General features: G+C 47.4%; 3 protein-coding genes across 4 annotated transcripts in view; 1 reads left to right on the top strand and 2 right to left on the bottom strand.

The window, feature by feature from the left end:
* Positions 1-466: 466 nt before the first annotated feature.
* On the bottom strand, positions 467-5,949 carry LOC130878741 (lysozyme-like protein 6). The gene is made up of 4 exons (XM_057776834.1): positions 5,814-5,949; positions 3,732-3,890; positions 2,608-2,686; positions 467-533 (listed from the first exon to the last, which is right to left on the bottom strand). The coding sequence occupies exons 1-4, from the start codon at positions 5,947-5,949 to the stop codon at positions 467-469; spliced, it is 441 nt and encodes a 146-aa protein (XP_057632817.1).
* An 11,686-nt stretch (positions 5,950-17,635) lies between these two features.
* On the top strand, positions 17,636-18,535 carry LOC130878251 (reprimo-like protein). The gene has a single exon (XM_057776111.1). It carries the CDS (start codon positions 17,930-17,932, stop codon positions 18,281-18,283), a length of 354 nt encoding a protein of 117 aa, XP_057632094.1. The 5' UTR covers positions 17,636-17,929; the 3' UTR covers positions 18,284-18,535.
* Positions 18,536-42,773: 24,238 nt separating this feature from the next.
* The window catches only part of Gosr2 (golgi SNAP receptor complex member 2), a 19,388-nt gene continuing 1,213 nt past the window's right edge, over positions 42,774-60,948 (bottom strand). The window contains exons 2-6 of one of the 2 annotated variants that reach the window (XM_057776381.1): positions 55,526-55,590; positions 53,925-54,033; positions 52,961-53,093; positions 50,293-50,433; positions 42,779-45,396 (exon numbers count right to left, since the gene is read on the bottom strand). In XM_057776381.1, the coding sequence (XP_057632364.1) occupies positions 45,235-45,396; positions 50,293-50,433; positions 52,961-53,093; positions 53,925-54,033; positions 55,526-55,590 (610 nt within the window). In that variant the 3' untranslated portion in view covers positions 42,779-45,234. Of the gene's footprint in view, positions 45,397-50,292; positions 50,434-52,960; positions 53,094-53,924; positions 54,034-55,525; positions 55,591-60,948 lie in introns of both variants that reach the window. The other variant, XM_057776383.1, reaches the window with a different exon arrangement.

Genomic DNA, 60,948 nt, shown 5'->3' with positions numbered 1-60,948 from the left:
ATAGCTTGATACTGTTTCTAACCAATGAGCATAGACTTTAGTAAACATTTTATCCCCCTCTGTAATATTTGTGGTTGTCTCTCCTTCACCAACCTAATTATGAATAACTAGAGAACAACAGATATATTTGTCTTCTTCCTTCTCATCCCTAGAATATCCTTAAAGTGGTAGATACTCCGGTGTAAGTGGAATTAATAACTAAATAAACACATTCTTTGCTCAGAGTACACTTTAATAAATTTTTTTAAAATTGTGTTTATTTGACATCTGGGTTTGCAAATGATAGGAACAAAGGTACTGGGCCTGGATAAACACGAGCAGGAGCTGGGACTCTGGTCAGTTTTACTTGTGAGTGGGAAGAGAAAAAAATAACATGAGGTGAAGGCAAGAAGGTGAAGTAGTGAAGAACCTCCAAGTAGTCCAGGGGTCCTGGAGTGACTCTCCAGTGGCTCTGCACCCCGGTTCATCACAGATGGCATCCCATAAGCCAGTGTGAGAGTGGCCGGCCTGAACAGTGCAATCTCCATTCTACCCTGTGGAGTAAAAAGAGAAGTGTTTTTGCTCTCTGTGAAATCACTGCTTCACCACACCCCTACCCTAGTATTGCAGAGTCTTTCCTGCAGAGAAACATTCAGAGCCCCTTCATTCCTAACTTGGCTTCCTTTCTGATTCTTCTTTGAGGACCCCTCACCCTGGGGCTTGCCCTCTTCCCTCATTTGTAAACATCCACTTTTTTTTTTTTTTTTTTTTTTTGGTTTTTTAAGATAGGATTTTTCTGTTTAGTCCTTACTGTCCTGGAACTCACTCTGTAGACCAGGCTGGCCTGAAACTCAGAGATCTGCCTGCCTCTGTCTCCCGAGTGCTGGGATTAAAGGCGTGTGCCACCAACGCCCGGCAGCATCCACATTTTTAATTCCTCATTTCCCTTTGAAGGTGGGTGTTACTATTCCATAGGATTTAAAATTAATTAGAAAAAATTCTAGTTGCAATCTTTGAGCCTCCCCTTCAAAACGGATCAGCCCCAATAATCATTAATTTTCCTTCCTGGATCTTGTTTTGAGCATGCAACACTCATAATTCTTCATTCTTATCAATCCCTGGATATGGGAATGTTTATTATATTAGTTCTATGTCCACTTTGAAGCACCGGAAAGATCAAGTGGTCCCTGATGCATCCAGCTTTGAGGAGCTGAAAACTTAGAGGTTATCTGTCATCTAAAGGGCCCCCTTTAACCTAGGAAATATTGTTTATTATGAGAGAGTCCCTGCAGGAGACACATTTGTATTACAACTTTGCTATGCTTTCAGATGACTGGATCAATGAGAAGACACTGGACCCGTTAGAGTTGCTGTCTCAGGAACTTTAACTAGGACTAACCGGTCCCCTAGGACTTTAAGTTACAGACTTCGGATGCTGTATTGTGTCTTGTGGGTTGGAGAGCAGAGGATGCTGGTCTGCAGAGACTGGCAACTTGCATGTGCAATGGAAGCACATGGGATGCCTCTGACTGTCTTCCAGTCTCTCCTGAGGTTCCAACCTTTTCCTGAGGTCCTGCTGTATCCCTTCAATGGGCACAATAAAAGGCCATTTCACAAAGTGAACGTCAGGGCTGGGGAATGGTTCACAAGCATAAACACCAGAGTTGGATTTCCCCCCAAAACCCACATAAGTGCCAGGTAGGTTCATCTGCCTCAAATTCCAATGTTCAGAAGGCTGAGACAGGAAATTCCTGAAGCAACTGGTTAGCCAGACTATCCAAATCTGTGAGCTCTGGGCACAATTCAGAGACTCTGCCTCTGTGAATGAGGTGAAGAGAGATTCCGAAAGACTCCTGCCATCATCATCAGGCTGCCACATGCGTGGATGCAGAGGTGCATACCACAATACACAAACTAAAAATAAGGAACGAAGTGTCTAGATATAGGAGCAAGTAAGTTCCCTCTGCTAACTCAAGTTGCTTTGTCTTATTATCATCAAAAGTTACTACAGGGCGGTGGTGGCAGCACTCGCCTTTAATCCCGGTTCTTGGGAGGCAGAGGCAGGTGAATCTCTGTGAATTTAAGGCTATCCTGATCTACAGAGTGAGTCCCAGAACAGCCAGAGCTGTTTCACAGAGAAACCCTGTCTTGAAAAACAAAAACAAAAACAAAACAAAACAAAAAAAAGGTTATTAATTCAATGTCAGAGTAAGAACCAAACTCAGGAGTTATGACAAAGAGCACTAAGGTCATCCACTACCCCATCTTTTTCTTTTTAAATATTTTGAGATTTTTATTTTTGTTTTGTATTTGAGAGTGTTTGCCTGGTTGGGTGTATGTCTGTGTACCACGAGTATGCAATGCCAGTGGAGGCCAGAAGAGGGTGTTGGTTCCCCTAGGACTGGAGTTGCTGATGCCTGTGATTTATCCTGTGGGTGCTAGGAATTGAACCAGAGTCCTCTGAAAGAGCAGCCAGTGGTATTAACCACCAAGAAATCTCTCTAGCCCCATATTTTTCTAAACCTCTGTAAGGGACTGCCCCCAAGTCCCTGTTCACTGCCCCTTGCTCTGTCATATGCTCTTCCTTGAGGCTGTGCCCACTAACTCAGTCTCATCCGTCCCCCTTACCAGTTTTTCATCCCTCCTGCTGCAGACACAATCTTCTTGACACAGTGGATGGATGAAAGGAGGTTGGGATCTAATAGTTCTGAAAAGAAAGAGGCGATCCCCTGTGATGTGTACAAAGGCTAATCCCAAAGACCAGACAGACACTGTCTCTGCTAGGCCTTGTCAACCTAGGGCCTGAGCACTTCTGGATTAGGCAAGGCCACCATCCTAGGGATACATTTAGATACCGCTACAGTGGCTGCCAGAGATGGGCAGTGGGGCCAGGAGGAGATTTGAGCCTGACCATAGCTATTTCTCTTGATGGGTTAGGTAATGCCTCACCCACAGTTTTCAGGATTTCTGGGAGAAAGGATTGTGAAAACAGACCACACACAGACGAAGACAAAGTCCCTCTTATAAGGGGGTGGTCTGTAGGTGAGAAGCCCAGGGGTGCTCAGGTAGGAAGGAGTCACTGGCCCTGTCAAGCCTCCTGGGTTAGCTTTGAGGCAAGAAATTTGTACCTGACCTTTGATTGGCCATTAGCCTGGCCACAAGTAAGTGGTTATACCTGAGTATTCAAGGCCACAAAGCAAATTAATTTCAAGACTGCCTCCCTCCCTCCTTCCTTCGCTCCTTCCCTTCTTCCCTCTCTTTCTCTCTCATTTCCTCCTTCAGACAGCATCTCACTGTATGGCCCCAGGTCAACCTTGGACTTCTGGTCTCCAATAATCCTGCTGCCCCAGCCTTCCAAGCAGGTGGTACTAGTGACAACATACTTGGCACAGTTCTCTGAGCCTGAATTTGCTCATCTAGAAAACATACACAGATCATAAATAGTTTCTATTACATGGAAGAGTAGATAAAAAAAATGAGCTATGCATATGACATGCTCAATATATAACATGTTGAAAATCAGTGTGGCTGTAATGCCCTTCCCATCCACTAAGAGTCTTTCTGGATCCTCCTCAAGGGACCCTCCAGACCTCATGCCAGGGTGGGGCATTAAGACTGTGGGGCTTTTCCTGTGCTCAGTCAAGGGATTCCTTGCTCTTAAATCATGCCTGCAAAGACATGCCTAGGCTGTGCCTGTAAGTAGAGCCTGCTCTCCTCTCTCGCCTCTCCCACCCTAGGGCTCCCAGCCAGACCGTGACAGTTCATGTGGCAGAAGTTCTCGGAGTGACTCTGGTAGTCATTGCACCAGTAATGGCTATTGATCTGGAAGATGCCGTAGTCGAAGCTGCCGTCTGCATTCTCGTTCACCTTTGATATGTTGAAGTTGCTTTCCACAAAAGCCAAGCACAGCCCTTAGAAAAGAGAGAAGAGGCTCAGGCTTTAGGAAGGCTACAAACTGAGTGGGAAGAAGTTGACTGAAAAAAAAAAAAAAGCGGGTAGAGGCGAGGAATCGGAAGACAGAACAAGGCCCAAGAGCTAGATAGTCCTGAAGAGCCTGAAATACCCACGGGCGTCACCAGCCCTTCAGTCCATTTCCCTGTCCACTTGTATAGCTCCCCCATCTTCCCACCCACTTATGTTTTCTGCACTTGCTGAGTACCTACTGTGTGCCAGGAACTAGGCACAGCCCAATAGACTGGTGTTGACTTCAAGGGGCCTAGTACAGATAAAACAAAAGCGTGGGCTTAAGACACACACACACACACAGCAGGGTATGTGGAGAAAGTGCCGTAAGGCGGGTGTGCACAAATTTCAGGTGGAAAGGAGAGATCCCTGTTGTAATAAGAGCGGCGGGGCTGCGTCCCCGGCACCCAGCCGCCCACATGGCTAGCTTATGAACCAAAATAATTACACGGAAACTGTATTCTTTTAATCACTGCCTGGCCCATTAGCTACAGCCTCTTATTGGCTAGCTCTTACATATTGATCTAACCCATTTCTAATATTCTGTGTAGCACCATGAGCTGGCTTACCAGGAAAGATCTTAACCTGCGTCTGTCTGGAGTGGGAGAATCATGGCGACTCCTTACTCGGCTTCTTTCTCCCAGCATTCTGTTCTGTTTACTCCACCCACCTAAGGGCTGGCCTATAAATGGGCCTAGGCAGTTTCTTTATTATTTAACCAATGACCTTCCTCCATCAGATCCCTTCCCTGCAGGACCATGGACCTTGGCATTGGCTGTTCCTTTGGCCTGGAATGCCTTTCCTCTAAACATTTGGTCATTTCATTCAATACTACCCAGTGTCACTGCCTCAGAGTCCGCTAACTTCCTCATTTCAACACTTACCTTCGTGTATTTATTTATTTTTAATGCTTTTTCTAAGTGGGGGGAGGGGGAGGGAGAGGGAGAAAGAGACAGGCTGAGAGGCCAAGACAGAGAGCCAGAGAGAGAATGAAAATGCATATTGAACTCAGAAGACAACGTTTGAGAGTCAGTTCTCCCCTTCACCCCGTTGGGGCAGGGCCCTTCTTGTCTCTGCAGTGCAAGTGCTCTAGCCGGCCTCTGAGCTTTAGGCTGCTCTCCCCTTCTCTGCCACCCATTCTACCATGGAGCTGGGATTATAGGTGCGGGGCAGGGGGAGATTAAGTTTAAATTATGTGCGCACACACACACACACACACACACACGTGACTTTAGGGTGCTCATAGAGGCCGGAGGTATCAGGTCCCCTGGAGATGGAGTTGCACGTGGTTGTGGGCTGTTTGACATGGGTGATGGGACTCAAACCCAGGTCTTCTGGAGGAGCAGAACATGCTCTTAACTGCTGAGCCATTTCTCCAGCTCCCACTTTAAAACAGAAATGTCAGTTTTAGGAATCAAACTGAAGCTGTCAGGCTTAGAAGGCAAGTGCTTTTGCCTTCTGAGCCATCTGCTGACCCCTTATGCCTTTTTTGTCTGTTTGTCTGAGATAAGAACATGCTGTCTAGCTTTGGTTGGCCTCATAACAATCCTCTTGCTTTCGACTCTGGGAATCATAGACTTAATGCATTTTGACCCCAGCTAATACTTTCTGTCTGCATGTGTGCTTATTGCTGCTCTTGCCTTCCTAGAATGCAATCACTGTGAGGGAAAGAATTCCGTTTACACCTAACACAGTGGTGCATAGTCAGTGCTCAGTTAGTAGTTGTTGATTTAAATGTGGCTTGTTGGGAAAGGTTTTGTGATGGGGGGAAGATTGTCCTTTGAGCTTGACTTTGAAAGACAAATGGCAAAGAAAGGAAGGTGGGTAAGAAAACTAGAGGAGGGGTGGAGAAATGAGACCGTGGCACTCACAGTCGGGCAGGGAGTAGCCCTCGAACCCATCCACGTCCTCCTGATGCAGTATCTTGGCCAAGACACAGCGATTGATGATGTCTCTGCTACTCACCACCAGGAGGCAACTTGCCATGCACATGAGCAGCACCTTCATGGTCCTCCAGAGGAGCAAGGTGCCTGCCAGTCTCTGAGAGCCAGGGATCTGGAGAGAGAAAACCACATTCCTCTGCTCACTCGGTGCTCAATGCTTGGTCAGTTCCAGTGCCTGCCTCCCCACCCCAACCTCACTTTACAGCCCAAACCTATCCTGGAACTCATCATACAACCAGGCTGGCATCAGCAATCTCCTGCCTCTGATTCCAGAGCCTTGGTGTCACAGGCAAGAGCTACCACACTCAGCTCATTTTTATTCATATCATATTTTTGCTCACAGAAAATTGAAACGCAAAAGGAAAGAGTAATCTCATGGTCCTCCATATACCTATTGCCCAGATTCAACAGCTCAAAGACCACTCTGGCTTCATCTGGCCTCCTGTAGTGAGTATTTAGGCACAGGCAGCATTTGGATACCAGGATGGGGTGGTGAGTGTTGGAGGAGGGCTGCTTGTTGGTTCCCAGACACCTGGCTATCTTAAACCCAAAATAATCACACAGAAACTGTATTAATTAAATCACTGCTTGGCCCATTAGTTCTAGCTTCTTATTGGCTAACTCTTATATTAATTTAACCCATTTCTATTAATCTGTATATCGCCACATGGCTGTGGCTAACCAGCTAAAGTTTCAGCATGTCTGACTCTGGTGGTGGCTCCATGGCATCTCTCTGACTCTACCCTTCTTTTCCCAGCATTCAATCCAGTCCTCCCTGCCTAGCTCTGCTCCATCTCACCCTGCTCTGCTATAGGCTCAAAGCAGTTCTTTATTCATTAACCAATAAAAGCAACACACAGACAGAAAGCCCTCCCACACCAGGTGAGGTTGGCAAAGGGGAGTAGAGCAGATTATGTTTCATCAGCATTCGTGGTGCGTGTTTGACCATGTGCCTTAGAGGAAGGGCTGGAACACTGGGGTGCCAGTTGCCCCCAGCCCATACTGGCAGACACGTGAAACAAGATCTTCACCACTGCAAACCATGCCTTGCGCAGTTCCTGGTGGGCTACTTGTAGGTTATATTGGTTTGTTTCTGTTCAAGGTGCTTGCTTATCAGAAAGCAAGTAAAAGTGATCTTGTTATAGAAATAACCTGCACTTTAATGTTTTTTTTTTGTGTGTGTGTGTGTTTGTGTGTGTGTGTTTGAAGATCAAGTACTCTAAATTCCCACCCACTGCCAGCTATCAAAGGCTGGGCTGCTGTGTGACTTGAACAACATACTTACCTCTCTGGACCCCATGTGTGAAATTAAGATTTATTTATTAATAATTATTCAATAAGAATGATGTAATGATTCAGAAAAAAATAAACACCCAAGACTTGTTCCTTACAAAGTGGAACTAGGACTCCTAGGAATGTGGCAAATTTCTGGGCTACAATAGGAACATGGTGTAGGCATACTGATTGGTTTGAACAAGAATTAACATGGGTACCAATCAAGTCTAAGGTGGTGGAAGCTGGAGAAAGGTCAGAGCTTGGATAGACTGTCTTGATCCTTCCCATATTGCTTAGCACAACCCATACAGTGTTTTGACCTTGCAACTAAAATCAGCATTGTCAGTGAGGCACAAAGGACTCTCTGTACCTCTAGACACATAAACTCTTATGAGGTGTTCTGGTCGAGGATGGGAAGCCTGAGTCTGATAATAAAAAAAAATAAAGAAGGGAATATCTGTAAAATAACTGGGTTCTCTCCTTCAAAGTTCTCATCCCATGAGAGCACACGGGGGATGGTCCCATCATAGGATGCGTGTCTTTTTCCCTTTAAACCAGGTGTGTGATGCTAAGGGCAAAAGCCAGCATCTGCAGGGCAAGATGACTTCTCTGGTGGCCTGACTTGTTTCCTGGTCTCTTGCTCTGTCTTTGTTACACGGCATGCACTCAGGACATCCTTTGGTGGTTCTCACTAACCCACTCTATTGTTGCAAATAGAACAAATGGCCCTGTTGAATTAGGATTTCAGGTAAATAGCATATCTCTGTTTAACTGACAGATGTGCCATGCAGCCCTCCCCATGCTGACTCAGAATGGCCCTCACAGGTCTCTCAAAGCTGAAGGGTCTGCCTTGGTCCATTAAATCCCCTCAGGGATTTCCCTCAGGGTGGCAGTGGTTCCAGCATGTGGTCCTATCCAGCTTCCAAGCCTACCTACCTCTCTAACCCTAGCTTCCAGCCAGCCCAGGGCCTTTTAGGAAGATCTACAGGACAAGGTGGCTTGCGACAGGAGCCTCCTCTTCCTCACCAAGCACTTTCCAGCCTCATCATCCGGCTCTTGGTTCTCTTTTCTCTCAAGAAGGCACGTGTTCTTGGCCACCCCAGCCTTCTGGTTCTGTGATGTCATCACTCCCGTAAATATGCTGGTTTGAACTGTGAAAACTGTCCAAGCTTTAGGTAGAATTGGCAGGCGGGTCTGGAAGGCAAGGTGTCTCATGTAAGGCGGGCCTGCCACCTCCCGTCCTTTCTGGGAACAGGGCCACCTTGACTTCTTAGGAGAAACTGCAGTCACAGGTCCCTGCCCCTGGGCTGCAGGGGGGTGTCCATGTTTGTGTTCTGAACTGAAGCTCCTCAGAGCTTTTAAATTTTGCACAGTACCCAGAGTCTGCATTTTGAATTTCTGTGGGCACAGGCCCTATGAGGCACTAAGCCTTTGTGAAAAGTCTGGAGTCTAGGCCAGGATCCAGTCCCAGAGGCAACCCTTCAGGGACCCACATACACCTTCTGCTGCTGTCTGGGGCTCAGTGAGTCCTCTCTTCCATAAACAGACTTGAGTTGTGTTTCTGTTGTATGTTCACACAGAATACCTGCCTGTTATAGCATGGAAATACTTCAAAGGGTCACTGAGAAATCTTTAGAAGTTACTATTACTAAAATATGTTTTGTGAAAAGGAATTGTAGGTCAAGCATGATTGAGAAACACAGCATAATTTAGAAGTTTGGAAACAATGCCCACCGTCTTGAAGCTGATACTTGCTGGGCTAGCCAGCAGCCACTAGAGGGCAGAAGCAGACCATGTCCAAGGTTTTGGAGTTTCTGTTTCCAGAGTGCCTTCCCTTAGATGCCCTAGCTAGACTTCCCCAGTTGACCATAACTGTTTCCTTTATACTTGGTACAGCTTGGATTTCAGCTTTGGTCTCTTTGGTTCTGATTCCACCTTGTTGGCCCATCAGCACCAGGAGACTTCCCTGTGTTCCTAGATCTTTGTAAAAGAGGGTCCTGACTCAAGCAAGGGGCAGTCACAACATTTGGTTTGTAGAGCTGGCGAAGGCATCAGGGAGCTGTGATCCTCAGGGTGTCTTTAGAGAAATCTCCCATTCACTTTGCCTGGAGCCCCATGAGTAGGAATCAGAGTGTTGCTGCAGCATCACAAGCTTAGCTAGCCTGCTTAGCACATGGTAAAGAGCGGGACATCGGGATGAATGGGTCAGTAGAGGAGAAGAAGAGCAGAGTTAATGCGGACGGGAAAGTGATGGTGGAATGCCAGTGGGATGAAGCAGAAGAGCCTTACTAGGACAACAACTGTTGACCCCAATGAGCCCTGCTAGCGGGGATGCAATGCTCAGCACTGCCAGCAGGGGTTCATTTATCTTCATAGCGCTCTAAGCTTCAGAGAAATTAAGCATCGTGTCCAAAGCCTCAGAGCTGGTAGGAAGCAACCTAAAGTTGAAGTTGGATTTGATACGAACATGTGGGCTTAGCTGCTACACAAGGGGACCCACATGAACAAAATTGTCTTTATCTTTTTTCTTTTTTGAGGCAAGAACTCTCTCTGTAACCCAGGCTAGCCCCAGATTTGTGGTCCTTTTCCTGCCTTAGCCTCCCAAGTGCTGAAGGGCTTACCATTGAGCACCAATGTCCAGCTCTTCAGTTTTCTTTTTCTTTTCTTTTCTTTTTTTGCTAAACTAATGTTTGTATTTAGTCCATTGTTTTTCCCTGGCGCTCCCTGACAGTGTTTACCAAAACTCTGCACTTCCCCAATACTGCCAGTTTTGTATAGCAGGGAAGGGTATGGGAAAACGCACAACCAGGAAGTCAGGTACATCCCATCAGCTAAAAGGTAACTCATCTCACATCAGTTACTGGTCATGAGTAGCGGGGTGAAGGGTTATCTAAAAGCTGACCCTCAGTTTGCAGAGGACCACTTCAGTCTTGCAGACAGAGCTATCAGCTGTAAAGCAGAGTAACCCACTGTTAATAGTTCATCCTTACGCTGCTGAGAAAGCTGCCGACAGCCTGCTCTCATTCTCCTAGGCTTACAACTTTGTATTTCTTTATTTCTACATTCTTATTTCTGGAATCTACATTTCTGTATTCTTCCTCTTGGACTCTTCACCAAGCACTAACTAGGGAGATGGAGACAGGAGCTACGGTATGACTGGACAGAGAGAAGAATGTAAAGGGTAAGAGACAGGAACTCGGTGGAGTGTGGAGTCTGAGGATTCATGGAGATGATCTTGCCCTTTCAGTCTGAAGATCTGGTAGAGGTAAAGGCCTTTCTAGTGATTGGCTGCTTTGTTTTTCTGATCTTCAGGTTGAACCTCAATATCTGTCTCTGGGTTGCTATTACTTGTGCAACATTCCCCTACAACAAACAATTTAGGAGAGAAAGAGCTTGTTTCAGCTTTCCATTCCAGGTGACAGTCCATCGCTCCTGGGAAGTCACCGTGAAAAGAGCTTGAAACAGCTGGTCACATTACATTCCCAGTGAATAGTGGAGAGAAATGAATACATGCATTCTGCCTGATTGCCTTCTTGTGATTAGTTTGGTTTCTCCACTCTTAAAAGGTTCAGGATCTCTTGCCTAGGGAATGGCACTGCCCACACTGGGCACGCTCTTCTCATATCAGTTGACTTGGTTAAGACAATCCCTACAGACATGTCCACAGGTCAATCCAAAGCAGACAGTCTCTTGTTCAGACTCCCTTTTCAGATGGCTCTAGGATATGCTAACTATTACAGCTAACCATCACAAGCACATAATGTCTTTCTTAGCGACATTGGCATGGTTGCTATTCAATGCCACTTCAGGCAGTACATGCTCTCAACGACTGAGCCATCTCTTCAACCCAGTTCCCTCTTTTAAAATCTTACGAAGCAGGAAATAGCAGCATTTTTTAAAAAATAAATAAATAAATACCCACATAGTACTATTTTAGCCCTTGCTAACCATAGCAAGGAACTTTGGAACTTTGGTTCTGTTATCACACACAAAGTCAACCACAGAGAATGCGTCTGTGACTGAGTCTGTTGCAGTAAACTTACTTTATACAAACAGGTGGTGGCTAGAAGTAGTCCATCAGCTAGTCACTGATCTGTCTTATAAAAAGCAAGTGTGGGTGTCTCCTTTGAAACCAACCCTTGTAGTGTTAAACTATCATTTTCTCATGATAGTAGTCCTATGCTATTTTCAGTAGCAAGGTCCTTTTTCAAATGAAACCTTATAAATTTCATCTAGCCAAGGGCTGGAGACATGCTCAGCAGTGAAGAGCACTGGCTGCTCTTGCAGAGAACCCAGATTCACTTCTCAGCATCCATCCTCTCTGCCACTAACAAGGAGCTGCAACTCCGGTTCCAAAGGGTTTGTCGCCCACTTCTGGCCTCCATGGGTACTGCATGCAAAGGACCTGGCTCTGCAGTTAAGATCCTGTGGTGAGTGTACCAAGACAGCCAGACCCAGAAATAATCTTTTCTCAAACTGCCCCTAGCTTTTTTCAGTCATCATTGACCAGAAGAAGTCATATGGCTGGTTTGTGGAATATGTGAGTTCCTGGTTCATCTGTGTTACCTAACAGTCAATCACAGGTCACAGGCGAATGGATCCTCATGCCTACACAGTTTGGGTGGAAGAGATACTATCACAGGTTCTTTGCTTCTGAAAAAGAATGTGTCAGGGGCAGCTCCTACTATAACTGGTTACAGTGGAGAAGAGAAAGTCCTCAAAATAGTGGGTGGTGTTTCAGGCAGACAGAGCAAGTATTACCCATTTTCCCCAGGCCAGGCTTCCCTCACAAGATTGAATACAAGCTTAGCCAGAGCTAGCCCCTGTGCCTATGCCCCAAGTACTTGTTTAATGTCCAGAGTTCAAAAGCACTTTCCCTGAACAACTGAATGTGAAATCACATCCTGCTTTCCCAGGCCTTGATGCAAGGGATGAGAGGCACTATATGCCTGGTCCTTCCTTGGGCCAGTATCTGATTGCCATCCGATTACTTTAGAGACTCAGTGCTGAGCCCTTAGATATGCTCGTGAAGCCTGGGAGTGGCTTTCCATGCCTCAGCCAGAGTTGGCATCGCTAAGTCATCTGAGAGGCCACCTGAAGCTTCCTGTGTTCCATTAGCTTGTGGCCTCTCCTTTGGGTGCCCAGCTTGCCTTGTTTGCCCCTAGCTATCATTTTTAGCCAGCTTGTCCTTACTAAGTTTCTCTGTCCTCTTCTCTGACCTGGGATTCTTGTGGTGGGACTGTCCTGCCCCCCATGACTTCTCGGAGGTGGCACCCCATTTTATTGTTTTGAGACAGGGTACCATATATCCCAAGTGGGTCTAACTTGTCAGTTAGCAGAGAGAGGATGACCTTGAACTTCTGATCCAACTGCCTCTGTTTCCCCAGAGCTGGAATTACAGGTCTGCAACACCATGCACGGTTTATACCGTGCTGGAGGTCAAGCCCAGGGCCTTATGAGAGTGTTCTACCAGCTGAGCTACATCCCCAGTCCTTCCTTTTGTTTTTGTGAGACAAGGCCTCACACTGTAGCCCGTGCTTTACTGGGACATATGGGAGTTCACCTGCCTGAGCCTGTTACCCTACCCCTCCGCATGCTGGTACTATAGGCGTGAGCCACCATGCCTAGTCTAGAGGTTCCTTAAAGATAAAGTTGCTTTGTCTCCCAGGACTGCCAAACCAGGAACAAAGTCATCAACACATGAACCCTTGGGGGACAGACATTCCAAGCCTATTCAAACTTCAGCAACCATAAAGCAGCCCTGATTTTCCCTCCAGATGTCTGCACTGGCAAATATCCCCCAAGGGTCCACGCTAACAAGGAACCGCAGGCTCCTCAAGCCCTGTCATTAGGGCTGGCATCTTACTCCATTCCCTGTTGTACTGGCTGGTGGGGAGGCTGGTGCACAAATGGGCAGCCCAGAAGGAGCCTTCTCCCACTTTTCCTTCCTCCAGGCTTGTTCTTTCTGCTCGGGAAGCCAGATGCTTTTGGTTTAATTACATGCTGCAGTTGGAAGTACAGAATGTCAGTGCTGAAAAGGAAGGCCCTCGTTATAGATAATAGCTACCAGCATTTATTGAGCGCTTACTCTGTGCCAGGTGCTGCGCCAGGCCTGTTTCCAGGCACGGCCTTATTTAACTTTGCAGCATCATCTATGTTCTGCATAAAGAAACGGGGCCTTAAGAGGAGCTACAGAGAATTTCCCAAAGAGCTCTAGGTGCTGCTTCATAGCACAAGATATTGGTTGATATTCGGGAGGGCTGCATCCCAAACCCCCGTAGGGAACTCCCAAAGCATAGCATGAGCTTAAGGTCCAGAGAAGTCTTGCAGCAAAGAAACCTGTTCAGGTCAGTGTCTCATGTTGCAGATGTAACAGAACCGCTGCTCCAGAGAGGACAGTTTGAGAGCTGCAGATAGTGACCAACCTCCTCTACAGTTGGGGTCATGAAGCTCAGGCACTTTGGGGGCGTGCATGCTTGTGGAAGTCAGAGATCAGCCTCGGGTTCTTCCTCGGTCACTATCTGCCCTCACTTTTTTGAGGTAGGGTTGTTCACTGCTGGGAACCCACCAAGTAGGCTAGGTTATCTGGTCAGTGAGTCTCGGGAGTCCTCCTGTCTCTGCCTCACAAGCTCTGGTATTACAAGTATATGTGAACATGCCCCCACCTTTTTAGAAACGTAGTTTATAAGGATCAAACCCAGGTCCCCACGCTTGCAAGGCAAGCTCTTCCCTGGGCCATCTCCCCAGCTTAATGGATGAAACATTCAAAACCCCAGAGAGGAGGGCTGACTTGTCCAGAATCACACAGCCAACCAGGAGCCCAGCAGAACCATATTCTAGATCTCTGCAACTCTACTTGTAGGGATAATTCATTTGTATCTTAATAAATAAAACTTAACTGAAGATCAGAGAGTGAAACAGCCGCCCTGGTCAGCCTTACAGAGCAGGCAGTGGTGACACACACCTTTAATCCCAGTAGCCACACTAGTTTGCCATAGAAACCGAGAGGTAGTGGTGCACGCCTTTAATCCCAGCACTAGACTGGAATATAAGATGGGAGGAGACAGCTCTCACACACAGTCTCACTCTGAGAGTTCTGGAGGCAGGATCTCCATTTCGAACTGAGGTCGAGATAAGAGCCACTGGCTGGCTGTTTTGCTTTTCTGACCTTCACGTTGAACCCCAGTATCTGTCTCTGGGTTTTTATTATTCACGCTATATCTAATATTTTATAACCAACTGGTCATGGTGTTTCACCTGTTATCCTGCACCCATAAAGCTGAGGCAGGAGCATCCTGAGTTCCAGGTCAGCCAGGACACTATAGCAAGACCTCTCTTCAATCAGTCAGTCAGTCAGTCAGTCAGTCAGTCAGTCAGTCAGTCAGTCAGTCAATCAAGCCTAAATCAGACAGGTGGCAGAAGGTGAGGCATAAAGTCCCTGATACCCATGACAAATGTATCTGCTCTCCATTTTGCAATGCTTATATTGGCACTGCCCCTTTCCACAGTCTGAGGGCCTCCCTCTCCCCTCTACACACTTGCCACAGCAGACTGGGCACAACCCTAGTGCCATCATCGTGTGAACAAGGGGTGAACAAAGCAACTAGTGTACAATTCTGTACCCTGTGCAGTAAAAACTGTCATTGGCTTCCCTCCCGTCTGCCAACTGGAAACATGAGACCGTTTGGACAGGAACTGGGCAGAAAACAAATTTGCCTCAGGAAGAGCTTGCTAAGTAATGAACTGTGTAAACAGGAACCAAGGAGGGCTGCTTGCAGCGCTTCACAGAGTAAACTCCACTCAAGGGCTCTCGGCCTCTCCCAAGTGCACCGTCTTTCCATGGTCAACCGTTTACATTTTTAAAGGGGAGAGAAGGGATGGTTGAACATGCAAACTAACTTGGTCTAACCTCTGTTACAATCACTCACGTGTGCATAGAACACCGTATTTAGCCTGTTTACAGCGTAGTTCCCAGTATCTGCTCATGAGGACATTCTAGTCCTCAGGGTTCGGCTAGCCAGCAGCACTAATGATAGCCTAACCCTGATGGGCCACACGTGCCAGAGAACTAAAGGTTCATTCGAACAGCTGCAGGACAGGACATTGCAGCCTCTGGGTGGCCCCTGGCAGTTCCTCTTGGGGACCAGGTTGTCCACATGGCCCTTCCAGATCTGAGGGATGCAGTCTGTGGCTGAGGTAGAAGGTAAAAATAGTCCCATGTGGGTGGCAGCTGGGCCCAAAGGCACCTGCTTCCTTCCCTCTGGTGGGTGGCAGCCCAGGTGACAAACACCTTGTGGCTTTCTGAGGCCCCGCCCCACACTTTGGACTTCCCATCTTTCCTTCCCAATGACATACACATCTATCCACCCACATAGATCTACACATCTCTCCGCCCACATATATCAAGTGCTGGAAAGAGTGTGGGCTTGCTTGTGAGCATTATGGGTTTATATACTATCTGTGCCACACTGCCAGCTACGACCTCGTAAGATTTGTCTTCTAGGTCTCTGGAAGTAAGGGCTTCTTTCGCCAAGGCTTGCTGCGAGAGTTCAACAACAGAGCTGCTGATGCATTTGGTTTTGCAGCCTCAGTTTTTCTCCCCTCTCACTTCTACCAGTTGTTCATTTTCTAGCACATTCTCCAAGTTTGGCCATGAGGAAAGGGAAAAAAAAAATGGAAAGGCCAGTGTGAGGGATTGAGGTTCCTGCCAACAGCCGAGGGAGTATAGTAGTTTGAATGAAAATGGCCCCATTAGGCTCAGGGAGTGGTACTATAAGGAAGTGTGACCTTGTTGGAGGAAGTATATCTTTGGGGATGAGCTTTGAAGTTTCGGAAGCTCAAGCCAGGCCCAGTGGCTCACTCTCTCTTCCTGCTGCCTGTTGATCCAGATGTAGAACTTTCAGATCCCTCTCCAACAGGTGTCTGCCTGCGTGCCACCATACTTCCCACCATGATGATAATGGACTAAACCTCTGAACTGTAAATCAGCCCCAAATAGTGTTTTCCTTTATAAGAGTTGCCATGACCATGGTATCTCCTCACAGCGATAGAAACCCTAACTAAGATGGAGAGATCTGGGAAGCTAATCCTTTTGCCCCAGCCTACCTTTCAGATGACTGTGGCTTTAGCCAAAACCTGGAAGGACTCTTGTAAGGAACTCTGTGCCAGAGCCACGCAGCCTAGTTACTTCCAGATCTACCCCACCCCCGGGCTCTCCTCCCTCCACTGTGAAGCTTCCTGCTCTGCCTGCCTCCAATCAGATGGACACAGGCAATTGGCTAACTCTTGTCCCAGCAAGATCTTAGTGAATAGCCTAGATCTGTCCTCAGTCAGGTGGGGTGGTCTCTTTTCTAAACCCAAGCTCTCTTTTTCCAGGTCAAGGGCAAACATCTCTGGTCCCTCCTTCCACACTAAGTTATCCAAAGAAATCTCCCCAGGGATGGTGGATGGGGGTCGGGAACAGGCAGGAATAAATGAAAGCTTATGGACCAAGACATTGGCCATGTATGCTGGCCATGCTCACTGGAACAGGCATTGCCCTGAAAGGTCCCCTATTCTCTTCCTACTACCACCCTTTGTATCAGACAGCCGGGCTTCAGCTGGACGGAGTCAAAGACATGGACTCCAAGTCCAGGTTACGCTTTGGTCTGACCAGAAGAATGAGCGAAGGACAGAACCAAGCATTTGCTAAAGAAACCTTGCTGCCAAAAAGCAAAGCCCAGACTGTCTGGGCCAGATACTTGCAGAACGAAACAGCATGTTCGTTACAGTAGTCAGGACACTGCATTCCCATTTGCAGTGTGGAACACAAATAGAGACAACCGGGAAGAGTTTGTGCTAGAAAATAATAACCCCGGACTGCAGGATTTTGCAGTTTTAGAGCCCCCTCCCTCCCACTTTTGCTAATTTGTCTTCCTAAATCGTCTACAATGACTGTTTCTATTAAACAAGCAAACAAATAAAAATTCCCCCAAATGACTTAATTTTAATGAATGTATTAAGTAGGGTTGGTGTGTGGGGCCTGACGTAGGGTAGGAGACAAAGAGCTCTCATGGCTGTGACACCCTTCAGTCAGGGAAAAGCTGAGAGGCTCCAGCAGGGACAGTATGGCACAGCCTGGCCACCCAGAACCAAACCCGGTGAAGTGGGCAACGCTGGGGGCCATAGCTACCACGGCCCCCACCCCCACCCCGCGCGCTCCTTAAATGAAGTGGAGAAGGGTTCCAGATCGCCTCTGGAGCCACAGTTCCAGGAACCGGGTCCTTGGGGCGGCTTTCTTTCTAAGCAGAACAAAACGGCAGCTGCCCAGAGTGAGTCAAGGTTACTTGGCCCGAGGGCAGGAGCTGCCCAGAGGTTCTGACCCTTTCAAGCCAGTTTTGCGCAGGCTGCACGCTGGGAGGGATTCGTGTCCCCACAGTTTGGGCGCCGCGAGTGGGCTGGAGCAGGGCGGGGTAGGGCGGGGCGGAGCTCGGCGGTTGCCAGGGGCGGGGCGGCACGACTGGCGTGGATCTCCGTGGGCGACTGCCAGGCACTGTTTGTTGGCTCCCTCCAGCTCGCGCGCCGCCTGTTGCTCTCTATTCTCGGCCGCCGGTTTCCCGCCGAGAAGGTAGGCGGACCGAGAGTACCAGCGCGTGGGTTGCCTCCCGCCTTCCTCTCCTCCCGGCTCAAGGGTGATCAAGGGGCCCCCCCGGGCGTCCCCGACAGCGCGGACGCTGCCAGCTCCCGGCGCGCCCTGGACCGCGCGCCCAGATTCCGGGCGCTGCGCCGCGATGAACGCGAGCTTCCTGAATCACAGCGGCCTGGAAGAGGCAGGTGGTGACGCCCGGGCCTCTCTGGGGAACCATAGCCACGGGCTGGGCACGTGGCTAGACTGCTGCTCCGGGGGCGCACCGCTGACCGCCAGCGACGGGGTCCCCGCGGGGCTGGCGCCCGACGAACGCAGCCTGTGGGTGTCGCGCGTGGCGCAGATCGCCGTACTCTGCGTGTTGTCGCTCACCGTGGTCTTCGGCGTTTTCTTCCTGGGCTGCAACCTGCTCATCAAGTCCGAGAGCATGATCAACTTTCTGATGCAGGAGCGCAGGCCCTCCAAGGACGTGGGCGCCGCCATCCTGGGACTGTACTGAGCTCCGGCCGCCTTCGCCAACGTCGCAGCACCGCGAGCAAGGGACCGCAGAACATCTGCCTGGAGGCTTTAGCCCCCGGCCGTGGTCAGCGACGTGGCTCGAACCGCCCCAGCCTGAACATCTCGGGACTCAGCAGCAGCAGAGCGCGCGAAGGGACTGTCACTCCGGGCTCTCACTTTGTATGCGCTCCAGTGGGGGTAGGGAGCGCAGGGTTCAGCACAGGTTTTTTACAAAGAGAAGTTCCGGGCAGGGTGGGAGTGAAGCGGGGGGGGGGGGGGGGGGGGATGCAATGCGGGGTTGAGGTCACTTGCATAGGGATTTCGGGCGGGTTGGTGGGGGCTGATTCCGAGGAGGGTGCTGGAAGAGGCAGAAGAGTCTCAGATTTAGCAGCTAATCTCGCATTGCATCTGAAAATAAATTTTGTAATAAAACCATAGCCGTCGGGTTTCCTGATACATCTTATTTGTAGTGTGTGTGTGTGTGTGTGTGTGTGTGTCTGCGCGCTCCCGTGCTGAGGGGAAGGGAGGGAGCGAATGGTGTCCCTAGTTTAGGGGGCAGACAGCCCTGGAACTCCTTGGGTTCTCAGACAAAGCGAGAGAGAAAAAGGAATTGGTTTTTGTTGGTTTGGTTTTTTTTCTTTTCCTTCCTACAAAGAACTGTTTTTCTTCTACTCCTGTGGTAGAAGAGGCAGGTCCTTTGGGGCAGCCAGACAGCTGGTGAGATTAATTAAATCATTGGAAATTTTATTCTTCTCCATAAAGTGGACATGGAAAAAGAAAGAGAACGGAATCCAAATGGCGGATGGCTGCGAATAAAATAAATATATCAGATAAGTTAATTTGGGTAGGTAGGGGCTGGATCTCGTAAAAATTCCAGGCTGAGCCTAGAAGTCCCATCCAAGGGCTTGTTTAGGCCCACCCTTTCAGGTAATAGATGGGTGGCCTCGGAATGAGCCCCTTAAATGGCCTGCGAACACTATTTCTTCTGTGCACTAGACCCTCCCATTAAGAAATGCACCCTCCACTCTCTGTTGACCTGAAACCCAGTTTTGGTGGGGACTTGGTGCTTACTAGCCAGAAGGAAGTGAAGGGGGGCATTTGCAGCAAGTCTTAGCTCTGAAGGACAACTGTGCCCAGGCCATCTTCCCTCCAGTTTTTTGACCTACATGTACCCTCTTGGCCAGTCTCAGGCATAGAGTACTTAGAAATGTTTCTAGGGAAAGGAGAGCATGCCCTGCTCTCTCCTCTCCACCTGGGTGGAAATGAAGGAGAAAGGGAGAGAAGATGGCTGAAGCCTTCCCTGGCTTTAGAATGGGAAGCAGGAGGGACCGCCTCCCTTTGACAACAGTTGGGGCAAGGAGGAGGTGGCAGGGAGATTCTTAACAAAAACAAAAGTGGCAATTGAGTCTGAAGGATGCAGACTCTTCCTGTCTCCCACACAGTTCTGTGGAGTCACAGATATGTAGCTGTGTCCCTTCCTCCATCCTGCCATTCAGTCACATACCTGGGGATTCATCTGTAGGATGGACAGGCCAGTGAGGCCAGGTACCACAGAGCCCCTTGTCAAATATCTGAGACAACCCCCCTCACAGCATCCACAGCATGAAATGAATATTGGCATGCTGATGATTAGCATTGTCTCTGGTAGCCTATCGGACTGGATGGGGAGAGGCTTAGAAGATGGGGAAAACTTGAACACTGTGATTCTGGATTCTTGGTATGGGTTAGCACAGGTACCTAGAGTCTGGGGCACCTAGTGGCCAGGATAATGCCACTTAGACCACAGCAAGGAGTCTCTTTAACTCCCCCTAAAGAAGGAGATGGGGGATTGGGCAAGAATAAGGGCTTCAGATGTCTACCTGGCCAGGTTCCAGTGAACAACAAGAACTTCCTGGTACTAATGTGACGAGAGGGAGCTGGTTCAAGAGTTCTGTGCTTAAAGTCACCAATAAAGGAAAGCCTTAGCGGAGAAGCCTTGCAGAGGCTCTCTCACTGCAAAGACCTGTTTGAGAAGTATCCCTCTGTAACCCAGGTTGGCTTTGAACTCAAGATGCTCCTGTCTCAGTTTCCTGTGTGCCAATTTTACATGCATGCAACAACACTCCAGGCTTACCATGGATGTCTGGCTGCCCATTCCACAATGTTCATGCATGCATTCACAGGCAAATTGCATGGGTGCTTGTTCACGCGTGCAGATATGTGCAAAGGCCGGACTCAAGGAAGAAAAGGCAGGCAAGCACAGATTCCAGGAGGGGAAGAGGAGCAGTCATATCTGTGATCATTCTTACTCCTGCAGCCCCCAAAAGGGGGTTTATGATTAAATTATATAACCCTCAGACAAAAGGAGGAAGGATTATGGGAGGTAGCAACCAGTGAGGCACCGTGCTCTCAAGCCTTGGGACTTTGGGAGAAAATTCTTCCTCTGTCCCTAACCCTTGTGCAGCAAGATTCTCCCCATGAGGCTGGCTCGTGATACAGGGACCATATCTCAGATGGTCTCAGACTCAGCAAGGAGGAAGGCAGAATCCTTATCTGAGGAATCCTCACTGTTCTGCTTCCTGGCTCTGTGGCTACAAAGACGTAGCTCAACTCTTCTGCACCTCAGTTTCCTTGTCTACACACTCGGAGTGATAGGACTCAGAGCACCTGTGACATTCATGTGGCGTGGCCAGCACAGGGCCTGACACCTGAGGGACAGCCAATAAAGAAAGATACCAGTATTACCATTAACTTTATTTAGTGTATGAACTCCTTCCCCAGTAAAATGGAACTGGCTCTCTGAAATGAGAATCCAGAACAGGAAAATAATAACAATTCATATTCATGCCACATTTTGCTGTTTTCAAAGTTCTTTCATAAGAAGAATGGGAACACTTTGTGAGGTCCCTAATTTGTGAAGCACTGACTTCTTATCTTACTAAGGAAGGCTTTATCAACACTCCCATTGTACAGATGAGGAAATCAAGACCCAAAGAAGCTGCCCGAGACACACACTAAGACCTTGCTGAGAAAGAGGAGCAGATACCCTCTTAGTTGCTGTTGTGGGCAAGGAGATTGACGTTCAGTTTAATGGACTTGCTCACGTTCATTCCCTCAACTAACATGAACAGCAAGTCTACTGTGATCCTGGGCCAGGGGTCTGCAAGAGTCCATTCCCAGCATGCACCAACACCAGTCCTGGGATAGGGCAGCTGGAACCCAATCAAGTCTTCTATGCCCTGTCCTCTGATCCTGGAGCAGGGGACAGTTGGGAGTGCTACCACCCACATCTCCACTCCCTCCCCCACTTGTCTGTCAAAATTCCCCTGGAAGAGTATACAGCTGCTGTCGAGCCCCACCCACCACCTATCCCAGCACCACATCAAGTCAGCAGCAGCCCGGGGTGACAGAGCTGGTTTCAGAAGAAGAGAGCAAAAGAACCCAATGTCTGTCACCAGTGACCTCACTCCCCCAGCTGATGGTTCTTTCATGAGCAGAACTGTGTTGTACGGGGACAGGATGCCACCACCTTTTGCTCGAAGCTGCCATCCAGCCAAGGGTTCCAGCCACTGGAATCCTCATCCTGGGGTTCTTCTCCACCCCCACTTCTCTTGTCTTGACCCAGAGCCAGGATCCGTGCAGGAACATCTTCCCACTCTAGCTAGAGCAGGAAACAAGAATAAGAGAAGGAGGAAGAGAGAAAAGGAAAGGGGATAGGAGGGGAGCAGGGAGAAGATGGGAGGGAGGGGGGAGGCGAAAAGGAGAGAGGAAGGTGAAGCAAAGCAAGCGGCCCAGAAGGAGGCTCAGGTCTCCCCTTTGCCCTGCCAATGCCCCACCTTCAGGGTTCTGTCTACACACAGGTCGGCCAATCATAGCTGCTTCCAGGTCTGCTGAAAATAAAGAGGCAGAGCAGAAGCATCGAGGAGGAGGATTGAGGTGGTCCCATCCCTACCTCATGGCGCCTATGTCCTCTGCCAACCACAGAGCCTCCTGGTGAAGGAAACCTTTCCTCGAAGCCAGGCCCGGGCCCTCTCCTCCATATTCCATACAATGTCATCCCTTGTTGGGGAGGAAAGGCACCTTACGGGGTGTAGTTTGTCTCAGAGAACAAAACAAAACAAAAAGAACAAAGACTGGGCAGTGGGTGGGGGGTTAGGCAGGTATATACATAGACACGGGGCTTGGGACTGAAGAGACAAGCCTCAGATTTCCCGGATGCCAGAGAAAGCTGCTCACCCTGCCGAAGTTTGAGTCCCCTCATCTATAAGCACATTAGCTGACCTCCGGGAGGATGAGAAGTGAGACTATGATACATCTGAAAGCTCTCAATAGCATCGTGAATTAAGTGAAAAGATAGATTTTAAAGTGTCCACGCATCTCTGCCCTGATCCACATGAGGTTCAAAGACAACTGAGGATGGAGTTAGTCAAGGTGGCATGAGGCCCCAAAGCCTTGCTTGGGTCCTTGAACTTTAGTTCACACCAGTGAGTGCAATCTGTCGAGGTCACACTCAGTGTGTTTTTTCTTGTAAAATTATTCCACAAGGAAATTTACATACACGGCAACAACACACCTAGAGAATGGGCAGTACTAGCTCCAGCCCTTCGGCCAGGAAGAATCAGTGTGGATCCTTTGCTATAATTCCTTTTGTATGTTTAGGAATCAAAACAGCAAAAATTGGGCTTTTTAATTTTAAAAATGTTCTGATAGCATATTGCCATTTTGAACATGACTTGAACAATCAGTTGGAAATGTGTGCCTGTTTTCAGTTTTCACTTAGCAGCATACAGTGATAGGGATAGGTTCATGCCGGGGCCTGACATCACACACGCCACAGGTTCTCCTTATGCCCCTATCATCCTTTAGCCAACTGATCCCCTGCAGCTGGGTGTCACCCTGTCTCCAGGCGAGTGGAAAGGCTCCAGCTGTGCTCAACCCCACCTTGCAGGTGGACTTGGATGAGAACGCTTAGCTTATGACTCACGGTCGCCAGAGAGCTCCTGTCCAAGCTTCTCTCCCATGGCTCTCTTGGCATCATCTCTCCAGGAAGAGCCTTCATTCTCCAGGGTGGAGTCTGCACTCATCTGAACCCATCTATGAGCCAAACTTTTAAAACATCTCCCATTTAATGTTCGCAGCAACCTTAGGTGTTAGCACTCACAGACGAGACCATGAATGCTCAAAACAAAACGAATGAATGAACAAAACATCAGGTTTAGCCAGGCAGCGCAGAGCTAGGGTCTGGTGTCTTCATGTCAGCCTCCATCCATATCCTGTGTCTTTTGCTCCACTCTATCTGTGTAACTTTCTACCACTGAGGTGACTGGCACAGGGTGAGAATGGAGGGATGCAATGAGAGAAAGATGGAGCCAGTGGTGTACAGAGGGCTTGGGGAAAGTGAGCTGATTATGTGATTCAAGAATTCAGAGTCTTAGGCCAGGTCTGGAAAGGCCCACGGGGTGGCACCCCTCTCTCTGGTTCCTGGTCACTCATCTGCAAGCCTCTTTCATAATTGGTGTCCTGTAAGCAATTCCACTTAAGCTTCAACCCCTGGGCCTGCTTCTTCTTGTAGAATAGAACTGTTTGAATGCATCTTCTGACTGACAGGACAGAGCTTGGTCATCGCTCGCCAAAGGCTGTCCGAGTAGCCCTGGCGCTCTGCAGGGTGCAGCTGAAGGCCCTGCATAATGCTCACACCATGAAAGAGAAGAAATTGAGGCTCAGGGACGGAAGGAAGAGGAAGCAGCATTTGGATGGTGGACACCTCCTTTCTGGACACTCACCACCTAGCCCACCAGCTCCGGGAGTGCCTCAAAGTGGGGTGCAGGGGCAAACACAGCAGGAGGGCACCTCTGTGATCTGAGAGGTGGCAGTCAGGGGCCCCTGGGCTTCTCTCTCCTTACCTAGCACTTCTCCCCAGCACAGAGAGCCCAAGTCTTTGTTATGAGCAGGGCACCAGCAGGGGTTCTTTATGTCTGTGCGTGAATTTATGGACACTATTACCAGGGGAAATTTTAATAGAGATGAAAAGGCAGAGCTGCCTCAAAGAGCACTGGGGACCTTTCCCTATGGTCTGGGCCCTGCCCACCTTCAAATGTGCCTAGTTGTTCTCCTGGCTTGCAGATTTGAATAATGAGAGACACCACTTCAAAAACAAATGTGATTTTGCATTAATTTGGGGAGTGGTATATGTATAGGCATTCACATGTATACACACCAGAGGGTAAAAAAATTCTAATGAATTGCCATGGAGATAAGATTTGGGATGAGGTTGCCATAGTAACAGAAATGTTACTTGGCGAAGTAGGAAGCTCCTGGCAAGAATTTGTGTGCAGTTAGGGGCCAAATCACAGACCTTTCCATCAGGGCCGGGAACTCTTTCAGTTTCTCTTATTTCTCCCTTTTCTTTAATTTTGTTTCTCCTGATCATTCCCAAGAGCATGAGGTTTTTCTTTTGGGAGACTTTGATTCAAGTTGGTCACTGAGGAGTCCGGTATGTGAGAGCCTCGAAGAGGTGAAAGGGCGTAGACTCCCTATTGACCTGGTGTGAGGACTTGGACAAGTTCTCTCTCACCTTTCCTGAGTGTCCTCTCATGCAAAATGACAAGGCCAGACTCCTGGATTCTTGTATTATTCCAGTGCTCTGCCTGAGGAGTACCCAGCCTCCCACCTCCTTCCTGCTCCTAGGTAGCGGGACCGCTGAGCTGTCCATGGTCTTGAAGCCCCGCATGCAGAACACCTGGGCCAAGGTCTATTCTCATGGATCGTCATGATATTAGCACTCTTACAGCCTGCTGGGCTCAGAGCATCTCAGCCGGAGGCTCAGAACCCATGTGAAGCTGGAGAAAGAGACTTTATGGAATCTTGGGGTTCAGAGAACCCCAGAGGAGAGATTTGGTGATGTACCCTAACCGGATGATCTCTCTCAGGAACAATTAGAGGCCATTTCCTCCCTTATCTGTGAAACCTGGGTGACAGTCCTTCCTCACTTCATGAAGCTCAGCCTTCCCACTGGTAACGGAGGCAGAGATCAGGACACACTCCCTGTCAGGAACACGTTCTCACTGGAACTGAAAGAAAAGTGAGGTGGTTCCCAGGTGTAGCATCTACATGCCCTCCCTCCTCTAGAACACAGAGTATTGATGAAAGGAAGAAAGGGTCACTGCGGAGGAGCTCATACTGGAGGGCGTAGGGATTTGCTTGGGAACATCATGTATTTTCCACCCCGATTGTCCCCATCTGGCCACAAAATGCAGTGGGTGGGAGCGTGGAGCCCACAATCAAGAAACCCTTGACTCAAGCCCAGGCTCTGTCCTGAATAGCTGTGTGGCAGTCTTCCTGAGTCCTCATTTGAAAGGGGAAATCACAGCTACACATTAAGTGTTGTTGGAGTAAATGGGGGAAGATTTAGCAAGTCCTGAGTCCGGCAACCTTGAACTGGTAGCTGTTTGGTTATCTTTAGCTGTGCTACAAACTGACCCCTGGGCTTTAAATTGGTGACTCTGTGCGTCAGATGGGCCTAGGTGGGCACTCCTGATGCAGCGGACGTCGTCCAGACTGAGTCATGCAGAGGTGACACACTTGCCACAGTATCCATATCTGACATATTGGTGGAGACAGGAGGGGAAGCTTGTCAGGGATGATGGGCTCTCTGTTCTTCTCAGCCCCATGTACTGCCTTCTCCAGTCTTCTCAGAAGGAGAGCTGCACTTAGGGCTGATTTCTTCACCAAAAGCAGAAGTTTCTGGACCTTCAGAATTGGCACACTCTCACAGGCTTTCTTTTGGGCCAGCAACCAGCTCCCAAATCATGATACTGAGACTTATCGTTAGTAATGAACGCTCAGCCTTATCTTATGCTTGTCCCACTAGCTCTTATAACTTAACCAGTTTCTCTTTATCTACGTTCTGCTTCGGGGCTTTTTGCTTTTCTTTCATTCTGTATGTCCTACTTTTCCTGCTTGTTCCGTGTCTGTCTGGCCCTGAGCTCCTCCCTCTCTTTCTCCCTCATTCTCTCTTTTCTTCTTTCCCAACCTAGGTGTCTCCTCCTACTTATTCTCTCTGCCTGCCGGCCCTGCCTACCCCTCTACTGCCTAGCCATTGACTGCTCAGTTTTTTATTAGACCAGTCAGGTGCCTTAGGCAGGCAAGGTGAAACAGCAGCACATCTTTATTTACATAATTAACAAATGTAACAAACCTTTACATAATTAAAATAGTAATCCACATCATAAACAAATGTAACACATCATTGCCTAGTTAAAGTAATATTCCACAGCTGCACACACTGGCATTTTTTTCTCTTCTGCCACAGTTTATGTATTAAAAATGAGTCCAGATCCAAAGTGGAAAGAGAAGACACAGGACACAAGTATCAGGAAACATGGCTCATTATGGGTGTCTTTTGAAATCAACTTAAGTGGATTAATAAATATTTTTATTACTGGAACTTAAGGTGGGTTCCACTCCCTTATGCCCTTTTATAAATAACTTTGGAGGCTGGAGACATTGCCAGTGGATAAGGCATTTGGTGTAAAAGCATAATGACCATAGCCGAGGCCTTCAGCACCCACAAAGAAGCCAGAGGCAGGGGTACGGTGGCCCACTCATGATCCCAGTACTCCGGCAGAAAGCTGGCTAGCTAGATTGATAGAACCAGCAGGCTCTGGGTTCAAGTGAGAGACCCTGCCTCAGGAAATAAAGTGGAGAGTCCTCGCTGGAGACACATGAGACTCCTCTTGACTTCCACATCACAAACACACCCAGAGACACCACACCACACACATAAAGATATTTGGATTTGGTGGCAAGAGAAATTCAAATTCATGTGCTGATCACTTTAGCTACCACCGCAGCTGTTTCCCCTTATCACCCTGCAGGGTTAGCAATGGGCTTTGTGTGTGCTAGACATTAATACAAGTTGTACTTTCCTGTGGTATGCTAATGTTTCTAGGCCAGCTTTGTTTCTCTTTGTGTGTATTCCCTTCAGACCATTCTCCTTGCAAATTTCCCATGTGCTCTATTTTGGTAGGTTGCATGAAGCTGAATGTTATTAAAATAAAATCTTTTTACTTGTGTTCCATGGATTTTCCACAATTGTGATTAAAATCCATTTTATTTAGTGAGCTTTTTAAAAATCCCTCATTTTATTTGCTTTTCTTCTTTTTCTTATGCTTTTTATTGGCTTGGAAATTAAGCACGTTATACAGATTCGTTTAGCAGTTATCTTTCAAGTTTTGACAGCATCATTGTTGGAAAAGTCTGAAGTTAATATCTACCTTCATTCTGGAAGAATGAGACTGTAGATGTCTTCTATATATGTAAAGTATGCATTATATATTTATATAATATTAATTGGAAACAAGGACTCACATAACATAGGATGGCCTCAAACTCAATACAGCCCAAGATGACCTTGATAAAATATTTAAATTCTGGTACCTCTTCCATAAATAAAATTGAATTTATTTTTTGCTTTGTTTTGTTTTTTTAAGACTTATTTTTAAACTATGTAGCCTAGGCTGGCCTCCAACATGTCATCCTCCTACCTCAACCTCTGGAATGCTGGGATTACAGTTGATAGTCATTGCGTCTGACTATCATGTTATTTTTGTATCATTTTACCCCTAGTTTTTTTTTAAAGTTGTCTCCAAAATATTCACTATGAGTATATAGTTTGAGTTCTATTTTAAATTTATAGTAAAATGAACTTTTATGGTGTGTCATCTGAAAGGAGGAAACCTGAATCAAAAAAAAAAAAATGCTTCCATAGATTGAACTTTAGGCAAACCTGTAAGAGCATTTTCCTAATTAGTGATTGATGGGGGAGGACACAGTCAATTGTAGGTGGTGCCGCCCCTGCACTGGTGGTCCTAGGTTCTATAAGAAAGCAGACTGAGCAAGCCACAATAAGCAAGTCAGTAAGCAGCATCCCTCCATGGCCTCTGCATCAACTCCTGTCTCCCAGTTCCTGTCCCATTTCGGTTCCTGTCCTGACTTCCTTAAGTGATGAACAGAGATAGGGACGTGCAAGCCAAACAAACCCTTTCCTCTCTTGCTTTTGGTCATGGTGTTTCACCGCAGCAACAGTATCTCTGACTAGAACAGGGTGTATGGCATTATGAATTTTTACAAATGCTTAGAGTCCATGGGCAACCTCCTTCCAGTTCAACCTTCTATTATTTCCCTTGACTTTGGATGACCATTTATCTATTCTCTATCCCTATGGTCTGTCTTTTTCTGAATGTCAAATAAATCGGATCATACAGTTCAGTCTGGTTTCTCACACTTAGTTTAATGCACCCAATATTCATCTGTCGGTAACTCATTTCTTTTTATTGAAAAATAGATAATAGTCCATCAAATGGGTCATTAAAGCATGGATTTAGTATGGCTTTGTTGAGACATGGTCTCATGTTGTCCAGGCTACTCAAGTGATTACTTGCCTCAGCTTCCTGAGGGATGGGAGCATGAGTACAAGCCACCATACTGAGCCGTGTCGTAAGTTTTAAATTTTGAATTCTTATTTTTGTCTATAGTTGAGGTGTATTTGGGTTGTATCCAGTTTCGGGTGGCTGTGAATAAATCCAACATAAATATTAATGTATAGAAATGCATGCATGCATGAATAAATTTCTTCTTTCTCTCAGGCAAATACCTACAGGGGAGGTTGCTGGGTCATATGTAAGCATAAGTGTAAGTGTATGAAAAATCGCAGAATATTCTCATAGTGACCAATTAATGTAATTGCATTCTCACCAGCATTGGGAGGTGTTTGGGTTGCCATGTGCCCTTTTTGACTCTGGTACTGTCCAGTGCTAGTATTTGTTTTATGCATGTGTGGCGGTACCACATTGTGGACTGAACACTATCTTTCTAGTGAACAGTGGTGCTGCGCATCTTTTCAAGTGTTGATTTTGCTCCTCTCTAAATTGGAGATGTTTTTCTTCACATCATTGAGCTCTGAGAGTTCTCAGGTGCAGGTCATCATTAGTAGTGGGAGGCATGTACTCATCAAGGTACATGTGCAGATCGGAGGACAACTTTCAGGGGGCGCTTCTCTCCTTACACCCCGCTGAGGCAGGCTCTCTCTGACTGCTTCTTCTGTGCTGAATACTCCAAGCTCACCAGCCTGGATACCTCCGGGTAATTCTCCTCTCTGTGTCTTCCATCTCACCACAGAAGGGTTGGGAATCACCAATGCACACAATCACATCTGACTTTGGTGTTTTTTTTTGTTTTGTTTTTTGTTGTGGTTGTTGTTTTTAATGCATTCTGAGGATCCATCTTAGGTCATCAGGTTTGCCCAGTGTTTTTAACCCACGGAGTCCCCTCGCCCGTCTCTGGCACAGGTCTTTCTGTCTACATATGATCTGGGAAGATGCAGGAAGAGTCTGTCCTGGGAGGCCGACCACTTCTAGATATCCTGAGCCCACTGGATTTCTGTGTCCTTCTGTTGAGGGCAGACCTGACCTGTGGTAGCCACTCTGAAGCCTATTCCAAGAAACCTCGCCTAAGGGCTTAACCACCTGTCCTCAGATGGCTTCTCTCTTGCACCTGCCTCTTCCTACTCAGAAGAGAAAGGAAGAAAGACGGCTGTTAGCTTGGGAAGAATTGTCAAGGAGTGGGAGAGAGGGAAGGAGGGAGGGAGGGAGGGAGAGGGAGAGAGAGAGAGAGAGAGAGAGAGAGAGAGAGAGAGAGAGAGAGAGAGAGGCTGGTGGAGTAGGAAACATGCTAAAGCCATATTCTAACTTAGCCCCTCCTGACGATAAGTCAGTGTAAGGCATTGCTGGGGGACCTCAGTATGGCCCATCATGGGTGCTTCCTACAGTGAAGGACAGTTTCATGGCTGAGACACTTGCAGGATTCTTAAGCATCTGAGAGTGGCTTTCTTTCCAAAACCTTCCAACTGCTGCTAAGACACAGTGAAGTATTTTTCTTGGCTATAGAAAAGATTTGACCCGCTTTTTTCTCTGTGCCCCAAATGAGGATTTAAACAAACAAAACCCTTCTCCTTTCTCCAGAGACACTAAAGCCCCCTGAACTTTAGGATCAGAAAAACAGTGCTTCCCCAGCACCACCAGGGGTAGAAAACCCAAAGACTGTGTGTAGGGTCCAGCGAGGCTACACTTACAACTTTCCAAAAGGAAAACAAAGACTTTTCCTTTTTGAGCCAAACTTCTTTTTAAAAAGTAAAATAAACATCAGAGGCTGCACATAAGCGCCAGCCTATGAGCTTACTCTGCCAGTCTGACCATCTGCCTGCCTGCCGGTAGGAAGCAAATGACGCTCCAGCCACTAAGCCACCCCCACCCACCTGGCCCAGTCTCCTTGGTTCCTCTCTGGCCACACTTGAGGTTTCCACCACATTCCTTCTGCCGAATCTCGATTCTCGCCCACCTGGCTCTGCCTGCTGAAGGCAGCCTTGGGAGTGGCTCCTCTTGTCAAGCTGCTTCAGCTCAGCTGCACAGACACCATGTGCCTGCACTGAATTCTGCTTGTATTGCAAAAGCAAAACAAACAACAAGACGAAACCTTTCCTATCTCTTGCTAGTCGCCCAGCTTTGCAACAGATCTTGGAAGCAGGTCACACACCTAACTGTAGGGACACTGAGGGGGTCATACAAGGAGTTTTGGAGATGGAGCAGAGCTGCCTAGAATTCAGTTTTCCCCATCTCATCAGGTGCCAGCCTCTAGTAGGCCACACTCAGTTTTCAAGCAGGCTCAAAGTAGCCAAGGTCTTTAAGGTCCCAGGAAGTCGGGTCCATCCTCAGCCCACCCCAGTACCTCTAGAGGCCAGGGTGGGTCGTGGAGGGATGATTCCCTATGCCTAGCCTACATGTTCCTGGAGCTCCTCACGTAGGCCCCATAGTCACTCATCCTTTGCTGAGCTTTGTTTTTGGCTTAGGCGGGCTCCGGGCTGCCTTGGGTCCTGCCACCAACCCAGCCCTCCTTCCATTTAAGAATAAAAGGAAGCCATTCTCTGAGCCCCCACACATGCCTCCCACCCCCATATCTTCTTTGCTAGCTCCTGCTGTTGCGACTGTCAGGAGTGGAGTTTTGGGTAATCGTTGCTATGGAGATCCTGTCTTGAATTATTGTGCAAATGTATCCCATCTTTCTCCTTATTTGGTATGGGATAAGGATGCCTGGAAAATGTGGAGGCTAAAAATTCTTCATGATTCTCCCTTGTTCTCCAGCTTGCTTACCCTGGGCCAAAGCCTCGAGGCACCCTGTTCCCAAAGTTCATCTCCTCTAAGCCTCCTGATTGGTTGCTGACAAGGGAAAGAGCCCTGGGCAGTTGAAGCCCCCTGCGCTCTGTGGGTCATGGGTGGGACATGTCAAAGGAAATACCCTTGACACAACTGTCTCCTGGATGACCAGTCCAGTCCCTCCCAGCCTACTGGCCACCTTTCTCTAAGGGAACAAAGCCTGTGTAAAAGTTGAGGAGTTGTTCACCTGAACCCCAATTCCTCCCGTTTCCATAGGCACACCCCATACCGGATCTCTGCTGCATTACCCGGATGAGTGGCTTGCTGGTCTCCCCACATGCTCTTCCTCCCACATGCAGATGTCTGGATCATTAGCTCTGTTTTTATCACGTGTCTCTCATGTCCAAGGTCTGGCCCATGTCCCCACTGTTTTTTTGTTTGTTTGTTTGTTTTTACTAAATACAGACTCAAACAGACTCAAAACTGTTGTCAAGGTGTCCAGCAGCTGCCTCCCTACCATCCCCTACATGCCCACAAGCCAGCCCCTGCATCGTCTGGGACTCAGTCCTTATTCCCTTGGCTTTCTGCTCTTGGTGGCTCAGAAAAACAGCTCACTCATGCCTGACGGGCCCCCTGGCCCTGCGTGCCTGCCTCCTTTATGTAGGCTACCTTCTCTTCCTTGACTCTCCTTCTGGAAGACCCCCTGTTAGCATCTTCCTCCACAGCGGTCACCGTGTAGCTGCTGTTGGAAATATTGGAGTCCTTTGGAAAGGGACAGGGGACAAAAACAAGCTGCACCTTCTCCCACTGGCTTATCAACTATACAGGGTATCTGCCTCCAACAGAAGCCATCGGCCTCAAACACACAAAGGCTCCCCTCCTAGACCTGACACAAAGGGATCCACTGTCACACAACAGTAAAAGACAAGAGACCAAAGAAAGTCCTGTGACACAGAATCCTGGGGGCTAGAAGGTATCTCAGTAAGGAAAGACCCCCAACTACCAAGCCTGCTGACCTGAGTTCAGTCTCTGGGATCCACATGGTAGAAAGAAAAGGCTGACTTTTGCAAGTTTCCCCATAACTTACACACACACACACACACACACACACACACACACACACACACTGAAAGTAAAAAACAACAAAAAAAGTAATGGTTTTTTTTTTTTTTTTAAGGAATCCTGACCACATGTAGGGAGGGGATTTTTGCATATATTGCTGCCTAGGAGGAGACAGAACCTGCTTTTGAATCTTGCAGGAGTCTCTGGATAATGAATGCTGACTTATAAATGGTCTTTATGGGCTGCCAATCATTTTCCTCTAAAGGAGAAAATGGCCCCTGGTGCTAATTGCTCCCACCTCTCCTTTCCTCCCCCCACCCCTCTCTGTGGGCTTGTAGTTCAGACTCCATGTTTTCTTGTCTTGATGCTGAGACAGGGGCTGATGACTCTAGAGCATCCAGTCTTATGTGAATAGAGGCAGCATCTGGACCCCAACCTAATAGGGGAGCCCTACCCACAGGGAGCACCTAGTCTGAAGGTACAGACACCTCAAATGCCCTAGCCTAGAGAGATCTTCACTCACTGGTGGGGTGGGACTGGGCGGAAGACACACACGGTGTGCAGATGGTTCGTGGAACTAGGTACGACTGGGTTAAATTTTGAAAAGGAGTGAGTCACCACTGGGGATGGAGCTCAGGGAAGAGCACCTCCTTGGGATCTGTAAGGTCCTGGGCCAGGTCCTGCAGCACAGGGAGAAAGTCAGGTCAGAGTAATCACAAAGACAGCTGATGGAGTCAGATGGGATGTGGCCGACTTCCTAGAGGTGTGAGTGCCGGAGGAGGAAGGGTTTGGTGACAGGAAGTCTGACCCATGCACGGCTTCAGAGATGTCTGTGGTCTGCCCCCTATGCAGATAATTGAAGACTTTGTTCTTTGATTGGTTTAGTGTGTATAGAAAAGTCTTTCAAACTCTCACATGGCTTTTATAAGAATTTGGTGAGCTCAGTCACTTGAAGAAACATTTATGGCCTGCCACCTCTGCACTTAGCATCTTATTGTATGACTTATCTCAGAGCACAGAGGGCAGAGGCTGGCAAACACAAGGTTTGGGTCTTGTGAAGGTTTTCACTCAAGCCTCTGTCAGTGAAAGAAAGGAACCCAGTGCAAGCCTGCTGAGGCAGGAACAGAAAACATCATCTTTCTATGCCGGGGCAACCCAAACACCCCTCTTGATATGGCTTGATAGTAGGGTATAGCTGATATTGTCACTGCACACACACATATGCATACACACAAATATACACACACATATACATACACACATGCACATACATATACACACACATATACATACATACATAAACACACATATACATACACACATACCACTCTGGCCCCAATGCAGTCCTTGTCAGGCAATCTCTTACATGACTGTGATAAGACCAGTTTGGGGTGTCATGGATCTTAAATGCATCAGCTAAGGTTGGGGTAAAAGAGGTCACGGCAGCTGAGTCTGTTTCCATGTGTGTCTCTCAGCAACTTCCGTCCATATCTTATTGACCAGAACTATGTGACATGACAATTCCTGGCTGCAAGCAGCTCGCACTGTTTTTGTTAAGTACCCCAGGGAGAACTGATACAGCTGTTGGAGAGCCGGCAGTGTCCACAGGAATACCAGAGGAAATGCTGATTGGCTCATGTGTTCATGTGGTCATCTTTAAGGCAATCTCTACGGCCTCTCGAGTGACTGGCCAGACTCTTATTTTGGGAGGAGGCAACTCTAGCTGGCCTGTTGACTAGGATTTCCGTAAGAAAGAGACAATGCCACCAGCAGAAGGGGACCAGGGCTTGTGTGCTGGGCAGATAAACAACATATGCTCACTAGAAGAAATTTTTCAGCAGAGAAAGAAAACATCCCAAAAAATAACTTCAGAAAATAAATAGCTCCAGGGATCTCCCCCCTCCCTGGCACAATATACCATAAGGCAAGTCATGTTACAGGGACTAAATATAGACGTTGTGAGAAGGCAGAGGAGAAATTATTTAGACAGGAGGACTTCTGGTGGGAGGGAGTTTGGAGCTGGGGTGCGAAGGAGAGGGTACATAGAGAGGAAGGGCGGAGAGGCATGAGCCATGTGAAGAAGCCAGAAATAGGGTTACCTGGGGGAAAGAGGGGTAGTGGCCCCTAAGCATCCCCCTAACGGGGGCTATTCCTCTTCTCTGAAGGTATCAGAGGGTGACTTTCTCTTCCCATTGGGTCAGTAACTGGCTTTGCAGTAGCCCAGGTTAGCCCTCTTATGACTGGGGACATTGGGCAGGGGACAGGGAAGATCTCTGATGCTGAGCTCCAGAAAAGAGGAAGGGCATGACTGCAACACTGAGAGAGAGTCCCTAGGAGCAAGTTCCTAATCCAATTAAGAAGCAATCGTGTGCGGACGTTTCCAAAGGCTAGCTAGTTACCAGGCACCTCCCAGGAGGCTTTATCTGGTGGCTTGACGGTACACTGCTAAACCTAGGTTCAGGAGCTGTAGGCTGGTATGGCAGCTGGGCGAGGATCCCAGGCTCAGACAGCTGGGGTGAGAAATCTTTTAAGGATGAACAGGATGGGTAAGAAGCTTGCTGTTGTCATGGAAACCAAGTCTGGATAGATGAGACATGGCCCAATGAGTAACTGTGGAGAGAATACCACCCACTACTAGGCTTCACTGTGGGCGGCAAACAGGCACCTCCAGAGGCCCCTGTTCTGGCCAGCATAGGGCTTGTGTCCTCTCTGACTGCCTCATAGGGACATCTCAGTCTGGCCATGTGAGTGAGAGCTCAGATCTGTCTCTGAGGGGTCTAAGAGATACTTTGAAACCAGAGTAACCTTTGGTATGGCTCCTAGTTCCCTGAGTTATGTCCGGCAGGAATACCACACAGAGCCAGGATGTAAGAATGGGAGCCAGGGTCCCAGGCTAAGGCTAGGATGGGTTATTCAAAGCAGTAGGATAAAGTGGTAGGAGCCGTGAATGCCAAATGCGTTGCCTCCTCTCCATTTCCACCTCTGTCACCTTAGCTGGCTGTCCCTTGATGCGCTGCCTTCCCCCCAGAAGTTTCTGATCAATCACACCGTGCCTGTCCTTAGACTTAGGACTGGCCAGTTATGGTCTCATCAGTCTTGGGTCTCAGCACTCTGAACCATCTGGACCCAGCACAGAGTATTCTCAATGCAGCAGGCCTAGGTTCTTTTCAGGCCAGATGCTCGGGCAGCCTCTTCCCAGTTGTCTTTGCAGAGATCAGGGTGTCTGTATTCACACAGGGAGAATCCTCAAGCTCACACAGCTAGCCAGCCTTGGCTGCCTGTGAAGATGGGCCTAATAAGTAGCCTGTTGTAATTACACTTCTATTTCCAATAGGCGCTATTATAATTGGGCCTTTCCCTGGGACAGGCATGAAGGAAAAAGCAATTTGCAGCACAGGCTTTTGGCTCTGGCACTGAGCACACACTTACCAGTTTCAGTTTTCTCTGAACTCCCTCTCCTTTATTTGCGTCTCCTCTCCTCCTTTCCCTCCTGGCCCTATTGCTCACTCGCCCTTAGATTTCCCAAGCAGTGGCCTCCTGCCCACCCTACAAAGAGCATGTGGATTCTCAGAGATACCAAAAAGGCAACAGCTGAAAAAGAGGACCTCAGGTTCCTGTAGTAAGAAAGTGAGGGGCTGGAGAGATGGTTCAGTGGTTAGGGACACTTGCTGCTCTTCTAGAGGACCAGAGTTGGGTTCCCAGCCGCCACACAGCAGGGCATCTGATGCTCTTTTCAGGCTTCTGAAGGAACCCGCACATGTCACACACACACACAGACACACACACACAAACAAACACACATTCTTTTCAATTTTAAAAAAGGAGATATCTAGGCTGTCTTTGTTCCAGGAATCCTCCTGAAGGCCTTATGACAGTCTTGTAGGATATCCTCTCATTCTCTCTCTCTCTCTCTCTCTCTCTCTCTCTCTCTCTCTCTCTCTCTCTCTCCCTAAGTGTTTGTTTGCATGTATGTCTATGTACCACATGTGTGCCTGATACCCTCAGAGACCCCGGGAATGGAGTTACAGACAGTTGTGGATCATGATGTGAGTGCTGGGAATTGAACCTGGGTACTTTTGTAGAGCAGCTGCTCTTACCTCCTGAGCCATCTTTCCAGCCCTAGTCTCCTCTTCAACATTTGTGGCTTATGGTTTCAATTATTATACATCCAGAGCCTGATATGTGCAGGCGGGGGTATAAGGAATAGAAGAGACCGACTAGTGAGATTGTGCTCAGGCACTCCGCATGAGGCCCAGCACACCTCTCTCCGCATTCGATCAAGCCCAAGGGCCTGCTGTAGTGTCTAAGGCAATTCCCAGAGTCCCCCAGTCCATCCAGAGCTGCCTCTTAGGTTTCCCCCGCCAAGGCTCAGAGAGTCAGCTAGAGCCTTCTCCCAGTATCCCAGGGTAAGTGGAAGTTAGTTCTGCCACACCCCTAAGCACACGGTAGCTAGGGCACTTGTGAATTATATCACTGTAAACTTAAGTGGGCTTGATTCGGGGGATTGTAGCCTACCCGAGTCCCCAGAGACAGCTGCCCCTATGTGTTTCTGTACCATCTGTTCTTCCCAATGACTTGACTGCCATAGTTAGACAGGTACGACAGAATGGTGTCCTGAAAATTCTGAGGCCTGTTGATGGAAGTCGTACAGGTTCTGTTAGTTCTAGCCCTTGGGATGCCCACCCTTGGTCCCTTGGCCCCTGCTGTGAGGAAGCCGGGCCACATGGAGAAGGGGGGGGGATGGCTCCAGGATAGGGCTCAGCAGGCAGCAAGCGCCGCTCAGGTGGAGATCATTCAGGAGTCTTTCCTCTGTAGCCCTGGGATCTTCCAACAGAGGCTCCAGATGTCACGGAACAATGACATACCATACTAACCATGCCTTCTTCCAGATCCTGACCCTTACGAACGGTGAGGTGCGGCACTGAGTACTGTGTGAAGACTCTCGTAAGCTTGTGGTGTTTATCCTGCTCGCACTCCTAAGCCAAGCTCTGTAGCTGGCACCCAGTGGGTGCTTTTTGGTATTCATGGAATGAATGGCTGAATTCTAGCAAATAGGATTAATCTTGATTGTCAACCTAATCACCTAGAAAACAAAGCTCCAAGTATGTATGTGAGGGTCTCTGCAGAGAGGATCAATCTGGATGTGGGGGTACCAGTCCCAGGAGAGACCAAATATGAAGGAGAGAGTGAGCCATGCTTCCTGACTGCCAGCACAGTGTGACCAGGCACTTCCCTCTCTGGCTGCCATGCCTTCCCCACCATCGTGAACTGAACCCTACTTTCCTTGGCTTACTTTGTCAAATATCTTGTGGCAGCAAGGAGAAAAATGACTCATACCTGATGATTCCAGTCTGACCTTTCCATCACGGGTCATCTTTCCTTCATTTGCTCACTCTCCAGACTTCCCACTCACACGGAACCCAGGTCAGCCCAAGCCTGCCTCAAGGATAACACTGAGTCTTAAATCATCCAACGCTGTGAGCTTTCCCAGCCCCACCAGATTCCTGCTGCGGATGCTTGAATTGGCATTTCCAGTACTGACACCAGGTCAGCTTCAGATTTACTGTTCTTGTCTTTGTTGCATGCGCACACGTGTGCACGCGTGCGCATGCTCCCGTGCAAATACGTGCATGCATGCATGAGCACACACACACAACCAGAGCATGTGTGTCAGAGGACAACTTTGTGGAGCTGGTTTTCTCCTTCTACCTTTACGGGCTTGAACTTGGCTTACCAGGCTAGGATGTCAAGTGCATTACCTACTGAGCAGTCTTGAGGCCCTTGCTTCAAAAGTCTTGGTATTCTCTTTGTTCCGTAGGACATTATTAACACCCCCACACACCACGGGAAGGGGCTGAGGATGCGTGGGGACTGGGAATGATAGAGTGAGCACTTGAATGCAGCTCTTCCAATGCCAAGCTTATATAACGCTGAGTGACAATAGGAAAGTTTGACTGATTGTCTAAACCTAAGCCGTCACACCATGCAGCACCTCAAAAGATCATGTCTGAGGTGGCAGTAGAGATGGTGACATCACCAGTTTGGGGATGGGGAGACGAGGCTACTGGTGCTCCTGAGGAGACAAGCAGAGCTCTAGTACACTCCTTCCTGAGTAGTATGACTCCTGGGAGCTTGAAATTCAGGCAGGAGTTAGGCCCTTCCCCAGCTTTTTGGGGCTCCAGAATGATATGGCCACTTCCATTGCATCTACTCCCAGCCTTTGTCTTCCTCCTCAACTTTCCTTCCTACTCTTTCCTCGGTGCCCTTCCCCCAAACTCAATCCACTGAACACTAAGCCTACTCCTCCTATGGGCTTAGGTCCCTGAATCCGCACCCACTCCTGTCTCTCAGGATCTATGACCTCTGCCCCATGTGTCTGGCATCTAATTGATGATATCTAGTTATTAAATTGGCCTTTTTTTTCCCTTTGAGATTGTTCTCTCTTGGCAGCCCAGGCTGATTACAGATTCACAGATGGTCCTCTGCTTCTGCCTCCCAAGAGCAGAGGTTCCAGATGTGGCTTACCACTTACAGCTTACACTGACTTGCTGGGTTTAAGTATGACTGTTTTGCTGGGTGTGTGGATGCGTGTGAGCATGTGTGCACGCGTGAGCACTTGTGCACTGAAGCCAGAAGAGGGCATTAGATCCCTTGAACTGGAGCTACAGAGGGTTGTGAGGAGCAAAGTGGGTTCTGAGATTCGAACCCGGCTCCTTTTCAAGAGCAGCAAGTACTCTTTACTGAAAAGCCAACTCTTCAGCCCCTTAAGTTGACTTTATGCTGAAAGGTGGTGATGTTGGGTTTGAGCTATTTCTCCCAATTTCCTGGGCATCCACATCTTTAACCAAGTGCAGGTAAGAATGACCTTAGTACTTTGATTTCAATGTCTTCTCATCCAAGAGGTGGACACAGCCCCTGTCCCCCATTTGGGGGCTACCAGCTGAGGGTCTTTCTGAGTCCCTAGACTGTGGTAAAAGGCTGCCTTCTGCCACAAGTGGAAAAAGAAATGGTTTCTGTACTGTGGACACTGGGTGCACACTACTTGAAGCAACAGGAACTTAACTGGCACCAGGAGACTGGAGCTTCCCCGCTAAAACACTATATTCTCAAGTTCACATCTGCAGAGGTCCCGGGGCTCTGAGACTGCTCCGTGCCTCTCACCTGTGTCTCTGCACAGGCCCTGGAAACAGATATGTGGGAAGGCTCCAGGGTGGGCCCTGCCCACGTGGCACCTGTTGCCATGCTAGAAACAGAAAGGAATCGATTTATTCCTGCCCAGCCCACGCCTATGGGTCTCTGACACATGCATTCAGCTCTGCCTCGAGCTTCTCTGCCTCTGAAGGGCAACCAGTTCTTTCTGGGTTCCGAGAGGGCTCCAGGCAGCTGTGAGCCATGTGGTGATGGGCATCAGCTCTCCCAGCAGCTGTCTCCCAGCTGTCTCACCGCCTTCTGCAGCCAAAGGGTAGTTAGAGCTTATTAACGCCACAGGTCACCCAGTCCCTCTCAGCCCCTTTGACTCTTCCTCTCCTCCAAAACTCAGTCATTGGCCATCACCTCCCCATCTCTGGAAAGCCCCTCCTGGTCAGTGCCCCACTGAGACAGCTATTCAGAGCCACTGTCCCCCAGTTGTGGGGATTCTCTGTGGCCTTTTCCTCTGGCTTTTCTGAATGAACAGGGCCAATCTCTGAAGCTAAACAGGATTAGCAGGGCACCGCACCTGGAAGGCACTGAGCCTTCCTAGTAGAGTCCTTGAGAAGTTCCAAAAACCCGGCTCTGCCCCACACCAGGTAGCTCAGAGCCTCGTGCTCTAAACCCAGACTTTTAAAATCCTCCAGGAAGTAGCCAACGCTGAGAAGTACCACTTTGGTGACAAGCACTGCGCTTGTTGTTACTGTGGTCCCCTCGCCCCACCCCCACCCCCAGACTAGAGTGACCTGAGCAGCTCTCCAGCAGAGCTGTCATTGGAGGCTGGAAGGAGGGGCTGAGCCAGCATCAGCCCCTCACTTGGGCACCATAAGTTGGTCACCACTGTCTGCCTAAGGTTTGCTTATCTGGGATGGCCAACCACTATTTGCCAGGGATGGGAAGGCTGCTCCTGAAGACCTTTCTACCTCCTGAATTCTCTCCAGCCTGGTTGGTGCATTTTTTTTCCCACCATGTGGCCTTCTCCCCTTCATTTTCGCCCATTGCTGCTGAGGGCCTATGAGCATGTGGCTACAGCATAAGTAGCCATGTCTTTTTTTCGGGGGGGGGGGGGTTCTAAGTGTGACCACAGCAGTTTCCATGAACATTGAGCTCTAAATCTATTAGCTGTACGGGCTGGACTGGGCTGAGGCGCCTCCTGCAGGTCACTAACAGCTTGTGACCTCATGACCACCTACTGTGTGCAGGTGACCACCCTGAAGTAACAACTAACCATTCCCCCATACCGCAGACATGTGTGTCTGAAAGCCCAGCAGGCAGGAAGCCTGGAGCCGAGCCAGGAGTGGGGTGGGAGAAGGGTTGAGAAGTGTACAGGAGAAAGAGCGAAGGACTAGCCTCTCTCACCTGAAGTATTCAGAGACACAGTGGCATCAACTAATGACAGACACCACTGCCCAATGACCATTTTTGGTCCTTACTGCTGGTCTAATGTGGGGAACCAATGGAGACAGAGTGAAGTCCATGGGGACCCACCTTAGTCTTCAAATGGCATTCCTGTCTACAGGTGAAGTCACACTTGCACGTGGTAGTCATCTGGGCAATACACAATGCCCAGTCTGTGGGTACACCAATAAACTAATCAAAGTAAAATTTCTAAAAGCTCCCAGGGAACCATGATGTAGAGCGCCAACTGCTAGAAACATGGATGAGATGGGGAGGTACGTTTCAGCAAAGTTCTGCTGCATCGGAGCGGGCGAGCCCCTGCCGGATCCCCAAACCTCTTTCCGTCCTGTTTGCTCCTTCTCTCAGGTGCCATATGAGGTGAAACGCAGAGGGGAGAAATGTTTCCCATGCCTGTTTGCAGCATGGCAGAGTTCTGAGGAAAGGCTGGAGAGGATGGAGTCTGAAAACTTGGTCATCTTTTGTCAGACTCCTGCAGTTCTAAAGCAGCCCAGAGCCACTGCTGTGCAGACACATTAACACCTTAAGGGAACCAGAGCAGTCATGGATGGAGAACTGTCACCCCCTAGTGGCAGAATGTGGGTATGGTACCACGTTGCTCTTGGAGACATTCATGCAGAGCCTGGTATGACATTCTTCACTAAATGCTAGCAGGTTGCCTTGTTGTCCGGTCCTATCAGAGCATCTTCGAGGGATGCAAGAGGCAAGTTGGCAGAGTTGGGACTACAGCCACAAAAGGAACCAGCTTCCGTGGAAAGCCGCTAAAACTTGTCCACTGTCTGCACAGCAGCTGTAACACAGGATCTAACTCAAAGGGTTGGGAAGACTGACAGTGAAGGACAGTTTGCCTCACCTACACAGAAGGCTAAGGGCAAGCTGGTAGTACGGAGGGTCTGGTCTTGGCCTGGGGACAAGTGACACCCCATCCTGCTCAGCCAGTAACAAGCTCCTCTGCTGTTACAAGTTCCAGGAGGGACTCCCAGAGTATGTCCACAGGTTTTAGGACCTGTTTGAATTTTCCCGATTTGACATGTCTCTGCTTTCAAGTCTGTGGTCCCAACTTTGTATTGTTTTATTTATGTGTGTGTGTGGGTGTTTGCTGTGTGTATTTGTGTACCACATGTGCCTGGGACCTTTGTAAGTCAGAAGGTGGCTTTGGATTCCCTGAACTGTAAAGATGGTTGTGAGCCACCATGTAAGTGCTGGGATCAAACCCAGTTCCTGTGGGAGAGCTGTCAGTGCTCTTCACTGCTGAGCCATCACTCCAGGCCCTAGTCCCTTGTTTTTTATTATGTGTCCCAGCAGTGGTGAGGATGGAGCCCAGTGTAGTGTGAACGCTAGACATGCACTGTGTCAGAGTGACAGCCCCAGCCCCTAGTTGTTTCTGAGAGTCCTCAGCTCTTCTGGATGAAGTAGGCCATACGAAGCCTCCATGTGGGACTTGGCAAGTCTTGCTCTTTATCTGGGTCCAGATTCTTTCCAGTGCTCGCATCCTAGAACAGCTTTCTGTCTAGGACGCAGCTGCTCCAACACACACATGGCAGGACTACCTCAGAACCTTAAGTACTGTTCTGAATCAGAAGGTCTGAGGATACCCCAAGAGCCTACACTTTCATGGTCCCAACTGCCTGGCTCTGGCACACTGTGTAAGAATGCTTCTAGCCTGGAAACAAGGGTAGTCATGACAACGAATGCCAAGTGCTTTTGAAAAGTTTTCTAAACAAACCTCAACTTTATTCCACTGACATGAAAACAAGGAGCGTAAGTATAATTTGCCAATCAACACTATTTAAATTCAACAGGGCAAGCTGACTTTCAAGAAGTCTGGGGTGAAACCTGTAAAACCTAGAGTATTTATTTGGTCCCTGTGTTTAGCTTTCTTTAAAGTGGCCAGATGTGGAGTACACATCTATTTAATGTAGGCACCCCACTTGCTTCAAGTCATGCCACTTAAACTGCTGCACCAAGGTGTGCACACCACCTGCTAAGCTGGAGCTTCTGCAAGAACGCAGCGCCCCCTCCCCCACTAGAGGGCACCCCACTCAGGCTCAGGCCCCTTCCTACAGCTGAAAACTGAGGACAGTTACACCCAATCAGGTTGAAGTGATCTCACAAGGTACTGAATGGGAATGCAAGGGAGTCCAGATCCTCTGGCTACTGCTCCCTTCCCCAGGCAGTAAAGATGCTCATCCCACTACAGGTTTTATTTCAAAGTAGGGATACACGGCTGTGAAGGTAGAACATCAAGGTCATCAAGATCTTCAAAGCCCATCTAAGGATCACCACAAGGGCAAGCGTGGAACCACATTATATACTACAAAATACTGTCCCAACAATCCCTAAGGACGGGGTGGGGCTTTCGCTACATTTTCAGTCCAGATGGCTCTGTTCCAGCTTGTACATCTTCCAAAACATGCTGTCAGGTGGGATCGTCGGGTGCTGGGGGCACAGCAGTCATGCCCATGCAGTCTAAAGTCCACTTTATGGCCAGCTAGGAGCTCATGCCAATCTGCCCCCCCAAACTGAGCTCTAAGTCTGAAGATGTGGCAAGCCTCTGTCCTCTAGGGACCACTGTTTCCACCCGCAGGACTATCACTTCTTCCTAGAGAGTAACAGATTCCTACTTCCTGGCCACCTAGGGCCCATTTAGCCTAGAGGGGAAGGAGCGACAGATACTGAATCTGACCAGAATCTGAAATTAGTACCCTGGAAACTCTGATTAAAAGTGTGTGACAAGTGAGAAAGTTCCCAAAGGGACACCACAGATGGACTCAAGAGACCAACACTGCTACTCAATAGGAGAGAGGTGGCATGTGACACACACTGTAAAGAGGGGAACAGCACAGAGGACACTTAAGCAGATAAGTAGGGCAATCAAAGGCAGGATTAATACTGATCAAGTTTCCAGTTCTGAGGAATTCTGAATGTCCAACTGTTCCACCATGAGACTACTAAATTTAGAATTGTTTGGGTGGGCACGGCCTGTGACTGACGAGCAAATAAATTCACTAGATCTTTCTGATACTTTCAGAGATTAATCACAATAAGTGTGCTCAAGATACATTAATTTTTAAACAAATTCTGCAAAATACACCAGACATTGACACAGCCTTAATCACAGCTGGGCAAAGTCAAAATGACCCTGAAACAGTCTCATAAAGACATACTTACCAGGGACATCTCCAGGGTGGCCTACCAGGGCTGGGAAGAATGGAAGCTTTGCTGGTTGATATTACTAATACATTTCAAGGGAGAGGAGAGACAGTCAAAGAATTTGAGATGATAGAACTAGATGAGTCTGCAACTTACAAGTCACCCTTTGCTCATGGCCCTTTAAAAGGGGCAAAGACCCACCCACTGAAGCCTGGGTGGAGGTGCCAAGCTATTGTCTCTGAATTTTAAGAGCCAAAAGTTATATTAACTGGAAAAACATCGTGACTCAGGACTTGTGTCCAGACTGAACACTCCCCAGGAACACTGCTGGCCTCACCTCAGGAAGGATAAACACCCAGCAACCGTGGCATGGAAAAGCTTACATTATCACATCAGCTCTGATGTCTCGGCTTCCCTGGAGTAGCTGCTTCCAGGGAAGGGTGCCGTGTTAGCAGTTAGTCACACATGTCATGTTTTCTTAGGGGCTGGGACTGGGTAGTGGCTAGAAGGATGTGAGAACTGATCTCTCCCAGAAGGTGCAAGGAAAGACTTCTTTCCTCATCTTCTCACGTGTGCTTCCGCCCACCCATCGGAGCCGCAGAGGCTGGGCGATGACAAGTAGTCGGCAGTGTGGCCAGTCCTGTGTGCAAGCCTCACCACGCAGGTTTTCCAGGGCAGACCACATAGCCTACCCATCCCTCCCCGAATGAGAGCCAGATAACAGGGTCTTGACCCACTTCCTAAGCACCACACATCCTGGTGACCCTACTTCCCACTCCCCAGATGTCACAGAAAACAAAGCAGGTTTGATACTAAGCCACAATTAGTCCTGGGGGAGGGGTGTCTTCACAGTTAAGGCATACATTTCAAAGGTGGCCTCCCAGCCCACTTCTTGCTTGCACATGCACACACGGTGGGAAGGCTATCTGTGCTGGGTGCAGCTGGCTCATGTCAGGTACTGTACCACAAGGAACATGACTGCACATGTGAGCAGCATCCCACCAATCATGAAGTACTTGTCCTGGAAGGCCCGCTTCTCAATTAGCCTCATCACTGTGTTGGACAAGCCGAGCATGTTGGCAATGTCAAGGATCTTTTTCTGAGTCCCCTGGGGAGGTGAGAAGAGAAAGAAAAACAAGATCAACCTCGTTGTCAAAGGCAGTTAAAGAGCACCACAAGCCAAGGTTTTACTAACAGACATTGTCTTCTTGGTCATGCCTAGAGATGAAAGAAGGCAACATTCACCAGAAATAGATTCACTTCGCCATGGCCAACTTGTGTTAGGTCAAAGGAAAAGAAGCCTTTTCCACAGATGGAGCTGGAACCGGCCATACATCACATATGTGCATCTTACATGTACATATGTACATTTCATGTGTCAGTAAAAAGAGTGAACCTTGATTCACATTACATATAAAACTTGGGGCCGGGAAATGGCTCAGTAAGAATGCCTGCTGCATAAGCACAAGGACTTGAGTTAGGAACCCCAGAATCCACACAAAAGTCAGATGTGGTCAGCCTACAGCCCCAGTGCTGAAGGGGCTGAGACAGGAGCATTGCTGGGGCTTGCTGGTCCCCAGTCTAGCTCTAGATTCAGTGAGAGGCACTGTCAGAGAGTCCTAGGGGACACCTGTGTATTCGAGTAACACACTCATTCAAGATGGACCTCCAAATAAACACAAAAGCTGAAACTACAAGAAAGTTTCTTTTAAAAAAGAAAATAAAAGATCATGAGAAGATCTGAAAACTGAGAAGCAACCAGGTTATGCATCAACTAGAGAATAAACACGTTATAGTATAGATAGATGGACATGGCTCAGCAATAAAAAGGACCTAATTAGCACATGTAATCAAACATGCCATAACACAAATGAACCTTGAACACAGAGGAAGAAGTCACACACAATAGAAATATAGTAATATCAAGTTCAGTAGCCAGTACACCAACACACATTGGACTTTCCCCAACCTTTTAAACTACTTTTCATTTTTTTGGTTTTTTGAGACAGGCGTTCTCTGTGTAGCTCTGGCTGTCCTGAAATTTGCTATGTAGACTAGGCTGGTCTCGAACTCAGAGATGCACCTGCCTCTGCGAATGCCACCACTTCCTAGCTTTTTAAGCTACATTTTCATTTCATACTAAGTCAATTAGTGACAAATGTATTGCATATGTACACAAGCAGACACTCCCCTCTCCTAATCACAAGTGAACTATAAACGAGTGTCTTTTCAGGAGTGCATTAAATTTTTAGAGGTAAAGTAGTTTAAATAGGAACAAATAAGCTCAGAAAAATAGAAAAAATGTGCAAGAGCGGTAAACATTAGTTACACCTATCTTTTAATATTATTTTTGCTTGTTTTCAAGTTAGGGTCTCCCTAGGTAACCCATGCTGGTCTAGAGCTCATAGCCCTCCTTCCTGGCTCTCTCCAATGCTAGAATTCTAGGCATGTACTACCACATCCTTAAGGTACCCTATCCTTAGGGTATACAAGTGTGCACTGTGTGTGTCCAAGTTAAAACTTTTCCAGTGTTAAGTGGAGAGCTGCTGCAGACAGAGCAACTGTGAGAGGAAGAGCCTGTGGCAGAGTGTAAGACGAGCAGAGGACAAACTCAAGGCAGACCAACTATTCAAGTCTGCTAGGGTCAGAGACTGGCCTGTCTACTGGTCATTCATACTTTACTGTGTCCTGTTTTGTTCCTTATTTGCTTGTTCCACTCTGTAATTAAGGCAAAGGAACTCACTAGTCTAAGCATTCCGAACCACACTTCAAAACGTTTTACTCAAACACCTTTACTCTTCTGAAAATACAACTAATTTCTACATACAATTTTTAAAACATATTTATGTGTATGTGTGTGCCTGCATTTATATATGTGTACCACATGCGTGCAGGAGCCTGTAGAGGTCAGAAGAGGCACTGGATGCCCTTAGCTGGAGTTGTAGATGGTTAGCCACAATGTGGGTAGAGACGATCAAACATGCATCCCCCAAAGAGCAGCTCTCATCTGCCGAGCGATCTCCTGCTCTACATACCATTATTTTAAAGATGAACCTTAAAACAGCTGAAAAGACAGGCTGGGCATGGGGCCAAGGACTGCTACTGCTCTTAAGCACAGGACAGGCGTATGAATCGCTGGACAGTGGTGGGCAGGAGCAGCTGGCAGGTCTTCTCCAGGAAGGCTTACATACAGCCTGAGATACTGCTAGCACACCAGTTCCAAGCAGAAGTTACCATAACAGGGATCCTCAACACTGAGCAGTTTTTGTGGATCACAGCTCCCAAATAGCTCCATTTTAATTTAGTTTTTAATTCTCAGGTTGCCTTCATTTACATGTAGTATATAATCAAATGTGGCAAAGTCTTCTTTGGTAACACTCTTGTCTTATCAGCTGTGCTAGTGCCATGACTTCTTAGGCAGCCGACAGCCCTGGTCCAGGGCCCAGCCTATGATCCAATTGGAAGCAGCACTGCTGTCAATTGCTCAATTACCTGAAATGTTCCATCACTGCCACATTTGTGAAAACTTTTGCAATGGGTGACAGACGAACATTTCCCAGACACATAAGCATTACCCATCATCACTGGGTTCATGCTCAGCCATCTCCCTGTGGACATTTCTAGAATAGCTTATATTCTTAAAAGCTACGTGGAAAAACTTCCTCAGCTCCCTAGCTCCAGCAATCCTTGATAATGACCCATTCACTCTATAGAGTAGAAATCTTTAGGGCTTCGACTGAGTAAGTAAGTTGGTATTTACAAAGGAGTTTGAAGTGGGAAAAGCAGCAAAGAAATATGGCAAAGGTTGGGCATGGTGGTACAAGCATTTACTCCTAGCAGCTGGGAGGCAGAAGCAGGCAGATCTATAAGTTCCAAAGTTAGCCAGGGATACATAGAGAAACCTTGCTTCAAAACAAAAAAAAAAAAAAGGAAGGGAGGGAGGCAGGGAGGGAGAGAGAGAGAAAGGAAAAAAAGAAAGAAGGAAGAAAAAGAAAGAGAAAAAAGAAAAAAGCAGAGATGTCATAAAGACATGAAGCCTCTTCTATAAATAAATATAAATGCTGCCACCACAATCAACTGCCTAAACCACATGGCCCGGCCCTCCTCACTGTTCTGTTTAAATGTATATCCAGTTTCTTATGAAATAACAAAACTAAGCACAGGTCACAACAATACATGGCGCCCAGTGTGCTCACACGGATGCTCTAGCCTTTGGTCCCACATTCCTTTTCTAAAAGAACACCTATTAATAAGCAACTGAAAGAAGAGGTCAAGGGAAGGAGACACAAAGTAACACGGAGAGGAATTCAGAACCCATGGTCTGCCTAGACAAGGATCAAGAAGAACCTGGAGTCAGGCACGGTGGCACACACCTTCAATCTCAGCACCCAAGATGCAGAGAGGCAGCAGAACTCTGTGAGTTTGAGGCCAGTTTGGTCTATACAGCAAGTTCCAAGCCAGCCAGTTCTACGTAATGAGACAATCTCAAAAAACCAAACAAAGGAATCTTGGGCTGGGGATGCGGCCCACTGTAGGTAGAATGACTCGTTAGCATGTGTAAGGCCTTACATTTGATTCTCTATATTGCAAATAAAAATAAAACGGAGGTCTCAAGTCAAACCAGTCGGCTGTCAGAGGAGACTAGAAAATGTTTCACAACAGTGAGAAAATGGGACCTGTGTTAAAGATCCTGCCTTACGGTGAGAGTGCAGACTACTCTGTGGCCATGCCTTCTAAAACCACCTGAAAGTGACCATTTATTTCAAAAAGTCCCTATTTCCAACTATAACATCAAAGCGATTATCAAGTTCTTTCATGCTCTTGTTCCTCTTGAATGGTTTAGGAAGGAAACTTCCTGGTCCAGGTAGGAGATCAAGAGCAAGACAAAAGGAGGGACAGAGAGAAAAGGGAGTCAAGATCACAAGGTTCAAGACCCACCACCTGGACAGGCTTCCTGGCAAGCCACCTCTGCTAACGGTGCACATGAACTCCTCAGTGAGACTTCAGGAGGAAGCCAACGCTCCATCCATAACCTCAACTCCACTAACTCTACATTAGTGCCACATGGATGTGTTCTGTAAAAGTCTTGACTTCCCCTGAGCTGTGGTAAAGAGGACAGTTCTCTACAAAAAAAAGGCAGGGTAGCCAACCGTATCTGTAGACTACTTCAGTGGCTGTTCTGAAAGGGGAGCACTCTCCTGGGCCATTGGAAATGCTCTAACAGTCAGCAGGAGGTGAGCATCAACAGCCTATCAATTTCTCTCCCTGGTAAAGATGGTAGAGCTGCTCAGAAGCATACTGGATGCCTACAGAGCAGACGGCTCAATGTGCTCCGATAAAAACTAAGATAATGGTCACACTTACAAGTGACTTTCTCACAGCCCAATGGCTGGCAATGCTTTAGTCTGGGGGGATCACACCTCCAAACCATCAGGGCTGCCACCGGAAAAGGCTGAGGCTGAAACACTGTGACTGCCATCAGTCTGTGTGATGTTTCTGAAAATCATCCAGGGTCAGGGGCTCAACAGTGCTAACAGGGCAGGCTTCTTGATCTGTGGCTACAAGAGGAAGAGATGCATGCAGGCCACCACAAGCTCTAAGACCCACCTACTGCAGGCTTAGGCAGCCTGAAGACACAATCCTGAGATAAGTACAAAACAAAGCCTCCATCACAGCACACTCCACAACTGGAATCCCACAGGAAGACTGCCATGCTTTCCTTCTTATGAGAGCAAATCTAAAGAAGCATTTCTCAGTCTGTCATTGGTCCCTCTGTAGCAACCTCAATTTCACACAGGGTCATAAAAGGACAAAATCCTAGTTACGAAGAAATGCCACTGGGTTTCGTGACAAGCTCTGGCAAACTTGCAAGCTCAAGGACTTGGCCTTACAGTCACACCATCATGAGCTGGGGACACAGAAACAAAACAGAAACACAGATGCTAAACTGTGTGACAAGGCCAGAATAAGAGGCCTTCTCTCTATTCTCCAGCAGGGACCCCACCTTCAAGGTCAGTCTCTGGGCCCTCAGTCCCTCCAGAATACTGTGCCCGCCTCCAATGAGGTCATCCATGCCGTGGTGAATGTTCTGGAGGGAGGAATTAAACTGCAGTGATTCATCCATGGGTATGGTGGTGTCAGAGTCCTGTGAAAGAAATGCAGGCACTTGATTAACTTCCCCTGCCAGTCAGCTCCTGCGTCTGCTCTGCCTTTTGGCCAAGGTCAAGCCAGAAGAACCAGAGGAAACAATGCAGGAATCAGAGAGTCAAAGGGAAGAAAAAGCAAAGTAAAGGTGTGTGTATGGGCGTGGGGTCTGCACCACAACAGCAGAGGTGTCAGGTCCATCACTCTCCAATGAGTTGCTACAGTTTGGTTTTCTGCATCTGTCAGATCTCCACTGAGGAAAAGCAGCTATTCCTTCAAGACCTCATTCATTTCTCCTAAAGGTTTCCTCTGGCTCCTCCCAAAGATAGCTGTTCAAATGTTCCTTTACAAGGCTTTTGCTTATATGCTGTTACATGTTTGCTTTTGTTCTTTAGCTATTTTATCTATAGCTTGTCGCTTTGATTAGACTGAGACTACAAATCCAAGGGGTGGTGCTTTCTACTGAAGGCTTCTGGGTGTTCAGGATGGGAACTCACTTCTGAGGAGGCAGGAAAAAAGCCACTAAAGAAAAGAAAGGTACGTGGAAGAAGAACAAAGACTACAGGCTGAGAACAGGCTATCTAAAAGGCTTGGGACCTGAGTGTCTCAGACTTCAGGACTCTGCAGACTTTGGAATGGAGTCCACCTACTGAGGAGCTTCTTTGGATGCTGCACCTTCAGACTGAAGATGCCTCATCAGTACAGACCAAGTCCTTTTACTTCACACATCCATTTCCCTAAACTCACTCAATATGCTGGGAGTTATTCCTGTTCTCCCCATTTTGCAGGTGAAGAAAGTGAAGCCCAAAGGGATGGAATAACATACCCAGATAGGTAGGATCCCAGGGCAGAGTGCATAGCCAACTCTCAATTGTAACCACACTGTAGACAGAAACACTAAGAATAGTCGCTCTAATCTCACAGTCTGGGCTCGGAAGAGGACCAGTTCATCACCAGCTGTGGGTGCTCTCCTTTCTGCTGTCTGACCGACACAACCTCCTGCCAGGTAATACCGCTTCCACCACTGAAGCCCCAATTCCCACTGGCAGGAAGATAAACCATTTGTTCTGCTGCTCAAGTTCAGAACCAGCCTTCAGGTGGACATTCTGAATTTCCCTCTAACAAGAGAACTGCTCAAAGGGTGAAGCCATGTTTAGTAATTTTGTCAAATGTCTTACTTGGTACCTTGGTGTTGATTCTAATGTTAAGAGAGTCGATGGTTCCCCTTATCCTGCAAGCATTTAGTGACTTTACACACAAACCTGCCTTACACTCATTCCCATCTGGAAAGGGACGGGTGGTAGGCATCCTCTTTTACAATAGGTAAAATGACTAAAGAGAAGCCTCATTTGGTGAGTCAATGTTTCTGAGTAGCCCAGTGAATGTGGTGCCACATCAGGATGGCAGTCAACAAAATAATACTGAGAGGTCCTCCCTGGCCCCAAAATGCCTGATGTGACCTATCTTTCAGTATGCCATCTTATTCGGTATCTTAAAGCATGCTGCATTTGTGACTTGCTAATCACCACAACCTGCCTGTCCACCTGCTCTGGAAAAACAAAACTATGAAGCCATTCCTGAGGCACTTGGAGAAATGTACTACAGCAGGGGGATGGAGTGATGAGTCTATCCTTCAGCCAGTGAGAATCAGGAAGAAGGGGCATTGCCTGGCAGGAGGCTGTGTCAGTCAGACAGCAGGAAGGAAAGCACCTGTTTCTCTCCCAGCCCAGTCTGTGCGAGATTAAAGCCACCAGGATCGCTCTGTTTCTGTCTACAGTGTGGTTACATAAGTGCCAAGTGCCATGAATTCTAGTGGCAGGTTTAAAAAAGTAACAAAATATAAAGCCCAAACCCACCTCACTTGGTAGAACACACTACACAGAACCCCGGGAAAGGCCAGTACATTGCACATGCAGAGAATGATCCTACTGAAGCTAGAGGGCAGGGGTGGGGCTTCCAGGAAATCAAACATACAAACCAACATGCTACTCCAAACGCAATCCATCCAACACTAAATATCTGTTAACACGTCCCTCCAAATTACATTCAGACCAGGAGCAAAAACATTTGAATGTATCTGAGGCTGAAACCACACACACACACGAACACACCATGACAATGCCTGAATTAAACATACACACGGCAAAATGGCAGTGCTTGAAACACACACAGAGAGCACCAGTGCTTGAAACATATGCACACGCATGCAAGCACACACACAGCACCAAAGAAGTGCCTAGAGGCAGCTGCGTCTCTATAGATGGGCTAAGTTCTAATCATCTGCCTCCATCAGATCACAAAATACCTGGACTGTGTGAGCTTCCACCTCTGCCCATTCCTTCAATTTAACTGCCTCCTCTTCAGGTTTTCGTGTTGGAAATTCCCATCTAGGTATAGTCTTAGTGACAATGTACAAAATCCCCTGTCAGTTCCATTTAGTCTCCTCCTCAGTTGGCTTCAAGCACCCCACTAAGGGGTAATGCCTGGTGACCTGCACTTAGGCCTCCACCCCCCCAGTGTCTGCTTACGTTAGTGGTGAAAGTGCGAGACAGAAGCTCCTCTCGTTGTCTCTCCTGCTGCTCCCTGGTATAGCGCCTGTGCTGAAAGTTCCTGAGGGCCGTCTGCAGGTGCTGGACATCATACTTCAGTTGGTCAACACGGCTGGAATTATGAGACAGAGATTAGTTCCAGGAACTGAGGATGGCCCACTCTGAGGCAGCCTGGCTTTGGACTCAGGGAAGACCTGGCTTCACGGCTCCCCACCAGCGCCTACAGTGAGAAGCAAAGATGCTGAGTCGAGCAGTAGCTTGTGGTTAAGGTGGATGGAATCATATATGATTCCAGCAGCTTTACTTAAAGTCTGCTGGACTCCAGCTCTTCAGGGAACAGGTGACAGGAAGCAGGCTTGATGACCCCTTCCTGACCTTCCGTGAGTTAGTCCACACTCCTGGAAGAAGCCCAAGGGCAGCTATGAGGTAGAGCAGCAATGAAGTTTCATGGAACTTTGAGGAGCAGGGTTTGGAGTAGTGGTGAGGGTAGTTTTCCTTTGATTTCATGGTGGGGTATCAAACATTTGATCAGTACTTCATTATAAACAGACTGATTGAGGCGATTAGGACAAGGCATTTCAGCCCAACAGAAGCCAGTGGGAACTAAATCGCAGAGCCGAACTCCCCAGCTGCATTATACTTTCAGGGTCTCATCAGAAAATGCATATTTTCAGAATGACCTCAAAGAAACAAGAGATCACAATCACCCACAAAAGAAGCATGGGACGATGATCACAGGCTTCTGAGTCACAAACCTCCTCCCTTAATTTTAGAGGATGTATAACTTAGATAGAATTGTGTATTTTAGGGAGACTATCTTTGCATAGGCTTCATTTCTGTAGTATGTACCCAGATTTTCAGAATATTCTATAGTTTCTAGTGCGACAAGAGGCTGCCTAGGTGGGCCTGCAGTATCTAAGCCATGTCAGGGATCAACACTTACAGTTTGGCATTCTGCCTTTTATTAGGTGGCTCTTTGCTCGACAAAATCTCCAGACGCTCTAGATGGCTGAATATCTGGTCTATGCTTGCTTGGATTTCATTTTCTACTACTGCACAAAAGAGAGAAAAAAATAATTGCTGGAAAAAAGATAATGAACTTAAATTAAGAGTGACAAATCTTGCTGGGCAGTGGTGATGCACGCCTTTATCCCCAGCACTCAGGAGGCAGAGGCAGGTGGATCTGAGTTAGAAGTCAGCCTGATCTACAGAGCAAGTTCCAGGACAGCCAGGGCTACACAGAGAAACCCTGTCTCACCCCACCCCCAAAAAAGTAATAAATAAAACATTTTTCCATAACACAAACTAAAACGTATATTTCAAAAGGAGCACAATACAAAGATGAATCAATTCAAGGTATATTGTTTCAAAGCATGTGTGTTCTTATATGCATTCAGACACACATAGCTACACATATCTGTTAGCTGCCCTGGTTTTAAAGTAGAAGTCATTTCTGAAAACATAAACTCCCCACCTTTAGAAAATAAACATTTTTTATTGTCCAAATAACTCTGTTAAGCTAAACTTTTTATATAGTTCTATTTGAGTTGGGTATCAGAAATGGATAATAAGCCTCTAGTAAAAAGGTGAACAACTGAACTCATAGATGAGGGATGCTAAAAAAAAAAAAAAAAAAGCATAAAGGGGGAAATTAGTATGGAAACACCCAGAGGCATTCTGAAAGCATGTGTAGGCCGAGATGTGGAGCCCTCAGAATAGACCACATATCAATAGGAAAGACCCAGGAAAGAGCCCACAGAGGTAGGGAGTGTGATAGTCACTCCTTAGGCCCTTTGATAAGGCTGTCAAAATGACCTCTTTCCATTTCTAATCAGGCAACAGTGAGATTGTTGGGAAGGCAAACAAAGGCCAGTGGGCAGAAACTAAACTGCACAAAGCAAGCATCCAGGCGGCTGCCTTCCCCACCAAGAAATGACAACCCCGGCACCAGCCCTTCCTAGGCCCCTGCACCTGCAGCAAACACAGCTTAGACTAGAGCTAAGGGAAGGGCCATGCTGAGGAGTCATGGAAAAAGGGGAAACAGAAACAGAGCTTCTGTGGGAGGTCTAAAGGCTGGCTCGGAGAGAGGCCCTTTGCTTGGAACAGGAATGAAACTCCAAACCACAACCCCACATGCTTCTCAAAAGAAACGGTGGTGTGGGAACTAAACTAATTAATATTGCTAGTTGTTTGGATAATCCTACTAAGAAGCCAGAATTCTCAGCTCAGGAGAGATGGCCACTTCTAGGTCAGCATGTCTGAATTTTCAGACTAGGTAATACGATTAAGAGAGATGGAGAGAGAGCTTCCATTCCCATAAGGCCATGTCAGGTTGAGTGGAAGGGTAATGGGGGATAAAAACTGGTGGACTCCAGTGGGCACAATCAGGGAACTGAGACTTGGCCATAGGTTTTTCTGTTCATCCTAACAACTCATTCCATACTGAGTCACTAAGCCCCCAAGGCAGAATGCGGTCAGGAAACCCAGCCCATTAGCCCCGTGTCATCAGAGAAAGGACTCTGCTCTGCCTGGTTAATTACTCACAGTGCACAGACTGCCTGTCTGCCGTCTCCAGGCGTCCCATGTGAGACTGGATCTCGTGGACCTGCCTATCAAAGGAAGAGGGAGGAAATGAGTGAGACAGGAATAATCGCTGGCACTTCAGTCAGGAAAGACAACTTGTTCTAATGCCATCTTACAACTGATTTCAACTGACAGTGCTGCTGAACTGTAAAATTTAGATGTGGCACTTTAGGCCACCCATTTTGGCATCGTTTCTAATATCCTAATGCTAATAATAATTCTGCTAGCATGTAGTGAGTGCTTACTGCATCTGAGACACAGCTAAGTCAATAACCCTGAAAGGAAAAGCACTATCACCATTCTCATTTTATAAATAAAAACTGAAACCCAGAAAGGTCATGAAAGTTGCTCAAGGCCACACAGCAGGCGATAAACCTCACCGAGGATCCAGCCAATCCCACTCTCTGTTCTGTGACCCAATGTGCAGAGCACTGGTCTGCCTACCAAGAGTCAAAGGTCAAGGGAGATACAATCCTTGCCTCTGAGAAACAATGTAATTAGGAACTGACAGGCCAGATGGACATGAAAAATCCCTGAGAAGATTTACGAGAAAACCAACACACAGAAGCAGAAGCAAACAAAGTCGAGGGAGGAGCTGTGTACAATGGGGCAAAGGAAATAGGAAGGCTGGGGCTGAGAAAGTGTAAACTGTGCCATTTTGTGGACGAAGGAGTTGTGTTTGCTTGTTTTTGAGACAAGATCTCATTTATGTAGCTGAGGCTCACCTTGAACTTGTGATTCTTCTGCCTCAGCCTCCACAGTGTTGGCTGTGCATGTCACCATAGAATAAGCTATGCAGAAGGCTTGCAAGGCATTTCATGTGGTGTAAAAGCAGCAGCAGTGCTTGAAGGGCACACAGAGAAAGAGCAGAGGGGAGTAGGCCCTGAAAGATAGGTATCTCCAGTTTGGTAAACATCTTTCCCTGACAACAGGGGGGAACTGCCATTTATTTGGAAATGCAACAGGTTCCAGACATTAGGCCCAGAGCACTCTCTGGAGACTTTCCAGGCCAAAGTTACCTTCCAATCTTTCTTAGTGGTTCCCCATCACTTGTCAGCTCTTGGAATGCAGCTTATGTTAGCCCCAATGCCTCCTGAGCTTGTACAGGCTCTCTGCACAGAGCCTGTGTGAAGGTCTCATCCCCTGCCCTTAAGGGGAAGTACAACAGCTTTTCTCCACTGTGAACATTATATACCGTGACCTAAAATTTTATCAGGACCAGCCAGGAGCCCTGATCTTGCTTCAGTGTGTCTCTAGCCTTTTTCAGGGCATTCTTGTAACTTCTAAGCGTGACCTATGGCACCAGAACCCAATCAGCTGTCTAAGACTTCCTGAATGCTCCAAGGCAAGCCTTGTGACCCCGAGAAGCAACCTGTCAGCTGCCTCAGGAAAGAGAATATGGGGTGCTTTGGAGGGGGTGGGGTGGGGTAGAGGTGATGGAGGAGTTACTTTCATTTAACAAAGAAACTGCCTTGGCCCATTTATAGGCCAGCCCTTAGGTGGGTGGAGTAAACAGAACAGAATGCTGGGAGAAAGAAGCCGAGTCAGTGAGTCGCCATGATTCTCCCACTCCAGACAGACGCAGGTTAAGATCTTTCCTGGTAAGCCAGCTCGTGGTACTACACATAATATTAGAAATGGGTTAGATCAATATGTAAGAGCTAGCCAATAAGAGGCTGGAACTAATGGGCCAGGCAGTGATTAAAAGAATACAGTTTCTGTGTAATTATTTTGGGGCATAAGCCATGCGGGCGGCCGGGTGCCGGGGACGCAGCCCTGCCGCTCCCACTTCAACACAGAGGCAGTGGAGATACAGAGGCTGATGTAGGGATGCAGATGGAGCTAATTGCTATGTGGAACACCTGGGTGAGGACAACAGCAGGGACTGGTGGTTTGAGGGGCAGGAAAATTAGGATTCCTATTAGTAGAAGGACATAGGCAGAGAAGTAAACTTGTAAAGGTGGCTTAAAGCAAACAAAAAGTTGGTATCACTATCCACAGGAACAACAACAAAAAAAGAAAAATAGAGGCAGCAAAACAAACAAAAAACCCATAACCAACCCCATTCTGAAGAAGTATATGGAAGTTGACTCAATAAATCAAGAAATAAACAAATACATCAGTAGCACATAAACAGATACTTAATGTACTAGGTTTTCCTTTTTCCACTCAATATCTTATCTTAAAGACTTAATGCCCACACTAATATGACTAGATCAAGTTTTTATCTATAAGTATTTATTTACTTAGTGTGTGTGAAGGTGCAATCAAGCCAAAGAATGGAGACCGGGGGACAGCTTGCAGGAGTTAGTTTTTTCTTCCACCACATGGGTTCTGGGGCTCAAACTCAGGTTATCAGGCTTGGCAGCATGCCCTTTCACCCACTGAGCTATTTGCCAATCCTGCTAGCTTTTATTTAATCTGCTGAACTTAATCTGAGTTCTTTCTTGATGAGCAGTTCGGTAGTTATTATATTATTAGCAGTATTGATATGTCTCTCACTGAATAGATCCACACACAGTCATTTGAAACCCTTAAACACAAGGAACTTTGAACTTTTTTTTTTTTTTTGATTTTCAGAAAGAATTATGTTTCATGAGCTGGGCACTGTGGTGCACGACTTTAGTCCCAGCACTACAGAGACAGAAAGGCAGATGGACCTCTGAGTTTGAGGCTGGCCTGGTCTATATAGTGAGTTCTAGGACATAATAAAGTGACCTATCTCAAAAAGAAAGAAAGAAAGAAAGAAAGAAAGAAAGAAAGAAAGAAAGAAAGAAAGAAAGAAAGAAAGAAAGAGGGAGGGAGGGAGGGAGGGAGGGAGGGAGGGAGGGAGGGAGGGAGGGAGGGAGGGAGGAAGGAAGGAAGGAAGGAAGGAAGGAAGGAAGGAAGGAAGGAAGGAAGATGTGACCATAGAAAACAAGTAGCACATATTGCCTGTGAACACAAGTGTAAGAAGAATAATAAAATGATGTGAGGATGGCAAGCTCTGGTGGTGAGAACAGATATAGATGCTTTTGATTCAGCTTGTTTATAAATCAATTATCTGGAGCACTTATATTAATATGAATCCTAACATTGAGTGATGTTACTTTTATTTTTATGTGTTTGCAATATTTCATAAATAACTAAGAAAAATAGGTTTTTCCAGATGTTAATGATTTAATGAAACTCATTACTTACTTATTCATATACTCATACATTCAACAACAAACGGGCTATATAACCATAATGACCCATGGAAAAGCGGGATATGAAACTACAGGTCTTCTGCGGTGGGAAGGAACACAATGAGGATAACTCTAATCTTGGCTGATTTAAAGATGTGTTGGTTTCTTCCATGGTATCTATGGTAAATGAGGCCTGAAGACAGTACAGATTGAGATTTGTGGTTAAACAAGGATACCAAAGGATGCTCTTCAAATAACTGGAATGAGCTGGGCGGTGGTGGCACACACCTTTAATCCCAGCACTTGGGAGGCAAAGGCAGGTGGATCTCTGTGAGTTTGAGGCCAGCCTGGTCTACAGAGAGAATTCCAGGGCAATCAGGAGTACACAGAGAAACTCTGTCTCGAAAAACCAAAATAAATAAATAAAACAAATGATTGGATAGATGAAAGAAGTAGAAAAGGGTTTGTCTCCTACTTCTGCTGAAGGGAGTCCCTGAAGCAAAAGGTACATGTTCCAAGACACCGTATTTCAGCTTTACATAGGAAACAAATTACAAATTGCACAATTATGCTGTCTTCTTGAAAACAAGAAAAGGAAAGTGCCCCTACCTGTGCCACACCAGGCCCATGAACTATCTGGGATCTTAAAAGGGTCTTCATGACCAAAGACAGAATTGGAATGGAAGCTCTTGTCTGAGATTCTCAAGGACAAGCAAGACAATAATAACACCCTAAAAACACTCTTTGGCCAGCTTTGTTATACTAAGCTAAAAAGGATAATTTTAAGAAATAACTGATGTTCCCCATTTAATTTCTAATTATAAGTTCTGTTTGGCTCTAAATGAATTAGAAAAGATATAACCAGTAAAGTCCAGCCTCCACATTCCATGCTAGGAAATAAATGCAAACAGCATGGCATGTGTGACTGGCATGGGGGAAGCTAAGACAGCACTTGGAGAATCCACTTCCACTCAAGTGAGAACCAGACAACACCTACACAGTCAAGTGACGGGTGATACCCAAATATGACTTGGGGGTGTAGACATGACAGAAAAAGAAGTCTCAGGTTCTTCTAAGCATGAAGTCCACCATGGAGTCCACCATGGATATGGGTGATATTATAGCCAAGCAGAGAGAGTACATATTAAGCAAGAGGCATTGCTGTTGTTTTGTTTTGTTTTTTAAGTTGAACTGATCGAGTTCACTATGCAAGCTGACAGACACTTTGCAAGTCATTTAACCCCTTGGTGCCCCGTCTCAAATGTACAACTGAGCTGCTAATGGTAACAATTATTTGGAAGACTGCAGAACCCAATGCAGTATGAAAATGCTGTGTGACCTAAACAGCATCAAATTAAACTGCTGTTGCTTTTAAAGTCATGAGTGTGGTGGTATACATCTTTAATCCCAGCACTCAAGAGACAGAGGCAGGTGGATCTTTGTGAGTTCTAGGCCAGCCTGATTTTCATAGCTAGTTCCTGGTCAGCTAGGGCTATACAGTGAAACTCTATCTCAGATAGATGATAGATAGATAGATAGATAGATAGATAGATAGATAGATAGATAGATAGATAGAGATAGACAGACAGACAGACAGACAGACAGACAGACAAGACAGAGTAGTGGGTTAGTCTGGGTGTGACAGTGCTCACCTGTCATCTTAGCACCTGAGACAAAGAAGCAGGTGGACTCTAAATTCAAGGCCAGCCTGAGCCACACAGCGAGATATAGGCTAATCTCAGCTATATAGGGAATTCCTGTCTTGAATACACACAAACACACACACACACACAGAACAGTGGAAACCACCTGGTGATTTTCACATCTTCCATTCTGCCTCTGTAGCTAGTCTTTACCTCATAAGGCAAACTGACAAGTTGATCTAGAGATAACAGTTCTTAAAACTACCTACGCACTAAAATCACCTGGAAAGCCTGTTCACTATGGAGCTGTTTGCATCCAAGACGTATTTCACCTGCACCGTCCAGAAATGAGACCAAGCATGGCAGACTGGACAACACAAGGAACAAATGTAACCATCTTTACAAACACAAGTATCTCAAAAATGGAAGTCTGGCTATTGCTTCTCCGTGAAGCTCACCTTAGTGAACTATTATTATTACTGAAGTATAAAATGTCCTGTTTTCATCTTTTCTTTTCATTCATTCATGCTCAGGACTTTTCCAGTTAAATGACTTTAAATAATTGATTTAATGT

The sequence above is a fragment of the Chionomys nivalis genome, chromosome 7 (genome assembly GCF_950005125.1).
Source record: "Chionomys nivalis chromosome 7, mChiNiv1.1, whole genome shotgun sequence".
Classification (NCBI taxonomy): Eukaryota; Metazoa; Chordata; class Mammalia; order Rodentia; family Cricetidae; genus Chionomys; species Chionomys nivalis.
This window is presented reverse-complemented; position numbering and strand designations above follow the sequence as displayed.

Coding starts and splice junctions, on each gene's coding strand:
- LOC130878741 (XM_057776834.1), bottom strand. CDS start 5,949: ATGAAGGTGCTGCTCATGTGCATGGCAAGTTGCCTCCTGGTGGTGAGT. Junction 3,891..5,813: donor GGGCTACTCCCTGCCCGACT/GTGAGTGCCACG, acceptor CTCTTTTCTAAG/GGCTGTGCTTGGCTTTTGTG. Junction 534..2,607: donor GCAGGAGGGATGAAAAACTG/GTAAGGGGGACG, acceptor TTTACTCCACAG/GGTAGAATGGAGATTGCACT.
- LOC130878251 (XM_057776111.1), top strand. CDS start 17,930: ATGAACGCGAGCTTCCTGAATCACAGCGGCCTGGAAGAGGCAGGTGGT.